The 70,276-nt window shown below is 49.5% G+C and overlaps 2 protein-coding genes across 3 annotated transcripts; both read left to right on the top strand.

Annotated features, from left to right (window-relative positions):
- The first annotated feature begins 37,023 nt into the window (after positions 1-37,023).
- HPCAL4 (hippocalcin like 4) lies at positions 37,024-39,063 on the top strand. 2 transcript variants are annotated; one of them, XM_068537893.1, is made up of 3 exons: positions 37,024-37,185; positions 37,315-37,530; positions 38,866-39,063. In XM_068537893.1, exons 1-3 carry the CDS (start codon positions 37,024-37,026, stop codon positions 39,061-39,063), a joined length of 576 nt encoding a protein of 191 aa, XP_068393994.1. The 2 variants fall into 2 exon arrangements, with proteins under 2 accessions (XP_068393994.1, XP_068393995.1); XM_068537894.1 differs by lacking the exon at positions 37,315-37,530.
- Positions 39,064-47,748: 8,685 nt separating this feature from the next.
- Positions 47,749-62,017, top strand: NT5C1A (5'-nucleotidase, cytosolic IA). The gene is made up of 6 exons (XM_068537526.1): positions 47,749-47,883; positions 54,710-54,877; positions 55,344-55,473; positions 57,037-57,159; positions 59,420-59,604; positions 61,652-62,017. Exons 1-6 carry the CDS (start codon positions 47,749-47,751, stop codon positions 62,015-62,017), a joined length of 1,107 nt encoding a protein of 368 aa, XP_068393627.1.
- Positions 62,018-70,276: the final 8,259 nt, after the last annotated feature.

Raw genomic sequence — 70,276 nt, 5'->3', positions numbered from 1 at the left:
AGGATGATCACAAGTTCAGGAAGCCCAAGGGAAGAAACCAGTTCCTTCTTCCTCCTCCAATCGTATAGCCCCCTCTCGTACCACCTATTCATAATGCCTAAGAGGAACCTGCTTCTGGCAAAGCAGAAATATGGTTACTCTGGTCCCTGCCCCAGCATCACAATGTAGAGTATAGAAGGGTGGGTTGGAGCTAATAGAAAACAGATTATTTAATGGCACAATCCGTCCCTTTGGCTATTCAGCATCCCTACATACCTTCTTCACATATTTGAACTTCCATAAGAAAATTAAAAACACTCTATTTTTCTTTCTAACAAGTTACATCTGTCCTTCATTCAAACGAAGACATCTAATTCTCTGCCCTGAATGAGGAGATGCAAAGTTGCAATAATCATTATATAATCATTGTATAATCAAATCATCTTTGAGTGAGTCATACCATCCATTTCTAAAACATGTTAATTACTCCTCAACTTCAGCCTTAATCCCAACTTATTATTCATTTGAGCTTGTCATTTCCTCTCTATATGCACTCTAGGGCATTCAGAAGGATTCATCCCACACCATAGTCCTTGTAATTACTGCCCTAAGACCAAGTGAAACAGCCACTCTGTCAAATGGCCCTTTCAATCGGCACTTCATCACAACCAACCACAGGTGAAAATTTGATCCATCATGAAGTCACTGCATACCATGGATTGCTAGTATTCCCCATCGTCAAGGAGGTCAGCACTGAGTTCAACTCCAAGAACACAACCAAAGCATTGTCAAAAAATTCCTCTTCTGGTACCAATTTCTCAATCAGCTAGGGTCCAATGGGGAGACAGAACCCCACCAGTTATTTGAACAGAGAGAACTGATTATAAATCATTGCAAACTAGGTATAGAGTTGTTAATGAGGTAAGTAAAAGAGCAATAAAAAAGACACCAATTTATCATAGACATAGCAATTGGAGGAAGCAGCTACCACCCCCAGGGTTGAAGGAACTAAGAGAAGAAGTGTGAATAATCAAAACACTTGAGCGTGGAAGAGGGGCACTGCAGAGCTGAGACTCAGACCCCTAAGGATGAGTCACTGCTTAGATGATGTTGGTGTCTCTGAACCTGGAAGAGGGTCCCACGGGGCTGAGACCCAGACCTCTCGGGGACAGGGCACTGGCCAGCTCATGCTGGTATCTCAGAGAAGAGCACCATGGAGCTGTCTCTGCAAGTGATGGAGATTGTGACTGGATGCAGCTGCTGCTACAGGAAAGAACTGCTGTTACCAGGGATTAGAAGCATCCCTGGGGTGATACTCAGAAAGTGTAAGCCATCAGAGAGCCCATAGGAAACCAGAAGCAAGTTTCTTCTGCTACCACCGTCCTTGCATGTTCTCTCTCCCTGTGTATTAATCATGCCTTTTAATTTCCTGTTATTTGATGCTTCAGCATCCTGGGGCCTTACTGACCTTGGAGGGATTGCTTCTTCCAAGGCTAGCTAACATCCCCTTTAGAGATGGCAAACAACTTGCCTTAGAGCGTTGTTTTCATATGCAGACCAACTGATCCAGAGCCCATGATCCCAACCATCTCCTCTGTTGAGCTCTCACAATCTGGGGCACTATCCATCCACCCTAATCATCCCAAGGCCGGGTACCAGACAACTAAGGACAGTCCCTATACCCCAGAGACCACTGAAATTATTCAAACTAGCCAACCCTAAGCCTGCTTACCCTGCCTTGCCTGTTCCTTCCAGTGAAAACCACGATACAAACTCTTGCCCATGTTTTTTCCTCACCCCTTTTGCCCCCTGACCCACTCTGGTGCTTCGCCGTGTGACCCTGAGCGGTGTGCCATGCCTCCTATTTCTAGGGAACTGAGCAAACTTCTTCCTTCATGATGGTCAATTCCATATCTGTGTGTCACACAGATTAATCAAATCCCAGGTGCCCTTAAAACACCCTGTAGCATTCCCTCATGACAGAGCCTAACAGGAAGCCAGTTCACAAAGCAGAAATGTGGGTGTCAGAGTCCCAGCTCCAGCCTCACAAGGGAGAGTACAGAAAGGAGAGTTTGAAGCAGAGAGATAACAGCGGACGCTCTGGCCAGTGTACATGTTAAATAAGGTCTGTTTACGAAGGAGCTTCTAGTCTATGACAAAATTGTTTATGACTGGACTGTAACAGTAGAAAATTGCACCTTTGAGACGTGCCTCCCTTGAGACCACCACATAGGGAAGGCCAGCAGAGAAGGCCTGCGAGAGCTAGGGCCAGAGGAGGGCTTGTAACTTCAGATGGGGCTGTCAGAGAAGGCTTCCAGAAGTGACACTGAGCAAAATCCAAAGGAAGGGAGGGAATGAGCTATGGGGTTGTCTAGGAGCCATGTGGATATCTGGGAGCAGATCATCTGGGTAGTGAAAATAGTAAGGGCAAAGGCCCTGAGAAAGGATGACCCTGTCTTCAAGAAATGACAAAGAGGCCGTGTGATGTTCTTTTTTTTTTTTTTTAATTTTTATTTATTTATTTATTTATTTATTTTGTTGCACCGGGTCTTAGTTGCGGCAGGCAGGCTCCTTCGTTGTGGGCTCTTAGTTGCGGCGTGCATGTGGGATCTAGTTCCCTGACCAGGGATCGAACCCAGGCCTCCTGCATTGGGAGCATGGAGTCTTAACCACTGTGCCACCAGGGAAGTCCCGTGATGTTCATTTTATGTGTCAACTGGCTAGGTCATGGTGCTCAGTTCTTTGGTCAAACACCAGTCTAGTTGTTGCTATGAAGGCATTTTTTGGGATGTGATGAACACTTAAATCAGTCAACTTTGAGTAGAGCAGATGACCCTCTATAATGTGGGGGGACCTCATTCAACCAGCTGAAGCCCTTAAGAGCAAAAATTGAGTTGCCCCTGAAGAAGAGGGGATTCTGCCCCCAGACTACACAGAAATTCTGCTTGAGTTTTCAGCCCTCAGACTCAAGACTACAACATCAGCTCTTGCCTGAATTTCCAGCCTGCTGGCCTGCCCTGTAGATTACAGACTTGGCCTGCCCCTACAACAGTGTGAGCCAATTCCTTAAAATCAATCTCTCTCACCATAGTTATAATATGCATCCTATTGGTTCTGTTTCTCTGAAATACTCTGATGAATACAGGCCAGGGTAGCAGAAGAGAGTGAACAGCGGGGTGAGTCCTATGAAATGGGGCCAGAGGTGAGGAGTGGGAGGGAGGAGCCCATGGTGTAGGGCCTTGTAGCCAACAGGAGGGCTTTGGCCTTTACGTGGGCTGGGAAGTCACTGGAAGGTTCTGAGCAAAAGGGTGACATCATCTGACTTGTGTGTTCAAAGCTTCTCCTGGCTGCTGTGAGGAGAATGGACTGCGAGGCAAGGCCGGAGGCAGGGAGGCCACTGCAGGGATGGACACGTGGTGAGGACGTGGAGGGGTCGGGGCGAAAGGGGGGTGGCAGTGCAGGTGGTGAGAAGTGGAGAGATGCCTCTGAGACATTTGGCTCTTGGGTTTCCGGATCTGGGCTTCAGCGGTCTGGGCTGGAGATGTAACTCTGGCAGCTTTGAGCCAGCCTCACCTGTGACCACACAGGGAGGCCGCGGAGCTCTGCCCAGGATCAGGGCCTGAGTTCTCCACGCAGCACCTCAAGCGTGGCCTGTGTCCTAGGGAGGCTGCCGCAGCGGCCCCAGCTCCCCACACGGGGGTTCCCAACAGAAGCACCGACCTCCATGCCCGAGGCAGGGTGGGTAACACCAGGCCTCCTCCCCGCTGTTCACAGGTCATTGCAATGCAGGCCACGGTTCTTCACAGAATATAGGAACAAGCCTGGAAAACCCCAAACCCAGTTTTCTATTAACCCAGTCCTGAGTGAGGACCAAGCAGGCAGGCCTGGTTTTCTCAGCAGAGCTGGTTTCTGTTAGTCCAGGGAAGGCAAACAGGTTTCATCTCATGTGCCAATCTTGATTAGTTAAGCTTGGCTCTGGATAGAGCTGTCTTAACCAGAGGGAAGGGGTGTGGTCATCCATCTGGAATCTCTCAGGCAAGGTGGGGGCGGGGGGGCAGGGGAAAGGAAGAGCTGCTCTTCAAATACCTGTGACACGAGTGTGACATTTAGCTCTGTCTTTCCCTCAAAGCAGCCCAGGTGGAGTATCTGAGGATTGGCCTGGGGGTGGTAGAGACAGCTGAAGCAGTGGTGCAAGTAGCGAGAAGCCTGTGTGCAGCCCATTCACTTATTCAGCAAATAATTTTTACCTGCCTACACGTAGCAGTTACTATGCTAAGTGTAGGGGATGAAAAAGTGGAAACAAGCCTACTCTGTAAGCCTGCTGTTTTAGTCAGCTCGGGCTGCCATGACAAAATAGCACAGACTGGGTGGTGTAAGCAGCAGAAATTTATTTATCACAGTTCCGGAGGGTGGAAGTCCAGTTCAGTTCCTGGGGAAAGCTCCCTTCCTGGCTTTTGGACAGCCACCTTCTCTGTGCTCTCTTCTTCTGTGTTCTTGCGTGGACTTTCTTCTGTAGGTACATTTTGTGGCAGAGGGGGAAGACAGAGAGAGATCCCTCTCTTCCTTTTCTTTTCTTTTCTTTTTTTTTGGCCATGCGACTTGCGGGATCTTAGTTCCCCGACCAGGGATTGAACCTGGGCCCTCAGCAGTGAAAGTGCGGAATCCTAACCTCTGGGTCGCCAGGGAATTCCCTCTCTCTTCCTTTTCTAAGGTCACCAGACCTATCAAAGGATTAGAGTCCCACCCTTATGACTTTATTTAATCTTAATTACTTTCTAAAGACCCTGTCTCCAAATACAGTCATATCGGGCGTTAGGATTTCAACTTATCAAGTTTGTGGGGATAAAATTCAGCCCACGGCACCTGCCCTCATGGAGATTATGGTCTCATGAAGATTGACAACTTAACAATATAAACAAGTAAACAAAAATATAATTACAAGTCCTATTAAAAAGTAAACAGGGTGTTTTGATAGAGAATAGTAGAGAGGGAGAACCTAATTTCTACAGGGAGATAAGTGCTCTCTAAGGATGTGACATTTAGATCTGGACCTGAAGGATTAGAAATAGTCAGCCGTTCAACAAGCAGGTGAAGGATGTTCCAGGAAAGGCACCCACAAGTGCAAAGGCCTGAGGCAGGAAAGAACTTGGTATGTTAGGGGAAGTGAAAGCACAATTTTGGCTTTTAAAAGATCACTCTCATTTGTGTGTGGAGAATAGACAATATAGGAACAAGAGTATAGGAAAGCAAACCAATTCCAAGGCTATTGCCATCATCCATGTAAAAGATGATGCTTGTTGGAACTAGAGTAGTAAAAGCAGAGATGGAGAGAAATTGATTGATTCTAATATATATCAGTTGAAGGTAGACTTGATAGGATTTGTTGACTGATTAGAGTTTGGAGGTATTAGAGGGAAGTGAAGAGAATGATTCCTAGGTGGCTGGCCTGAGCCACCAGATAAATAGTGGTGCCATGTATTTATATGGGGATGTCTGTGGGAGGCATGGACGTGGCAGGATTAATCAAGAGTTCTAAAATGGATGTGTGTGATTTGAGATTCCTATTAGATACTTAACTGAAGAGCCCACAACCGGGGCCAAGTTGAGGCCAGTGAGTTACAGGAAAGGTGTGTTACAGAAGGCGATGAGGAAAGTTTTTCACGGAGGAGTTTGTTTGACCACATTGAAAGTTGTTGAAGGGATTAAGAGGGACAAGAATATAAAATTGCTATTGGATTTGGTAGAGTGGAGGGCTTTTGTACCCTGGACTGCCTTTAAATAGATGATGAACACTTTCCACTTTCATAGGGGCAGAAGAGATGGATCCAGACATGAGTGGTTTGTAAACTTGGTGATAGAAAAACAATGGAATTCCTCTTTTTTCCTAACAAAATGCCAATGTAATGACCTCATGAGCTGTGACCATTAGTCAAAAAAGGCATATGTGATCATTAAAATGCCATCAAACACATTTTTAAGTAATACAAGCTACAAGACCAACCTGTGACTATAAACAGGGCTTATGTAACAGTTGTGATGGTGAGAAAAACCACCATGGATGTTCCCAACACCAGATCTCACCAGCTGAACATCTGCAGTCATTCAGAAATTCAATAAATGATCAGAGATGGTTATTAGTCAGGGTGAGTAACGTTAGCTGCGGGAACAAACATCTCCAAATGTAAATGGCTGAGCTTAATAGAAAGATATTTCTCATTCACGTCACCATCCGATGTAGGATGGTGAGGGCTTTGCTCTATACAGTCATTCAGAGACCCAGACTTCTCCCACCTTAGGGTTCTGCCTTCTTCTAGGTCCTTGCAATCCTCTCCATTCATCTGATAGACAGAGAAGAGAAAGAATCATGCCTGGGAGGTCTGTATGAGGAAGTGAGGCATATCACTTCCAGTTCCCAGTCACATGTCCACCCCCAACAGCCCCAGCTGAGATCCCCATCAACACTGGCATCAAGTACCCAACATGTGTGTGAAGATGTCTTCAGATGACTTTAGCCCTTGGCTGTCAAAATTTCCCAACTGAGGCCCCAGACACTGAGGAACAGAGATACACTTTCCCCCACTCTGCCCTGAACGAATCCCAACAGTTGCATAAATTCTAATTCCTTAATAAATTCCTTTTCCTATATTAGTCATCGTGTTTCCATTTGTATGATCCAACCATGATCAATATCAACTCTGGATTTGAACTGAACATAATTGCCATTTTGAATGGTACAAGTGCCACACTAGTTGGTTCTGGATCTTTTAAGAAAACAAAACCCTGCTGACTTACTACTTATACCAGTGTTAGAACACACCCACAATAAAACCAAAGTAAAGGGTAAACTATTTAGAATCACTAACAAGTGAGTAATTTGAGGATAAAGGTAAACTGATGATTCCTCTAAAGCACAGAGCAGAGATCTTCCTAAAGAATGAGCGATGCGGCGTGTGCTGTGGGCAGGGATGTGAGCGAAGCAGCAGAATGCCATCAGTGTTTCTCAGAAGTGGCTATTTAAGAGGCCCGTTTATCAATGGTCATGATGGTATCCAATGAACGGATGAGCTTATGTTATAACATATTTATAAATAATTAATTGTACTATTTATTGCAGTTGCTGCTTACCATTTGCCAACTGGTATCTTAGTATTTCAATATTTCATCCACTGTCCCAGGCTTCACAGTACATACCTGTCCCGCAGCCCCGTTAGTGTTTGCCATCGTGGGGGGCGGATGGCAGGGCGAACTGGTGATTTAGTTGGAGGTCTTCCCACCTGCAAATTCTCCTTTCAGAATTCAAATTGTAGAAGCATTTCATCTGTTCTTTTTAAATGGGAAAAACACTTCCTGGATGCAGGCAAACCCTGTGTCCTCACCCCATGCACAACTGGTTTATTCTGGTGCCCTTTCTTTCCCATCCAATGCTCCTCACCCAAGGGCACCAGCTACCCTGCTTTTATTTCTCCTCCTTTGGCCTCCAGTTTCCCTGAACTGAAAATAAATAAGATGGACAAGTCAGCAATTCTCAAATTTTATGGCACACAAATGCAGATTCCCAGGAGTCACCCCTGAGTTTCCAATTTTGAGACAGTATGACTTTCTCCAGGTCACTTCGAGCCCTGCCCTTCTCTGGCCCTAGGCTACCTCTCTGCCTTGCAGATCTGACGATTCTTTACCCCCATTTGGGAGGGTTGGATGACCCAAAGTATCCAGGCTCTGTTTGCAAATAAGAGAGGGTGACTGAGGCTGCAAACCCAATCCAGATCACACAGCCCCAGACTGATCATCCCCTAGTCTCAACCAGAAATTAGAACTTTCTTTAGGCACTGGGAAGCAACCTCCATCTGTGGAGCTCCTGCTACATGCCTGATACCATGCTGTATTTTTTCATGTATCACCTCACTTAATCCTGACAACAAATCTTTTTTTTTCTTTTTTTCTTTATTAATTAATTAATTAATTTTATTTATATATTTGGCTGTGTTGGGTCTTCGTTGCTGTGCACGGGCTTTCTCTAGTTGCAGGCTTTCTCTAGTTGCAGTGAGCGGGGGCTACTCTTCGTTGTGGCATGCGGGCTTCTCATTGCAGTGGCTTCTACTGTTGCGGAGCACGGGCTCTAGGCGCAGAGGCTTCAGTGGTTGTGGCACGCGGCCTCAGTAGTTGTGGCTCGCGGCCTCTAGAGTACAGGCTCAGTAGTTGTGGCGCACGCGCTTAGTTGCTCCGTGGCATGTGGGATCTTCCCGGATCAGGGCTCGAACCCGTGTCCCCGGCATTGGCAGGTGGACTCCCAACCACTGTGCCACCAGGGAAGTCCCCCTGACAACAAATCTTATGAGCCTGGAATTTTTTTTAATTTAATTTTATTGAAGTATAGTTGATTTACAATGCTGTGTTAATTTCTACTGTGCAGCAAAGTGATTCAGATATATATATATATATATATATATATATATATATATATATATATATATATACACACACATACATACATACATTCTTTTTCATATTCTTTTCCATTATGGTTTATCAGAGGATATTGAATATAGTTCCCTGTGCTATACAGTAGGATCTTGTTGTTTATCCATCCAATATTTAATAGTTTGCACCTGCTAATCCCAAACTCCCAATCCATCCCTCCTCTCCCCTTGGCAACCACAAGTCTGTTCTCTATGTTTGTGAGTCTGGTTCTGCTTCATACATAAGTTCACTTGTGTCATATTTTAGATTCCACATATAGGTGATATCATATGGTATTTGTCTTTCTCTTTCTGACTTACTTCACTTAGTATGACAATCTCTACGTCCATCCATGTTGCTGCAAATGGCATTATTTCATTATTTTTTATGGCTGAGTAGTATTCCATTGTGTGTGTGTGTGTGTGTGTGTGTGTGTATGTACCACATCTTCTTTATCCACTCATCTGTTGATGGACATTTAGGTTGTTTCCATGTCTTGACTATTGTAAACAGTGCTTCTATGAATGTAGGGGTGCATAGATCTTTTCAAATTATAGTTTTGTCTGGGTATATGCCCAGGAGTGGGATTGCAGGACCATATGGCAACTTTATTTTTAGTTTTTTGAGGAACCTCCATAGCGTTTTCCATAGTGGCTACACCAATTTAGATTTCCACCAGCAGTGTAGGAGGGTCCTGGGACCATGATTAATCCTGCTTCTGAGAGGACACCAGGCATCAGTGAAGCCTCAGTAGGGAGTGTAGGGCAGAGTCAGGACTCCATTCAGACCTGTCCTGAGGCCTCCTGAAGCCGGCTCTTCCCCTTCCAACATGCTCACCCAAGAGCAGGGGCTGGAACTCAAATCCAGAAGTGACCTTGAAGCTCAGTCTAGCTACCTGTTGTCTACCAGGAAGAGGGGAACGAGCTTAGCACTTCACTCTCCATGGGTTGGCTCCCCTCAGGCTTCACCACTCACCCCCAGAACCCTAATGCACAGGCACCTTCCCTGCACCCAGCACCCAGATGCCCCCAATATCTGGAATGATGGGCCAGGCTCCCGATCACCTCCCATGTTCTAGGTGTGGGAGGTCGTGGGAGCGGGTCTGCAGACTCTTCTCCCGACAGCTCTTATCTGCTCACCCGTCTCCATCGGGTGCCAGCACTTCCGGTCCAGACCTCCATCCCCTCAACCACTCCAGCTCTCAGGCCCCCAACCCACTCGACACCTAGAAGCCCAAGTAATCCTTAAAAGTGTGACTCAGGCTGTTCGTGTTACTCACCCCCAGCCACAAAACAGTCTGATGGCACTTGGGATAAAATCCAAACTCCTGGCCATGGTCCTCTCTCAGCAAAGTCACTTCTCTCCAGCCATAAAGGTCTCCTCTGAGCTCATGTGAGAAGCCACTCTTCCTCACCTCAAGGTCTCTGCCCATGCAGTCCCTCTGCCTGGCACACGCTTCCTCTTCTCTCATGCAGCTGGCCACTTCCAGTCCTTTAGATGCCATCTTCGTGGAGGCGCTTCCCTACACCTCCAGGCTGGCACCGAATTCCGCACCCCCTTACTCGGGTCAAGCATCCTGTCATTTCCCTCATGGCATATTGTGACAACAATGTGTAATTACATAATTATTGGTTACTTTATGTCTGTTTGGCTGTAAACTCTGTGAGAGGGGTTGCCATGTTGGTCTTCATGATGGTAAATTTCATGTGTCAACTTGACAGGTCCATAGGGTGTGTCTGCAAGGGTGTTTCTGGATGAGGTTAGCATTTGACTTAATGGACTCAGTAAAGCAGATTGCCCTCCCCATAGTGGTGGGCCTCATCCAATCCACTAAGGTTTGAATAGCACAAAAAGCTGAGGGAGAATTTGCTCTCTCTCCTGACTATCTCTGAGCTGGGACATTGGTCTGCTTCTGCCTTCAGACTCAGACTAGGACTGGGACTTACACCATAGGCTCTTGTGGGTCCCCAGCTTGCTGGCTGCAGATCTTGGGATTTCTCAACCTGCATAAAGGTGGGAGCCATTCCTTCTCCCTTCTCTCTCTCTCTCTAGGTAGGTAGACAGATAGACAGATAGATAAATGCTTTTAGTTCTGTCTCACTCAAGAACCCTGGCTAATACAGTCTGGTTCACATTTGTATACCCAGAGCTTAGTACTTAGTATTAGTACATTTAATCCAAAAATATGTATTAAATGAATGAATAAATGATGCAAGTTAAGAGAAGAATGACATAGGACTCACATGAAAAAGGAGGCCCAGGGTTGTGAATGTGGAGGAGCTGAACCTTCCTCATCCAGCCCCTCATTGAGCAGATGGGCTGCTTCGCAAAGACTGGAGGCCTGTGTGAGGGGAGGAAGTCTCTTGACTTACATGCCTACCTGTAATTTTTCCAGTGTTTGTCCTAATTGCCCTTCCCATCACCTCAAAGGAGAAAGTGTCCCCACTTTCTTTTCCAGACAGTTCCACCAAACTTTGACCTCAGAATCTTCCACCTCTTCCCATCCTCCTCCTCTGCACCAAGCACCACCCCCCATAACATCTCTGTTCTCTAGAAGCATCTGAAGTCAGTGACCACTGTCCAGTCACCCTCTTTTGTTGTCACTTGTTATTTTCTGGCTCTATCTCTGGCCTTTTCCTAAGCACTTAAGATGCATTGTTGCACACTCACAGACATAGAAAACAAACTTATGGTTACCAAAAGAGAAAGGGGGTAGGGGGAGGGATAAATTAGGAGTATGGGCTTAACAGATATACACCACTATATATAAAATAAACAATAAGGATTTACTGTATAACACAGGGAACTATATACAATATCTTGTAATAACCTATAATGGAAAAGAATCTGAAATATATATATATAATGTATAACTGAATCACTTTGCTGTATAACTAAAACTAATACAATATTGTAAATCAATTATACTTAAATTTTTTTTTAAAAAGATGCATTGTTGCGTTTAATCCTCACAACAACCTTGTAAGGTAGGTTCTAGTTTTATCTCAGTTTTACAAATGAGGAAACCAGAGAGGTTAGGTGGCTTGCACAAGATCACACAGTGAGCAAAGTGAATGATGTAGATATGATTGAAACAGAGGCCCCAACTTCCATTTCACCATCTCCTCATGCACCCTCCCTGTCCTTGCTAGAATAAATACATAAAGGAAGAGCCACCCATCTTCCCTTCAAAGGCCTCCAGAACCTTTGAGACCACTCAAAGGCCCCTTCAAAGTGAGCCCAGAGTGTCCTCTGCTGGCACTCCTTCTCATTGCACCTCCTGTCTCTCACCTTACAAGGCCTTCATTAGTTGAGAGTGGTTTGGCTGCAAGCCATAGGAACTAGCTCTGGCTAACTTAAAGGGAAAAAGGCAGAAGGTAGGAGGGGCGAGCAGGGGATGAACATTAGAAGGGTCAAGGATAGATCATGGATTCCAAGACAGGGTTGAACAGCCAAGAAATTGCCACAAGGGCAGACTTAGAGACACTCCCTCCCCCGCCCCAGCAAGAGATCACAGGGCTTTCTTCCTAGAGCACCACCATCAATGGGCTTCTGGTCCATTGACACTGAGATTTCTGTGCCTCTCCACTCAAAATTCCAAATTCCCAGAGATGGCATCTGATCAGCACAACTTGAGACAGGTATATCCACAAGTAGAGACTGAGGCCATGGGGCCACATGGCAGCTCACCTCCTTTAATGGCCAGGCTGGCCCCTACATGCCTTGATCTGTTACGGTATTCCCAAAGGCTCTTAGACGTCTTAAGAGGCAGCCAGGCATGCTAGGGTGTGTGTGTGTGTGTGTGTGGCCAAAGGACAGGGCCTGCCCTGGGCTCAGTAGCTGAGCATTCCAGGGCCAGGGAGAAGGAGATGTGCCAGAGATGGGCAATGGCAGACAGGAGAAGGTCAGTGCCTGGACCAAGGGAGTAGATTCCTTTCACCTTCCCACCCATCCCTACCCCACTATTTCCATCACTTTTTTTCCTAAATAAATGTATTTATGTATTTATTTATTTATTTTTGGCTGTGTTGAGTCTTCGTTGCTGTGCATGGGCTTTCTCTAGTTGTGGCGACCGGGGGCTACTCTTCATTGTGGTGCACGGGCTTCTCATTGCGGTGGCTTCTTTTGTTGTGAAGCATGGACTCTAGGCGCGGGCTTCAGTAGCTGTGGCACATGGGCTCAGTAGTTGTGGCGCACGGGCTTAGTTGCTCCGCGGCATGTGGGATCTTCCTGGACCAGGGCTTGAACCAGTATCCCCTGCATTGGCAGGCGGATTCTTAACCACTGCGCCACCAAGGAAGCCCTCCATCACTTTTAATGACTGAATTAACCTCAATTAGTTAAAGTTTCAGTTTCACATTTGACTCAAAGCTCTTTCCTAGCCCCACTCCATGACTCCATGAAGGGCAGGCTTAAAGCTCCAGCTGCTAGGGGCAGGGAGGGAGATCTGACACACTCACCCCCTTCCTGTGATTGCTTCTCTGGTGTGAGTTTCAGGGAGGAGGGAGAAAGGAAAAAGCAGATTTCTCAAGTGACTGCCCATGGTGAGTTGGGGCAGGCCTCTTCCTGTGGATCATAACCGCTCTTCCCCTGCACAAGCAACGACATAGCAGTTGCTGTGCTTTCAGTGTCCAACACCAGGGGTGATGCTTCAAACATTTAACAACCACAGTAGCAGAGGCACCAACCCATCAGAACAGTTGCAGGCCAGTTGCCGGTCCTGAAAGCTCCCTGATGTGTCAGGCCAGAGGCAGAGGAGCAAGGGTGGTTCCACTTGGAGGTTCAGGAATCCAGGGAGTCCTGGTGGTGGGAGCAGGGTGGCAGGGGGTGGCAGGTGGCACTCGGGGAAGTGGCTATTTACCAACTGATGTGGAAATGTTTCAGTATTTTAATGATTGGTATGTTGTTCTGGCGTTGAGAAAGGGGATATTTCCTGCCATATCAGTAAACAAAGGATGTCACAGTCATCAACGATTGCAGCCCTCCAACATGAGCTGGTGAGCCCTGAGGAAGCTCAGGAAGGAAAGAATACCTGCCATCTAGCAGCCATCAGACTGCAGCCACTCCCTACGGTGAGCCCTGAGGAAACTCTGGATGAGAAAGCACAGGATACTGGCCCCAGATAGCTGAGGTACATATCAGAGGAATGATTTCAGTGAGCTCAGACTCTTGCATCTTCCCATACATACAAAAGTGCTAAATTCCTTAACTTGGGATATCTGGTTTTCTTTAATTAACAATAATCTTTTTTTTTTTTTTTTTTTGCTTTTTTACTTAATATATCCTGGTTATCTTTTTTTAATGTTTTTTTTTTTTATTGTGGTAAAAGTCACATAATATAAAACATACTATTTTAACCATATTTAACTGTACAGTTCAGTGGCACTAAGTACATTCACACTGTTGTGCAACTCTCACCATCATCCATCTCCCGAATTTTTCACCTTCCTAAACTGAAACTCTGTCCCCATTAAACACTAATTCCCCTTTCCCACTCCCCACCCCCCCACCCCCCGGCCCCTGGCATCCCCCAATGTACTTTCTGACTCTATGAATTTGACTATTCTAGGTACCTCGTATAAGTGGAATCAAACAGTATTTGTCTGCTCCCAATGTATATTGAAATGCATTTTTAAGGTTAACTCAATATATGTCCTGAAAACAGATTGTACCTTCTTTTTTTTTTTCCTCTGTGCTATACAGTACGCCCTCACCAGCCATCTCCTTCATACATAGTAGTGTACATATGTCAATGTCAATCTCCCAATCCATCCCACCTACCCCCTCCCCCTTGGTATCCATACATTTGTTGTCTACGTCTGTGTCTCTATTTCTGTTTTGCAAATAGGTTCATCTGTACCATTTTTCTAAATTCCACATATGTGTTAATATATGATATTTGTTTTTCTATTTATGACTTACTTCATTCTGTATGACAGTCACTAGGTCCATCCATGTCTCTGCAAATGGCATAGTTTTGTTGCTTTTTATGGCAGAGTAATATTCCATTCTATATATGTACCACATCTTCTTTATCCATTCATCTGTTGATGGACATTTAGGTTGCTTCCATGTCCTGGCTATTGTAAATAGTGCTGCAATGAACATTGGGGTGAATGTATCTTTTGGAATTATGGTTTTCTCTGGGTATATGTCCAGGAGTGGGATTGCTGGGTCATATGGTAGTTCTATTTTTAGTTGTTTTTTTTTTTTAATAAATTTATTTATTTTATTTATTTACTTTTGGCTGCCTTGGGTCTTTCTTGCTGCACACAGCCCTTCTCTAGTTGCGGCGAGCAGGGGCTACTCTTCGTTGTGGTGCACGGGCTTCTCATTGAGGTGGCCTCTCCTGTTGCAGAGCGGGCTCTAGGCACATGGGCCTCAGTAGTTGCAGCTCGTGGGCTCAGTAGCTGTGGCTCGCGGGCTCCAGAGCACAGGCTCGGCAGTTGTGGCACACGGGCTTAGTTTCTCCGTGGCATGTGGGATCCTCCCGGACCAGGGCTCGAACCCATGTCCTCTGCATTGGAAGGCGTATTCCCAACCACTGCGCCACCAGGGAAGCCCCATTTTTAGTTTTTTAAGGAACCTCCATACTGTTCTCCATAGTGGTTATATCAATTTACATTCCCACCAATAGTGTAAGAGGGTTCCCTTTTCTCTACACCCTCTCCAGCATTTATTGTTTGTAGATTTTTTGATGATGGCCATTCTAACCTGTGTGAGGTGGTACCTCATTTTAGTTTTGGTTTGCATTTCTCTAATAATTAGTGAGTATCTTTTCATGTGCCTCTTGGCCATCTGTATGTCTTCTTTAGAGAAAAGTCTGTTTAGGTCTTCCACCCATTTTTTTGATTGGGTTGTTTGTTTTTTGATATTGAGCTGCATGAGCTGTTTGTATATTTTGGAGATTAATCCCTTGTCAGTTGCTTCGTTTGCAAATATTTTCTCCCATTCTGAGGGCTGTCTTTTCGTCTTGTTTATGGTTTCCTTTCCTGTGCAAAAGCTTTTAAGTTTCATTAGGTCCCATTTGTTTATTTTTGTTCTTATTTCCATTTCTATAGGAGGTGCGTCAAAAAGGATCTTGCTGTGATTTATGTCATAGAGTGTTCTGCCTATGTTTTCCTCTAAGAGTTTCATAGTGTCCAGCCTTTCATTTAAGTCTTTAATCCATTTTGAGTTTATTTTTGTGTATGGTGTTAGGGAGTGTTCTAATTTCATTCTTTAACATGTAGCTGTCCAGTTTTTCCAGCACCACTTATTGAAGAGACTGTCTTTTCTCTGTTGTATATTCTTGCCTCCTTTGTCATAGATGAGGTGACCATAGGTGCGTGGGTTTATCTCTGGGCTTTCTATCCTGTTCCATTGATCTATATTTCTGCTTTTGTGCCAGTACCATACTGTCTTGATTATTGTAGCTTTGTAGTATAGTCTGAAGCCAGGGAGCCTGATTCCTTCAGCTCCATTTTTCTTTCTCAAGATTGCTTTGGCTATTCAGGGTCTTTCGTGTTTCCATACAAATTGTAAAATTTTTTGTTCTAATTCTGTGAAAAATGCCATTGGTAATTTGATAGGGGTTGCACTGAATCTGTTGATTGCTTTGGGAAGTATATTCATTTTCAAATACTGATTCTTCAAATCCAAGAACAGGGCATATAGCTCCATCTGTTTGTGTTGTCTTTGATTTCTTTCATCAGTATCTTATAGTTTGCTGAGTACAGGTCTTTTGCCTCCTTAGGTAGGTTTATTCCTAGGTATTTTATTCTTCTTATGACAATGGTAAATGAGATTGTTTCCTTAATTTCTCTTTCTGATCTTTCGTTGCTAGTGTATAGGAATGCAAGAGATTTCTGTGCATTAGTTTTGTATCCTGCAACTTTACCAAATTAATTGATTAGCACCAGTAGTTTTCTGATGGCATCTTTAGGATTTTCTATGTATAGTATCATATCATCTGCCAACAGTGACAGTTCTACTTCTTCTTTTCCAATTTGGATTCCTTTTATTTCTTTTTCTTCTCTGATTGCTATGGCTAGGACTTCCAAAACTATGTTGACTAATTGTGGTGAGAGTGGACATCCTTGTCTTGTTCCTGATCTTAGAGGAAATGCTTTCAATTTTTCACCATTGAGAATGATGTTTGCTCTGGATTTGTCATATATGGCCTTTATTATGTTGAGGTAGGCTCCCTCTATTTCCACTTTCTGGAGAGTTTTTATCATAAATCAGTGTTGAATTTTGTCAAAAGCTTTTTCTGCATCTATTGAGATGATCATACAATTTTCATTCTTCAATTTGTTAATATGGTGTATCACATTGATTGATTTGCATATATTGAAGAATCTTGCATCCCTGGGATAAATCCCACTTGACCATGGTGTATGATCCTTTTAATGTGTTGTTGGATTCTATTTGCTAGTATTTTGTTGAAGATTTTTGCGTCTATGTTCATCAGTGATATTGGTCTGTAATTTTCTTTTTTTTGGTGATATCTTTGTCTGGTTTTGGTATCGGGGTGATGATGGCCTCGTAGAATGAGCTTGGGAGTGTTCCTTCATCTGCAATGTTTTGCAAGAATTTGAGAAGGGTGGGTGTTAGCTCTTCTCTAAATGTTTGATAGAATTCACCTTTGAAGCCATCTGGTCCTGGACTTTTGTTTGTTGGAAGATTTTTAATCACAGTTTCAATTTCATTACTTGTGATTGGTCTGTTCATATTTTCTATTTCTTCCTGGTTCAGTCTTGGGAGGTTGTACCTTTCTAAGAATTTGTCCATTTCTTCCAGGTTATCCATTTCATTGGCATGTAGTTGTTTGTAGTAGTCTCTTATAATCCTTTGTATTTCTGTGGTGTCAGTTGTAATTTCTCCTTTTTCACTTCTTATTTTATTTGTTTGAGTTCTGTCCCTCTTTTTCTTGATGAGTCTGGCTAAAGGTTTATCAATTTCTTTTATCTTCTCAAAGCACCAGCTTTTAGTTTCATTGATCTTTGCTGTTGTTTTCTTTGTTTCTATTTCATTTATTTCTGCTCTGATTTTTATGATTTCTTTCCTTCTACTATGGGTTTTGTTTGTTCTTCTTTCTCTAGTTGCTTTAGGTGTAAGGTTAGGTTGTTTATTTGAGATTTTTCTTGTTTCTTGAGGTAGGATGGTATTGCTATAAACTTCCCTCTTAGAGCCGCTTTTGCTGCATCCCATAGGTTTTGGGTTGTCGTGTTTTCATTGCCATTTGTTTCTAGGTATTTTCTGATTTCCTCTTTGATTTCTTCAGTGACTTCTTGGTTATTTAGTAGTATACTGTTTAACCTCCATGTGTTTGTGTTTTTTACGGTTTGTTTCGCTGTAATTGATTTCTAATCTCATAGCATTGTGGTGGGAAAAGATGCTTGATATGATTACAATTTTCTTAAATTTACCGAGGCTTGATTTGTGACCGAAGATGTGATCTGTCCTGGAGAATGTTCCATGTGCACTTTAGAAGAAAGTGTTTTCTGCTGTTTTTGGATGGAATGTCCTATAAATATCAATTAAGCCTATCTGGTCTAATGTGTCATTTAAAGCTTGTGTTTCCTTATTAATTTTATGTCTGGATGATCTGTCCATTGGTGTAAGTGGGGTGTTAAAGTCCCCCACTCTTATTGTGTTAATGTCGATTTCCCCTTTTATGGCTGTTAGCATTTGCCTTATGTATTGAGGTGCTCCTATGTTGGATGCATAAATATTTATAATTGTTATATCTTCTTCTTGGATTGATCCCTTGATGATCATGTAGTGTCCTTCCTTATCTGTTGTAAGAGTCTTTATTTTAAAGTCTATTTTGTCTGATATGAGTATAGCTACTCCAGCTTTCTTTTGATTTCCATTTGATGGAATATCTTTTTCCACCCAATCACTTTCAGTCTGTATATGTCCCTAGGTCTGAAGTGGATCTCTTGTAGACAGCATATATACAGGTCTTGTTTTTGTATCCATTCGGCCCGTCTGTGTCTTTTGGTTGGAGCATTTAATCCATTTACATTTAAGGTAATTATTGATATGTATTTTCGTATTACCGTTTTCTTAATGGTTTTGGGTTTGTTTTTGTAGGTCTTTTTGTTCTCTTGTGTTTCCTTCCTGGAGAAGTTCCTTTAGCATTTGTTGTAAAGGTGGTTTGGTGGTGCTGAATTCTCTTAGCTTTTGCTTGTCTGTAAAGCTTTAGATTTCTCCATCGAATCTGAATGATATCCTTACTGGGTAGAGTAATCTTGGTTGTAGGTTTTTCCCTTTCATCACTTTAAATATATCCTGCTGCTCTCTTCTGACCTGCTGAGTTTCTGCTGAAAAATCAGCTGATAACCTTATGGGGATTCCCTTGTATGTTATTTATTGCTTTCTCTTGCTGCTTTTAATATTTTTTCTTTGAATTTAATTTTTGTTAGTTTGATTAATATGTGTCTTGGCATGTTTCTCCTTGGGTTTATCCTGTATGGGACTCTCTGTGCTTCCTGGACTTGGGTGGCTATTTCCTTTCCCATGTTAGGGAAGTTTTTGACTATAATTTCTTCAAATATTTTCTCAGACCCTTTCTCTTTCTCTTCTTCTTCTGGGACCCCTATAATTTGAATGTTGATGTGTTTAATGTTGTCCCAGAGGTCTCTGAGACTGTCCTCATTTCTTTTCATTCTTTTTTCTTTATTCTGCTCTTCAGCAGTTATTTCTACCATTCTATCTTCCAGCTCACTTATTTGTTCTTCTGCCTCAGTAATTCTGGTATTGAGTCCTTGTAGTGTATTTTTCATTTCAGTTATTGTGTTGTTCATCACTGTTTGTTTGTTCTTTAGTTCTTCTAGGTCCTTGTTAAACATTTCTTGTATTTTCTCCATCCATGCCTTCATTCTATTTCCGAGATCTTGGATCATCTTTACTATCATTACTCTGAATTCTTTTTTCAGGTAGATTGCCTATTTCCTCTTCATTTATTTGGTCCTGTAGGTTTTTACCTTTCTCCTTCGTCTGTAACATATTTCTCTGTCATCTCATTTTTGTTGATGGGTGGGGCTGTGTTCTTGTCTTGCTGGTTGTTTGGTCTGAGGTGTCCAGCCCTGGAGTTTGCAGGCAGTTGGGTGGAGCCAGGTCTTGGTGCCAAGATGAGGACCTCTGGGAGAGCTCACACCTATTAATATTCCCTGGGGCCTGAAGTACTCTGTTATTCCAGCAGCTTGGACTCAGCACTCCCACCACAGGGGCTCAGGCCCAACTCCTGGCCTGGGAACAAAGACCCCACAAGCCATGCAACAGGGAAAAAAAAAACCCCAAAAAACAAAACAGACAACAACAAAAAAGAGCATAACAATAACAAAGCATAAAAAATAAAATAAAATTAGAAAAATAAAAAGTATATTAGAAAAAATAAAATTGAAACAACAAAACACAACAGCAAAAAAAATTGGAAAAAAATTAAAATAAATTAAAAATTAAAATTCCCTGGTGCCTTTGCTATTAGTGTCCTTGCCCCCACGGTGAGCTACATCCAACCCCTGCCTCCACAGGAGGGCCTCCAAGACCTCTAGGTAGGTCTCTGAACCTGCTGTGTCAGCACCACCTCTGCGTGTGTTCCTTTCACCAGTGTCTGACCCTGAAGCTGGCCTGGAGCACATGTGCCCTCACAGGCTGGCTGGGGCGCTGGCTTCCATGGGTGTGTCCGCAGGGGCCAGCACAGCTGGAGGAGGCTTTGGAGGACGGTGGTGCTCGGCCCGCCTGGACCCGTGTGGCCCATGGAGGCTATGGGGGGTGGCAGTGCTCAGGTCCACTGGGACCCACACGGTCAGAGGAGGCCTTGGCAGGGGTGGGGGCTCAGGCCTGGGACCCGTGCAGCCAGAGGAGGCTTTGGTGGGGATGGGCAAAAATAATCTTTTGATGTTCCCTACTACCTGCCCTTTGTTGCAAAACTCCAGTATATCCTAGCTCCCCCCTCACCTCCTCGGAGCAGTTCTATCATGGCTACTTGAGATGCTGCCTCCTGGGTTTGAAGTCCTAAAAATTCCCACTGAATTGTTAGCGCAAGTTCATGTGCCCGATGCACAGTGAAGCCAAACAAACTGAAACATCGGAGTTTGGAGCAGAGAAAGGTTTATGGCAGGGCCATGCAAGGAGACAGGTGTCTCATTCCCTAAGAAGCCCCGAGCTCCCTGAAGGGTTTTGGCAAAGCATTTTTTTTTTTTTTTTTTGGCAAAGCATTTTTAAAAGCAGGTGAGGGGGGCTTCCCTGGTGGTTCAGTGGTTAAGAATCCGCCTGCCAATGCAGGGGACATGGGTTCGATCCCTGGTCTGGGAAGATCCCACATGCCGCAGAGCAACTAAGCCCGTGTGCCACAACTACTGAGCCTGCACTCTAGAGTCCAAGAGCCACAACTACTGAGCCTGCGTGCCACAACTACTGAAGCTCACATGCCTAGAGCCTGTGCTCCGCCACAAGAGAAGCTACCGCAATGAGAAGCCCGTGCACCACGACAAAGACTAGCCCCTGCTCTCCGCAACTAGAGAAAAGCCTGTGCTCAGCAACAAAGACCCAACGCAGCCAAAAAAAAAAAAAAAAAAGCCAGGTGAGGGAGGTGGGTCAAAGGGTAAGTGATCAGCTCATGCACAATTCTCTGATTGGCTGATGGTGAGGTAACAGAGTGGTGTCACAGGGGTTAACATTATCAGTCCTTAGGCTCCAGGAGGTCTGGGCCCATGTTCTCATGGTCATCAAGTAGTTAACATCTTCCATTTGGTGGGGGGTTCTCACATCTGTAAAACAACTCAGGAAATGTGCATCAGATACTGTTATCTAGCTGCTTCAGAGAGGAGCTAAAGCAGAGGGTACGGGGAAGGCCTGTCCCAGGAAGGCCCCATAGGGTCCTGCTCGGTTACAGAATAAAAGATAACTCTCAACTTTTAGACTGTGAATAATTTTTTAGTCGACAGCGTGTTCTGGTTGAATTTCAGCCTCGCCACCACTAATCCAATTCACGGTCTGTAGACTCAAGAGCCAGCAGTGAGCTCCCTACAGGCTCTGCTGGTGAGAGATTTGATCCTAAACCATTCTCTTAGATATGGATGGGCTCTTGAAACATAGTCACATTTGTCTGCTGACTCCCAACTGGCAGCACGTGGGGTTCCTCTGCAATGGTCCCAGCAAGCCTGCAGCTCCCAATCTTACGTAGTCTCTTTATCTCCAACTTCAAGTTCGGCAGCTGGTGCTGTCCGATCTAATAAGCACAACCTATATGTGATTATTTAAATTAAAATTGATTAAAGTTGGGGCTTTCCTGGTGGCGCAGTGGTTGAGAATCTGCCTGCCAGTGCAGGGGACACGGGTTCGAGCCCTGGTCTAGGAAGATCCCACATGCCACGGAGCAACTGGGCCCGTGAGCCACAATTACTGAGCCTGCGCGTCTGGAGCCTGTGCTCCACAACAAGAGAGGCCGTGATGGTGAGAGGCCCGCGCACCGCGATGAAGAGTGGTCCCCACTTGCCACAACTAGAGAAAGCCCTCGCACAGAAACGAAGACCCAATACAGTCATAAATAAATAAAAAGAACGTGAATTTCTTTAAAAAAAATTGATTAAAGTTAAATAAAAATTTTAAATTCTGTTTCTTCATTCACACTAGCCACATTTCAAGTGCTAGTCACGAGTGGCTAATAGCTACCATATTGGATAAGCGATAAGCATGGAGGTAGAACATTCCCATTGTCGCGAAAAGTTCAGTGAATCAGTGCTGGACTGTGAGATCTGTCTTCCGTAACTCTCAGGAACTGACCACTCCAGGGCATGCTCTTTTCTCTCTCCAGTTGGCACTGTCACTACATCATCTCTCCCCGATACCTTTTCCTACATCATCCCACCCTTGCTGTTGCAGCAATGAGGCAGATGATATTTTGGGTCAGCTGAGAGAGAACTGACAAATGAGTCAATTCCCCTTCCTGAGTGTGATATTGTGAATTATAATAAGAAATATATATTTGGTCTTCGTTGACAGCACAGTTTCTAAAACACTTGGAATTTCCTAAATGGATAGAGAATGGTGTCTTTTGTCATGTTAATGAGGTGACTTTTGGCATGCCCTCGGGTTACCTAAGGATGGGGCTGGTTGCCAGGGGAACCAACTCTTTGGTTGTAGGTTTGGAACTTTCTTTCCCATCCCTTGACTTCCTGGGAGGGGAGAGGGGCTGTGAGGCAGGAGGTAGATGGGCCCCCCAAGGAAAGCAATTGGAGATTCGTTCCCTGTGGACGGATACTCCAAGATGAGAATGGCAGGACAATTGAGAGAGGAGGTTGGGCCCTGCCCAGATAAAAGATAAGAGACCACCTATTTCTCATTCTCGAAAATCAAGGAGACCTCCCTGACTACACATGCGCAGAAAGGCTCCCTGGAGGTCAAAAACGGAGGGCGTGCCACCCCATAGTAAGTGATGTCAACTACCCATAGTCCTCTTCGGTGGAATCCATCTTGGCTGGAGATGCGCGCACACACATGTGAGGACTCTGAGATATACCAAATACGGACTCTGAACCAGGCAAATCAAAATGATTGGCCAAAGGAAACCTGGAAGAAATGCCCCATATAAGTGATTTAAGCTACCACGAGGGCGCGACTTTCTCTCTCTCTGAGTCCACCTGTGTGTCTATCCACATACTGTACTCTTTTTCCTCCTAATAAATACTTTACTTGTTTCACTACTTTCCATCTTTGTGGGAATTCTTTTCTGCAAAGCTGAAGGGCCAGGGCTTTGTCACTGACCACTGGTCTAGTGGCTAGGATCTGGTGCTCTGACTGACGAGACCAGACCTCACTCTCTGGCCAGGAACTGAAACCCTGCCTCAAGCCGCTGCAGGGTGAGGCCACCCGAGATCAGCTGGAGGTTGAATTGATCACCAATTACATAGTCAATCATGCCTATGTAAGGAAGCCTCCATAAAAACCCCAAAATGAGAGGGTTTGGAGAGCTTCCAGGTTGGTGAACACCTGGAGGTGCTGGGAGAGTGATGCGCCGCCTGGAAAGGACACGGAAGTTCTGCGCCCTTCCCACATACCTTGCCCCATCCATCTCTTCATCTGGCTGTTCATCTGTATCCTTTATCATATCCTTTAATAAAGTGGTAAATGTAAGTATTTCCCTGAGTTCTGCATGTGGCTCTAGCAAATTAATCAATCTCAAGGAGGGGGTCATGGAAACCCATGATTTGTAGCCAAGTGGGATAGAAATTTTGGGTGACGTGGGGACCTACTACTTGTGATTGGCATCTGAATGGGAGATTCAGATGGGAGCAGTTTGTAAGACTGAGCCCTTAACCGTGGGATCTTACAGGTTCTATCTCCAGGTAGATAGCATCAGAATTGAGTTAAATTTTAAGACACCCAGCTTGTGTCCCAGAGAATTGTTTTGGTGTGGGGACCAGAAGTGTCAAAAGTGAAGTGTTCTGTGTGAGTGTGGTAGTGATGTGAGAGTAAAGGAGACACACAGGAAAGAAAGACACAGGAAGTAGAAAACAGGTTTTTCTTTTATATTGAGGATACCCCAAAACTTCATGAGCTAATTTCTGGGATCCCCCTCCAAGAGCTATCAGGAAGGGAACCAGATGAACACACTCACAAGGAATGAGGGGCAAGGACAATCTGTCTCCCTTTACAATCATAATCTCCGGTTTCCATCCTCTTTGTAGAAATCTATTGGGAGGGTAGAGAGAGTCTTGGGCTAGTTTTGAAGTTGAGCATCTCTCAGTAAACACTGCAGGAAGGTGGCTGAAACTACAGTCCTTGGTACTCTGAATTTATAATACCAGCTGCTTATCTGCTTGCTCTAACTCTGTTCTCGTCCTACTCTGCCCTCCTCTGTATAGCCTGGAGCTGGAAGCCTGTAAACTACATTCCTTAGACTCCTTTTCCAACTGGCTTCCCCTTAGGTTTGGCCAATCAGAGGCACTGGTGGGAGTTTGGAAGACAGAAGGGAGAAGCCTTTTTTTTCTTTCTCCAGCAGTTGTAAGAGCAGCAAAAACAATGAGTGGCTGCAGGCTCCTGGGTTCCTGCTCAAGCAGCACTCTTCCAGAGGTGGTAGAGGTGGCTGGCACTCCAGCAGCCTCAGCAGCATGGTGCTCTTGAACTCTAAGTCTGGCAGTGTCAACAGCAGCAGCAAGTGACTTCAGCAAGGGTGTGAGCTCCTGGCTTCCTGCAGGGCAGCAGTGGTGGTGGTTCTAGTAGTGACAGCAGCAGGTGCACCAGCTGCCTTCGCAATGCAATGAACATGGGCTCCGGAGAGCACCGTCTTCCTTTTTACCCCTCCAGCCCACTGGTGGTAATGGCGTCCCCTAATTAGACATCTCTGGGTATCCTCACTGTCTGTGTTTTGTTCCTAGAGCCCTTCTAACATTTTTGTGTCCAATCTCTTGTATTAAATACACTCTTGGAAATACTAGAATCATTTTTGTTTTCCCTGGTACATGAAAGGAAGCGATAATGAGCCATTTCCAGCTTCCTTCATTCTCTTTCCCTTTTCCCTGGCTGGAGACCTTAGGAAATGGTAGAATCACAATGTAGAAGGAGCCTCAGTCCCAAATTCCTATAAGAAGAAGAGCCACTCACCAACCTGACACTGACCCTAGACTGTACATAAACAAGAAAAAATTTCTATTGCGTTTGAGTTATGGTATGGTTGGATCTATTTGTTACAGCAGCTTAGCCTCTGCCCCAACAAATATAGCACCTTAACTGTGGTTTATATATTTATGTGAACATAGTGCTTACTTGTGCCAGGCACTCTGCTAAGCAATTTATCCTCCTTGAATGCCTCACATAACAAGTCATTCTTCTTATTACGCCCGATCCCACAGGAGGAAAAAGAATTTCAGAGAAGTTAAGTAACTTGTCCAAGGGCTGTCTAACTTGAAAATCAATGCACTTGAAAGTCTATATATAGAGAGCTACTTAGTATACATATATATGTGTGTGTATCCATATCTATATCATCTATTTATTTCCCCCATTAGGTTTGTTCTCTGCTTGCCCCCACTTTCTACCCTCTCTGTGCTGCCCCCGGAGGCTGACTTGTGAACTTGCATCAGCTGGGCTACCTTGCCCTCTGGCTTCTTGTTGTGTTTGGCCAATGGAAGACATGAGTACGAGAATGGCACATGGGAATAGAAGGAGGTCAGTGTATTTATTCCACCCACCCTCAGTCTCTCTGTACCAGGCCAGGTGTTGGCAGTGACTCTGTTCCTTTACCAAAGGCCATGGATCCCACTGGAAGACTCTCCTAAAGTAACAGCTCTGTTCCCTTTCTTGCCACGTGAGGCCTAGAAATGGTCATGACTCTCCACTGGCGCTAGCCCCAGGATGCTTGACAATACCTTGCTGATTTCTCAACCCTGCCCATATCTGTGCAAATAGTTCCCCCATTGACCTATCTTAGTTATCTCTTTGAGTACCATCTGTTTCCTGTCAGTACTCTGATAGTATGACTTGTATGTGTTTTTATAATTTAGGAACTTTTGTTGTCCTTGGTAAGAACACCCTCCTTCCCTACTCTGGATACAAACATCCTTTGGGAGGAGTTGACCTTACCTCCCAGTTCTAGGGGTAGACAAGTGACTCAGCCCTAGCCAATGAAAGCACTGCATCCCCCTGTTTTCAGCAATTGATTCTGAACTTAGCCTGTCCCAAATCAGGCCAATGAGAACCAGCCCAGGATGTTGACTAGCTGCCCTGGGGAAGAGAAACTCTCTTCTTTTCTGTGGGACTCCACCTGAAAGGATGTTGGCTAGAGATGATGGCAGATATCTTGCCTTTATATGGATCCCAAGAACAAAATTGACATTGACACAAGTGAGCAAAGCGAAGCCCTAGAAAGAGGTCAGATATTAATCACATTGTTTAAGCCCCTGAATCAAGCCACCCCTGAAGTCCAATCTACTCCTGGGGTTTTCCCTTACTGGAGCCACTACATCCTTTTTTTGCTTAGCCCATTGTGGGCTGGATTTTCTGTCATTTGCAACCAAGAGTCATAACTGATAGAGAAATATGACAAACTCATATGAACTTTCTGCAAGCAAACAGAAGTCACCTCTAGATAGCTTAAGTTTAAAAAAAAGAAAGAAAATAAATTTGGGGGGAGGGATGTGAAATGGCTCACAGAGACAAAGGAAAAGCAGAAGTAGGTCTTGGAAGACATGTGTACCAAAGTGATCCCTGGGGATTCAGAGAACAGGAATGAATGTACAAGTGTCATCAGGGCACTGCTCTGGAATAAATCAGAGCTAATTATCTACCAGCTTTGAGTCACCTTACTCAAGATTCAGATTAGCTTGGGAGAGAGAGAGAGAGAGAGAGAGAGACTATTTAGCCTTACCTGCGTCTCATGCCCAACACTTGCCCATGGGAAGGCAGGACACCGGATTGATAGTCCCACCAAGACTGTGTACAGTGGGGGCTAATTCCCCAAAGCAAAATCGGTCCTAAGTGTTTTGCATATATCAACTCATTTTAATCCTTAGAGTAGCACTTTGAAATAGGTACTGTTATTACTATCCCTATTTTACAGATGAGGAAATTGAGACATAGAGAGATAAAGTAAACTGCCTGTGGTCATACAGCTGGAAAGTGATAGAGCTGGGATGCAAACGCAGGCAGCCTGGCCCCAGGGTCTATACATTTAACCCACTACACCATAGGGCTTCTCCAGCAGAAAGTGAATGAGGGCAGGGCCAGCCAAAACACAAGGTCCCCTGCAGGTAATGCTCAAGGGAGAGAGTATGGGGAACTTCTACCCTCTCTGTATTATTTTTTTAGCCACTATGCATTAACAGGAAAAAAAAAAATTAATAGATTTCTATTTTGGAAATTAAAAAAAAAAAAATCCTGCTTAGCCAATAGAGAAAGCGAAAGAGCCCAAAGCTGGTGATCTTACTCTCTCCCAGCTACTAAGAAGACTATGAAATATCTAGAACCAAGGTGAATTCCAGCTGTCACCAGGCTGCACTAGCCAAGGCTGAGGAAACCCAGGGAGTCAGGAAGGCATTATCCATCATAAAGGCACAGTTTGGGACCAACAAGGGGAGGAATGCTAGCATTTTGGTGAAGCAAATTGAAGTGGCCACAGCCTGCAAACTTCTGCCCTCATCGAAACCCTGATGGGCTCAGTGCCTTCTGCGCCTCCTTTTTGTGGTCTCCCACACAGACACACTGTTCCTTCTTCCTTGCAGCCTGCTCCACCCTCCTTATTCTGCAGAGCCCACTCCCTCAACATACGTAGTAGGTATTGCCAAGCCTGAGAACAGAGAGGCCACAACAAAGTTTCAGAACTTAAACCTCATTCCTCTGGCTCAGCCTTTAGCTGCAGAACAGTGGAAACAACAACTCTTGTTCTGGACACTCTCCTTTCCCAGGAATACAGGTCAGTTAGTGGTTAAGACTGTGTGCTCTGGAGTCAGACCTAGGTTGGAATCCCAATTCCGTCACTAGTGGGCTGTGTTACAATGGGCAAGTTGTCTAACATCTCTGAGCTGCCATCCACTGCCATGAAATAAAGTAAAGATACCAGCACTGAAATTCTGTCCCTACATACTGGTACAGCTGGTTGTTAAAACATCAAAATATTTGCAGATTGATTGGTAAATAGCCATAGCCTTGGGTGCCTACCTCCCTAGCTTCTCTCCTGCCTGCTCCCCTTGATCCAGTAACTAAAGTGTTCACTCTTGGCAGAACAGAGTCCTTGATCTAGCACTAAGGCCAGCATCTGTTCTGATTGGTAACACCTGTGCCTCAACAGAAATGACCCCTGGCAGAGGTCATTTCTGGGATGATGCAGATAAAGGACTGGGCAGAGTTGTTGCGGGAAGGGGGACCCCTTCCCGGGCCCGAGAGTGGGCTCTTGTCTCACATTCGGAAATGAATTGTCCGAGGAGACACACGTGCTGACACAGCAAGAGACTTTATTGGGAAGGGGCGCCCAGACGGAGAGCAGGAGGGTAAGGGAATCCAGGAGGACTGCTCTGCCACGTAGCTCACAGTCTCAGGTTTTAGGGTGATGGGATTAGTTTCCGGGTTGTCTCTGGCCAATCATTCTGACTCAGGGTCCTTTCTGGTGGCACGCACAACCGCTCAGCCAAGATGGATTCCAGCGAGGAGGAGTCTGGGAGGTTGGTAGGACATGTGGACTGGCGTCTCCTCCCTCCTTTTGACCTTTCCCATATTCTTCCGGTTGGTGGTGGCTTATTAGTTCCACGTTCCTTACCAGGATCTCCTGTCGTAAACTAAGTCATGCAAATTGTTACTGTCTTTGCCTGGCCAGGGCGGGCGGTTTCAGTCAGTGTTTCCCCTAACAGAGAGTCTGGGACATAGTGAAGCAACTCAGTCAATGTCAGTTGCTATTGCTTTAAACATCGAACCTAAAGGGCAGAGGCAGGATCAAGATCAGGGTCTCAAGTATTATAAGCTTGTGAAGATGGGTTATGACTGGCAGTTCAGGAACAGTCACAGGGCCTGTGATGAGTCAAGGGCAAAGCTGTGTGGGTGGTCCTACCTGGTTTAAAGAGCCAGAGCAGGACCAATATATCCTGCTGGGCTTTGTCTGTTTAATGCCTTGGGGGATCAGAAAAGAATATTCCAATCCAAGGCCCCTCCCGTTGAGGACTTGAATGATCTTAAAGAGAGGCGGTATTGTGTACTGGCAACTAGTCTGGGCTCTGGAGCCAGACTGCTTGGGTTCACATCCCAGCTCTGCAGCTTTACTAGCTATGTGAACTTGGGCTAGTCACTTAACTGTTGTGCCTCAATGTCCTCATCTGTTAAATGGGAGTGATAAAAGTACCTGCCTCGAAGAGTTCTTATGAGAAATAAATTAGGCAATACATATAAAGTGTTAGAAGAGCATTTGGCACAAAGTAAGCTATCTGTATGTTACCTAGTGTTAAGAAGCTCACAGGTGTAGGGGAGCAGTCAGATTCATGCCCACATAATTCTGTCCAGGGTGACAAACAATCTTCACCCTCCTAGTTGAAACTCTTCCCCTGCTCTCCTGGGCCTCCTGTACCAGCTCCCACATTTTACAGACTGGGAGGCACAGAGAGAGAAGGGTCTTGCCCATGGTCACACGTGGGGTCATTGGCAAAGATGGGATTTTATTTTAGAGTTCCAGAGACCACTTCCAGCATCTCATGCTGCCTCTTCCCACTTCCTCATGCCTTAGATTATGGTATCTGTGAGCAGGGATGAGCTTTTGCCTGTCTCTGGGTCCCCAGGGCCAGGTGCTCAGAACGTGACAGAGTCAGGGCTTTCAAACACCTGTCTCTCGTAAATCACCAAACAAAGGGGCCAGGGACGTGCCTGCTAATCGGTGCCCCAGGTATGCTCTCATCCTGCTAGGACCCCAGAGAGAAGACATAGCCTGCAGCTGGGAGGATGGACAGCAAAACAGTTTTCAGGGGGAACGGGACGATTCCTAAAGAAAAAGAGAGAACTCCACTGGCTCCTCCCCAGCGAGCCTGGCCCTGAAATTTCTGGGATCAGCCACAGAAACCTAGCCTCCCCTCTTGGCAAGCTGGTCCTCATCCCCTATCGCGCAGCCCACCTCAACACTCGCTCAATTGCTCAATTGGCAGAAGCCCCGCCTCCCCCCCACCCCCGCCCCAGCTCTTCAACATCCGGGCTCAGATTCAACCAATCCCCAGATGCCCCGCCCTACTTTTGTCAGATGCCTAGAAGTGCCTCCCCCGCAGGTGGCCCAACCTGAGGCTATCTGCTCCCCTTTCGCCCCCAGTTTGGAGTAAAAGGATTCCTTCTCATTGCCTTGGGTCAGGAGCTCTCAGCTGCCACTGCAGCTGGGGCGGCCGGGCCCGGCTTTGGGGAGACCCCCAAGTGCGGGGAGGAGGTGTTCCCAGGGCCCTGAAACCTTCCAGACCCACTCAGTGTAAACCGCCTCTGGCTTGTGTCAACATCAGAGGCCGGAGACTGGCGGCTGGGGACAGGCTTCGTCTACGCGACGGGAAGACGGGAGGGTGGGGAATGGAGGGGTTCATGAGGTAGGCAGATCCTTCTGGGGGAGATTCCGGGAGGCCTCTGGGACTCCGTGAGAAATAAGGAAGGGAGGGATCGGAATTAGAGGCTGTAGGGGGCCCACGGCTAGCATGGGGCTAGGTAGAGGCTGGGTACTTCGCCATCCTCGCCCACCTGCCATGGCTTGAGGGGCGTGGGTGTGTTGGGGGAGGGGATGATTCGAAGGCGTGGGCTGCTGACCACCTCATCTCTTCCCTCCCCAACTCAGCTCCTCGCTGCCCTCCTCCGATTTTGGGTGGGATATGGGGTGGGGGTGGGGGTCACATCTTGTGACTCATCCTCTTTTCCATCCCCACCCCCGCTGGGGCCCAAGAAGGAAAGGCTTAGAGACTCAGCTTTGGCTCTTCCGTTTCCATAGCAACCATGCGGTTGTTTTTTGCGAATCCAATTCAATCGTGGACACTTTTAACCTGAGACGATGGCCCGGGGTCTGAGCCTCAGGACGGGGTACAGATGGGGGTACAGCTCTCCGCTCTTTCCTCGCTAATCTGGGAAGCTCAGGGCGGGCGGGCGGAGCGCTCTCCTGCAGCCGGGCCTCACTGGGCACCAGGTCCCCACCTGAAACCCCGCCTGCCACTCCGCCTCAGCCGACCCAATCAACGCCCAATCTGCCCGGGATGAGGCGGGGCTTATGCAAATCGTGTCGCCTCCGAGAGACACATAGTGATACAAGAGCTGGGAGGCGGATCGGGCGCGGACCTTGGAGAACCTGGCCGCCGGCCCGCGAGCCAGTCTCGGTCTCCGCGGCCCGCCGAGGCTCAGAGTCATCCAGCGACCCGGCGAACGGCCTCAGGTAACGTGGGCAGGGCCGGGTGGAGGCCCTTGTCCCTTCCCCCTCCACTCTTCATTCCCATTCCCTCGTCTCCTGCCCCCTCTGATTCATCTCCCTGACCCCTGGTTCCAGCATAGGCGGCAGCATGTGGAAGGCTCGCCCCTGGCCAGGGGACCCCCACTCCAGTCCACGCCCCACAGGTCCCAGGGAAGGAGGCCGAGCTGCCTCCTTACCCCCCGAGCAACCACTGCTCTGGCCCCCAATACACAGTCACACGCACACACACACGGGGGTGTGGTGTTGCTGGTGCTAGAGAGGAACCCATCACCCTCCCTCCTTTGCAGGTGGGTAGTCCGCTCAGCCCCATGGCAACCTCCCACTTCCACAGATAGCCCCTACCCACACCCTACCCAGCCCCACCGGCAGCTCACTGCACGTCACATCGCAACATCCCTGCCCCAAAAGACAGCCTCCACCTCCAAAGAGAGCCCACTCCCACTTCACACTGTCCCCTCAGACTGTCCCCACCTCCACCCCTCAAGGTGACAGAGCTCACAGCATACCTGGGGGAGGGAAGAGGCTCACCACCCAGTTCTCCTCCTTGTGACGCTCTCTCAACAGGCCCCCTGCCCACGGTCTCAGTGCAAGGCAGAGGCCCCATGTTTGGCCTCTTTCACCTGGCTTCAAGATAAATCAGGGACACCATTCCCCAGCAGACCATCCATACCTTTCAGTCACCACTGCCAAGGTCCCAACCTCCTCCGTTCCCCTGACTTCTCATGGCCAAAGCACCAAGTTTTCTCATTCCACCTCTCAAATATCTTTCTAATTCGTACCCTCTCCGGCCTTCTTGCTCCCAGCCACTCCCTCTCTCCTATCTTCCTGTGTCTCAGTAGGGATCGTGCCAAAGCTCCGTGTGGACTGTATTGCTCCTTCCCGAAGGCAGCCTGAACCTGGAGGACAGAAGAGCAGGGTTCAAATCTTGCCTTTGCCTCAGTTGCTGTTTGACTTAGGCCAAGTCACTTCCCTCTCTGATCCTTCGTGAGATGGGGAACAGGGGGCAGGGTGGGCAGGACAGAGAGTGGACTTGATGAGATGATCTTGGACAGCCTTCCAACACTGACGCACTCTGGTTCTGTGGTTGATTATGAGAAAACAGGACCCTTTCTCTCTTACCCTGAACCATTAGGACATTTCAGAGAGGAGGCTTTAGTCTTCACCAAAAGGACATTGCTTCTTACCCAGGCCTGGGTACGGGCCAACCCCTTCCCACATACTCTCCAGGCCCAGGCTCCTCCTCAGCAGTTCGGAGTCCCTCCTAGACCATCAGCCCGCATGGCATGGGCAGCTCCAAGGTGGAGGTGCTCAACAGGGCCCACCTTTTGTTTATCATTCCCTGTCTCTCACTAATAAGGAGAGGAAGAAGACCTGGCTTTTGCTGCTATGGCCGTTGCTTGGAGAAGAGCAAAGGGAGGAGAGGAAAGAGAAAAATCTCCTGACCGGGGAGCTGTTGTCACCATGGCAACAGTCTCAGCACCAGCTCCTCTGAAGCTGGGTGAGGGTGTGGGCTTATTGCCTCCCTCAGTCCCTCCCACCCTCCCTGCCACCTCCCCGTTTGGAGCCCACAACCCTGAGTCCTGCCCTCTGAAAGAAGCCTCTGAGCCCAGAAGGGCAGCGGCTTTGTGTATGGGGCAGTGCCAGCTCCTTCACAGCTGGAGGGCAGCTCTCAAGAAGAGCCTGCCCACGTGCAGCCAGGCCACAGCTCCAACAGAACATGCCCCCAGTGGGTTCTGGCCTTCGCCTTTCTGCTGATAGGCTCTACTTGACCTTGGGTGAACTCTTCCTTTCCTAGGGTCTGGGTTCCGTTGTCTCTAAGTGGGAGCAATGGCAGGAGAACACAGATAAACAAAACAGCCTGACGCCATTCCAAGGAGAAAGAAGGGGGTTCTGCTCCTTGCATATAATCCACAAAGGGACATTCACTGAACATCTCTGTGTTCCAGATGTGGCCTTTAGGTCTCTGCAGAGCAGTTCTGTGTTGCCACAGAGGGCAGAGAGGCAACCTGTGTGGGGCAGCTACAAGAGGGCAAGTAGAAACAAGGGGAGAAGTACCTTTCTCACTGTCCAAGCTGCTCCCAAACAGACTGGGTTATATCGGGAGGGAATAAGCTCTTTGCCATGGAGCAAAAGGCCTGGAGAACTTTTTCTGGCTCAGACAAGAGTATAACGCAGAAGTCTCTGCCAAATCAGGCTCCATTCTGGAATTCTAGAGCAGCAGGTGAGGGTCAGAGAGCTCTGGAGTCTACGCACCTGTGGGGCTCAAGTCAATGGCCTCACGGGGTCTACTTATGCCCAGAATGCCAAGTCCATGCTTCTGACTGTTCACTCTCCAGGCTGGGAGAGACTGATCATAAGGAAGTGGGCTTCATCAGGCCTGAAGGCTGATTATAGCTGCATCAGCCCCGAAGAGAAGAGAGGATATTAAGGAAGATGGAAACAGCTAAGCAATAGTTGAAGTAGGTTCTGGCTGTGAGAAGACTAACTTGAAAGTATGTAGTTGTGAGGGGAGCAATGGGAGGTGAGGCAAGACAGGTGGACACCTTGACACCAGATTCTAGAGGATTCTGGAGTTTCAGGGGCCCATGGGCATGGCCACCCCTAGCCTATATTGTACTTCTGGGCAAAACTAGAAAAGACATTCTCATAGAACAGAGGAATCAGAAAGAAACACATTCCCTCCGAGGCAGTTGAGCCCACAGGATGGCTTGGCAAGCAGTGCCCCAGCTGGGTTTCAGCCCCCTTGGCTGTGCCCCTGGCCCTGACTATGTGGGGAGAGAGGACATGGTGAAGGTTCCAGGAACACTTCAAAAGAAGGAACAATAGGACTTGGAAGCAAGTTGAACCTAGGGAAAAGGGAGAGGGGAAACTAAGGGTAACTATGATCGCATTTCCCCACTGGGATGAGGGAGGGAAGGAAGGAAGGGCAATGGAGAGAGAAGGACCATCACAGGTTGAGGTGAGTCTGGCTGTAGATGTGCTGAGTCAGAAGCGCTGGTGGGCCACCACAAAGGGTCGATATTTCCTGGGTATCAGATACTGTGGCCTGGAACCACCAAGATGGTCCCACTGAGGCCAAGGGGGAGATCAGAGCTATGGTTTTCCTGGAAGGCAGGTAGGAGTCTGTACTAGACAAGAGTAGCCATGATTTGGAGAGGGTGGTCCAGGCAGGTGGCATGGATTCAGCCTGGGTGTAATTCAGCCAGTTTTCTCCTCTCTCTGGGTTCCAGTTTTCACTAAAATGAGGGGATGATCTTAAAGGGCATCACCAGCTTTGGCCTGCTGACCTAAGAGCACTAGATGGAATGAAGAGAGATGAAGGAGGAGTCATAGTCCTTGGTGGGCCTGGGATCAAATGGGCACTGAGTACAGGTATGGCCCCAGGAGACAGAAAATGGTAGGAAGGCAGCACAGGGAAGGAGGGAAAAAGGGGCAGGAAGTGAGAGCCACACAGATGCCATCTCACACACACACACATACACACACACACAGACGTGTGCGCTCTGGCAGATTTGCAGTCTCATACGCTGATGTGCTCCCACCCACTCCCAGCCCTTTACGCAGACACTCAGGCACATCCCACAGCAGCAGAGGGAGAGGCTCTGCCTTCCCCGTAAGACGCTTCCACCCCTGGGTTCTTGAGCTTTCTTGACTATACCCTGAGCCCTCAGTGTGCTTTGGGCTGGAGGAGGGGGCAGCTGAGGATGGAGCCTGCCTCCTTCTGCCCATGCGTGTTCCACATGTACCCTTGACTCTGGCCCCAGGGCAGCCGTTTTGGACCCCACAGTTCTAGGCTCCTGAAGATGGCACACCTCCCTCTCCCTGCCTTCTTCTGGGAGCATAGAGGAGTCCTCATCTCTGGGGTTGGTTAAGTGGGAGAGGATGTTGCTACCCCTACTGCTCCTTGATCTGCGTCATGGCCCAGTAGAGGAATCTGAGGCCCAGAGCTATCCTGTAACTCACTGAGGTCACACAGCAAGGGAAGGGGCATGGACCTGACCAATCTCAGATCTAGTTGTCCAGGGCACTCCCAGCAGTAAGGAGTAGAAGACACAGTGGCATGCACTGGGCTGTGGAAGTAGAATTCCTTCTGCCAGCCTGAGGGCTTCCTTTTCCAGAGTGTCTTCATGACAAGCTACCCTGCGGTTGGAGTCAGGCATCCTTCCAAAGAGACTCCAGGCCGGTCAAATTCACCTCCCAGGCCATGTCCTGGGAAACCTGGGCTCTAGTGGGACATTCCTGAATGTCCACTCAGCCTTCCGGGTCTGGTGGGGGCCTCACTCTAGCCAGGCTTCATGGGGAGGACCTGTACCTCCCTCTGCAAAAAATTCCTTGGGCACAGGCTACTTGAGGGGCTCATGTTCCCACTGGGGACTGACTCTTCATCCTCCCCAGACCTGTTTCTCAGCAACACCACCTCTATCTATTCAGCCCCAAATCTGAGCATTTGCCGCAATTCCTTTGTCCCTCTCACCCCCGCATCCAGTCAGTCCCCGAGTCCTGCCAAGGCCCCCTCCTAACATCTCTCAGTCCATCCACATCCCTCCACCACCCCTACCCTAGTGTCATCGTCTCTCACCTGAACTCTGCAGCAGGACCTCTCTGCTCTCCCTCCTTCCCCCACCCAGGTCATCTTGCACACTGTAGCCAAAGGAAAAACCCTAAAACACATTCCTTCTCTCTGGGTCCCCAGCACCATATTGTAAGTAATCTATAAGTGTTTGTGGAATGAATGCGGTCCTCTTAACCCTTGCTTTAAAACCCCAGGAGCTTCTGTCCCCCATGGGTAAAGGCCAAACTCCTTGGCGTGGATTGAAGGCCCTTTACAGTCAGCCGTCTACCTCTTTGACCCAATTATGAGTTAGTGAAGGTTGGCTCCTGTCGACTTTATCCCCATCATCGGCACAGGGCCTAGCACACAGTCAACCTCAATAAATGCTCAGGGAATGAATGAACTAATGAAAAGGAGAATGCAATCAGCGTCATCAGTGCTACCAGCTAGGACTTCTATTTGTACAGAGGAAGGAGGGAGAGAAGTTTCTTGCTGGGGTGGCCTGGAAGGCCTTGAGGAAGAACTTGGGAGACATGCAGGGGGAGCATGTGAGGAACCTGCCTGGTAGGAGAGGAGCCTGCAGAGGTGGGTAGGGGCTGAGCGCGGAAAGCTCTGAATAGCAAGGAGAGGATTAAGACTCTCTCCTACGGGTGTAGGGAGCTATGGCAGGTGTAAAGAGGAGAGGAGAGGATGAAGATTGTAGCATGCAGACTGGTCAGTGAGAAGGAGGAGCGCTGAGACCTGGAAGGCTAGAGATCCTGGTTTCCAGGGGAGGAACCCAGCTGTGAGGAGAGGGGCGGGACCTGCTGTAGACAGAGGAGGCCCTGTAATGAGGGGAAGCCCCCAGCCCAGTTGTGTGTAGGGGGAGGGGGGGGAGGTAGGAGATCCTATGGGAAGAGGTGTGGTGAAAGGACACAGCCCAGCTGTAGGAGTTGGGGGTTGTCCAGGGTGGTGGTGAGAGGAGGGGGACCCACCCTACTATGGAAGGAGGGGTCCTGGCTGTGGGGATGTGGAGTTTGTTATGGGAAGGCACTGTGGTGGAGAAAGGGAGCCTTGTCCTACAGAGACCTGGGGGAAGGCTGCTGAGGTGAGGGCCTTGCCCTGGACCAAACTGAGGGAGCTCCCTGTCCCCTCAGGCCCTGCCATGGGGAAGACCAACAGCAAGCTGGCCCCAGAGGTGCTGGAAGACCTGGTTCAAAACACCGAGTTCAGTGAGCAGGAGCTGAAGCAGTGGTACAAGGGCTTCCTGAAGGACTGCCCCAGCGGAATCCTCAACCTGGAGGAGTTCCAGCAGCTCTACATCAAGGTAGGCGGAGCCAGGCACTCCGGGGGGCGGGCCGGACGGGCGGGGGCGGGGCCAGGCACTCTGCGGGGCGGGGGCGGGCCGGGAGCGCGAGGCCGTTGCTGTGCTGCAACTCAAGCGTCCCCGCCTCAGTTCTTCCCCTACGGCGACGCCTCCAAGTTTGCGCAGCACGCTTTCCGCACCTTCGACAAGAACGGCGACGGCACCATCGACTTCCGGGAGTTCATCTGCGCCCTTTCGGTCACCTCCCGCGGCAGCTTCGAGCAGAAACTCAACTGGGCCTTTGAGATGTACGACCTGGACGGCGACGGGCGCATCACGCGCCTCGAGATGCTGGAGATCATCGAGGTGCGCTGGGGCGGATCCCAGAGAGCGGGGTGTGCTGGGGTGACGCGCTACCTGTCTTCGCTGCGGGGCCCTTCTCTGGCACCGCCCTCTCCAGCCACCCTCCACTCAGGCCTCGGGAGCCACCTCGGGACACCCCACCACCCCCCTCCTCCCTCCTCCCAGGATCCAGTGGGTAGCATTGGTTGGGCGCTCAGTGTGGGACAGGTCTTGTGCTATAGTGCTTTACCCAACAACTCCAGGGGGTAGGTACTGTTAGAAATCCCATTTTACGGATGAGGAGATGAATCAAGTGGCGGTTCATGATTCCAGTCTAAGGAGTCTGACTCCAGAGTCTAAGTTCTTAACTCATTATTATTTCAACAAATGTATATTGAGTGCCTGCCACGTGCCAGGCACTGTTCAAAGTTCTTGGTTTCATGCGACATTCCTTCTAGTGAGAAAATTTAACAACAACAAAACTTATGCTGTGTCAGGCAGTAAGTGTTATGAAGAAGGTAAGCAAAGCAAAGTGAGGGGAGAGAGCGATGGAGGAAAAGCAATTTTGTGTAAGGTGAAAGGTGAGCAGCGACCTGGATAAGGTGAGGGAGCTAACCACGTAGGTGTCTGGGGGAAGAGTGATCTGTGCATGGGGAACAATAAATGCAAAGACCCTGAGGTTAGACTGTGTTTTCAGTGTTCAAGGAGTGGCCAGGAGGCCAGGGTGGTGGGAGAGAAGTTAGCAAGGGGAGAGTGGTAGGAAGGGGGTCAGATAGGTAGCCAGGAGTCCGTCTCTTAGCATCATAGTCTGGGGTAGAGACTTGACTTTCTTCTGAGTGAGATGGGAGGCCCTTAAGGGCTCTCTCTATTCTCTGTGTGGAATAGGGGGTGGGAGGGCAGCAGAAGTAGGGAGACCAGTTTGGAGACTTCCACAGCAGTCCGGTCAGGAGGGGATGGAGGCAACAACCATGGAGCAGTGGAGGTAGTAGGCAGTGGCTGGTTATTGGACCTATTACAAAATTAAGGCTGACAAGATTTGCTGAAAGATTGGATATGGGTGTGAGAAAAGGAGCGTCGAGAATGGCATCAAGGTTTTTGATCTGAACATCTAGAAGAATGAATTTGCTGTTCACTGAGACAGGGCATGCTGGGGCAGGAGCAGGTTGGAGGTGAAGAGTTGGGTAGTAGACATGTTTGGTGTGAGATGCTCATTAAATATCCAGTCTTAATGACCATTTGTCACCTTCCAGTATCCTCACATCTCCCAGTGTTCTCCATGCCCACCCCCAGGCCCTTTTGTTCACCCCCAATCCTCCCTCCCCATTGTGAGTGTTCACCCCTCCCTCCTTGCCCCACCAGGCTATCTACAAGATGGTGGGCACCGTGATCATGATGCGCATGAACCAGGACGGGCTCACGCCCCAGCAGCGTGTGGACAAGATCTTCAAGAAGATGGACCAGGATAAGGACGACCAGATTACACTGGAGGAGTTCAAGGAGGCGGCCAAGAGTGACCCGTCCATTGTGCTGCTGCTGCAGTGTGACATGCAGAAGTAGAGGCTGGTGAGGGGCAGGGCCCCTGGCCAGGAGGGGCATGGCCACCTCCCAACCCAGTGACCTCTGGCTGGCCCTTCCCCAGGGGGAGGGGGACTCCAGCCTCACTCTCTGGCCCACCCACCCCTCTGCCCAAGTCCTTGCTCCCCTCAGTCAAGATTCTTGAGGGACCACCTGACTCTGGAATAGAGACAGATCCTCAGGTACCCTATGGTCTAGCCCCAGCCCCAGTCTTGGCCCAGAATCAACATCCACTGGGCATAGGGGAGTTGGTTTTTGCCCCAAGGTGCAGGGTGAAGGAGGGGGGCTGGGTTCTGCTTTGAAATTCTGTTCTTCCTGGGATTGTGCTTTATAGGGTGTGGTCCCACAGACCCCGGTTAAAGGGCCAAATTGGGTCTGTCCTTTGCTGAGGACCCAGATCCCTTAAAGGTGGTCTGTGTCCTGCCCCCACATGTCTACCTGGCCCTTCTGGCCCCAGCCTTTGGAGTGTTCATTCAGTCCTTTCTTCAGCTAACATTTATTGAGCACCTGTTCAGTGCCAGGCACCTCTAGGTGCTAAGGCTATGGTAGTTTACAAGACTCATTCTGTGCCCTCTGGCAGCTCGTAGGGTAGTTAGTGGTCAGGGTCTCAGACAGGGATGTTGAGCACAGGTGAGCCGAGGGTGCGGTGAGGCTGGTTAGTTTGAGAGGAACTATTAAATCTTTCTGCTCAGCGCCACACAGAGCTGCAGAAGGATGAAATGAAAAGTGTTTGGAAGTCTAGGAACCGTGTCAGGGGGAATTTTAAGAAAAATTGAAATTTATGTAATACTTATATTTTTAGTACCCTTTAAAAGAGCTAAAATCATTTTATTAGTCGAGGATATTAAAACATACTTTATATTACTTGGTTTCTTGTAAAATGATTAAATGAATACAGAAAATGCTAATTTTCAGGGAGAAAAAAGAACTGAGAAAAAAAGAGAGAAAATATCACCCAACTTACCAGATGACACTTTTTCTTATCAGGCTAAGTCCTGAGCTGTCACAGTCAGCAGTTGCTGCTGCTTCCTTTCTAATGATCTTTTTCAATTCAGTGAGCAAGTCTCTACTGTGCACTTATTCTGGTTAGGTGCTGACTTCAGAAACAGAGAACACAAGGTTTGCCAAGAGTGAGACAAGTGTAGTTCCCACATCTGGATTTGGTCTAGTTTAAGGATGGGCTTATTCTTTCACTGCTACAGAAGCAGACAGAGCTAGAAGAAGAGGACCAGCCGGCCGCTGTTTTGGCTGCCAGGCTGCATTTATGGACCAAATGCCTAAAAATGTGCTGGGCATGCTCCATTGAAAGGCTTTTTCTAACCCCAAATCCTAAGTCCACCAGGTAATTTATCATCTTCCAAGTGCACTGGCTTTGCTTTCCAATGTCTGCTTTCCAATTTTGGATCCATGAGCTATACAGCTGCATGCCTTGGCTGCCAGAAAATTAATCTTGCTTCTTCATCAAGTCTTTCACTTTACTTTCTCCTGTGCTTGTAATCAGAAATTAGCTTCAATGTGCAGTGACAGTGGATTTTCTCTTGAACTGCTGGTGAAAATAGTCTAGTACACAGGTGCTGTCAGCCCAGGGTGGGAGCAGGGAATGATTGCTGGGTTGGGTGGTGCGGGATTGTATCTTCAGGAAAGAGATGCAGCATATCTCTTACTTTTGAGTGCTCACCTGTCCTCCCTCTCTGCAGGTAGAAACTCTTGGGGATGCTGACCTGTGGTCTCAAATTCTATTAGACTTTCCTTCTTGCTGCCCTTAGGGGTGACAAGTCCGCTGGGTTGCCACCCTCTTTTTATCCTGCCAATGACCAGCCACATGGTAAGACTGGGGAATTCACATCCTTGGGCAGTAACCAGCAAGTTTTTATCCAGTAATGTCTCAAGGGATGTTTCATTGCTCTGAGGAGCTGGCCATTAAGTGTGTCTTGTGCTGTCAGTCAGCACCAGAGATACATAGGGGCTCAACAGCCCAGCTCAGCTGAGACTTCCAGTGGAAGGCTTTTTACAAAGTGGGGTTCCTATCCCCCCAACGTTGACTCTAACCTAACTCACAATCACACAGAACTTCATGGCTTTCGAAGGCTTGCATTGACCCCTCTCATTCTATCCTCACAGCCTAGGGAAATAGGATTTTTCATTCCATTTCTCCAGATGTAGAAGCTGAGGCACAGAGTAGAGTTCCTTGTGCAAGAGCACAGTCAGGAGGTGGCGCAGTGCCAAGACTTGAACCCAGGGCTCTACGAGGGTTTCTTCCCTTCAGAGTGTCTTCCCTGCTCATTCCTCTGACTCTGAGTTGTACAGAGGTTGACTGTAGGACAAGCTAAGTTGGTTTTGGTCTTTTACAAGCTTCCTGCTAAGAAGTTTCTGAGGCTGTGGTCTTCCATAAAGAAATAGGAGCTTGACTGAAGTCCCCACATTTTCAAGCGTCTTATTTTCTATTTCTGGGCAGCCCTGCTAACAGGTCAGTGCTGTCCTAGGAGACCTCTGACTCAACCCGGGAAGCCTCTTTCACTGTCTTTATTATCTTCCTCCCTGAGAGAACTGTTTTGTTTTTTCCTAGATGGTGGGCAAGTCCTACCCATGAAGGCATGTGTGATCACTCCAAGCTTCTGGACATATACCCATGGGTGATATTTGATGGTCAGGCCAAAGATTCTCAGACATCCCAGCAGTGTGAACACATAGTGCCAGGCTGGGAACTGGGACCACCATCTTGCTGATGGAAGGAGCCACAGGCGGGCCAGACCTTGCTCCCACTTGCTCCTGGATGTCCCCAGGGACTGTGTGCTTGGGAATTCCTGTGGTAGAGCACCGGCCCTGCCTTGAGAAGAGAGGCAGGCCTCCCATCCCTGCCCCAGCTAAGAGGGACTTGCCACAGAGCACAGGGTTAGCAGAGACTGAAGTATGACTCGCCTAGACACAAAAATATACAGTTAAAATGCTGAAATATCCAAACTCTCTTTTGAAGTTCTGTATCTTCTTGCAGCAACTCTGTGAATGACAAGGTCCCCAAATCTGCCTTCTAACTGTATTCTGTCTTCATTCATCCTTTTGGGCTAATTGAAGGGGGGCCCTTATTTCTTATCTCTAAAAGTCACCACCAAGGGCAACTTCAGATGGCCACTCTAGTCTTTTGAGCTGTACTCAAGATTATATGACTTAGGTTTAAATCAAAAGTTAAGAAAAAGGAAGCCCATAAGCAAAGGCACTGAATCTTTTCCTGGTAATGGCAGAGTCCCTAGAGGTAGAAATTCATCCTGCTGCAAAGAGAGAGAAGGAGGAGAGGGGAGAGAAGGGAAAGAGAGAGAAGAGAAGAAGCTGGGCAGGGTAGAAAGCTGACACTAAATATTTTTACACAAAAATTTACTAAAGCAACAAATATTTCCTGAAGATCCACCCTGGGTGAGGCTTTGTGCTGACCTTAGAGATCACTGTGGGGGCATGAATACATTTCTTACATATTTTATTCATCAGTTATTCAACAAATAATTCAAATATGCAATTGAAAAGTCTCAGAAAAATATGGAATTTTTTTTTTTCTGAACTTTTCAGCGTTTTCTTTTACCTTTGCCAGAGTGTTGGGGGCAGGATTGGGCCTCCCAGGGTGTATGGCCCTTCCTGCTTTGTTGGAGGCTGCAGGAGTGTGGAGGCCTGGAGAAGCAGGGGGGCTGGGTGGCAGAAGGGGGGCCTCCCAGCTCATTCTCCAGCGTGGCCCCCTCTCCCCTTCAGATGTGCTTCTCCAGGCTGTGCCTGCAGTGAATGTCCTCGGTGTTCGACCCTGTGCTGTGTGGTGTATTTTTTTTTTCACTGACAGTGAATAAAAGGTGTGACCGTACCAAGGGCTCCTTCTCTTCCCTAAGCTGAGATAGGGCTGGGGTGAGGGGAAAGGGGGAGAAGAGGCCTGAGGGAGCTCGCACAGTGAGGGAAGCTCAGCATCCTTCTTGGGGCTGAGGGCCTTGTTCTAGGTTACGTGGAACAGAGACGCACTCGAGCTAGTTCAGAGAAAGGGGTGAGCAGATTACAAGGGACCCTAAAGATGGAAATTCAAGAATGTCTGGGCCTCAGGAGAACTGGAGCTGTCAGTGGGGCCTGTGTCCTCTCATCTCTGGGCCTGCGGGTTCTCATCCCTTTGGCAACATTCACATCTGTGCTCTCTTCTTTAATTTCTCTTCAGACATCCATGGTTTCCCAACACAAAGTGGCTGCCTCTCCAACTCTGTATCCAGGCTCACCAGCGACTGACAATTCCCTTCTGTGTCTCTTAATCCAGTTCTCAGGAGAAAGAATCTGATTAGCTTTTGGTGGGAGCCCATGGTCCATTCATCGATGGCCAGACCAGAACTGATTTGCGGGATCTGTGGGCAGAGCAGTTCCCCCATAAGGGAGCTAGTGGCAGGAGACCTTGGACTCAGTTTCTCCTTGTGTCCAGTGGAAGGCATCGTGAGAGCCCAGATGAGTGGATAGTGGGCAGCGGGGAGAAAGGCTGAGAGGCAGGATTACAAGTAGTCTATCTGGGGCTCTTTGCACGAATTAGGAAAAGGTGCCCCTTTGAGTGTAACAGTCCCATAAGCATTCAGCTGGGCCAATGGATGGCACCTTTGGGCTAATGAGAAAAATGTACCCCTTTTCTGAACAAATACAGCCTTGTCATGCCACGATGCACAGCTTGGCAAGTGGCAGCCAGCCTGGATCTCAGCCTCTACCTGCCCTCCTGGTCAAGGGTGTTGTGTAGTGCAGACACTGTTCCACCGTCCACAGGAGCCCAGAGCCCTGAGACACCCTACACTGACCCAAATGTGGTGGGGTGGGGATGGGAATTGGTGGTGAAGTGTTTTTCTCCGAACGCCCCCGCTAAAGCCAGAGAAGCGCTATTCTCTGCAGGGAGTCCGGGGCGGGGGCGGGGGGGCAGGTGCAGTGGCAGCTGGAGGTGCCTGCTTCCTCCTGAAACGCTCAATTACTTTTACAAGGGTTTTCTCAAGGACGCTTGGAGGGGGCCAGCTCCCTTGACAGGAAGCAATTAGGACAGAGGAATGAGGCTGACCTGGCCTCAGGGCAACCATGAACCTAAGGAGGTGACTCAGAAGCCTGAGAACTGGGGGGGGGGAGGGTCTGCTACTTGCAGCTGAAACCACACTGAGGGGAAAGGGAGTCTAGTTCCTGCCTGTCTTGAGGTCACAGGTCAGTCCAGCTTCTGCTTTCAAGTTTGCCCTCTGGACCATCTGCCCCTAAGGAACCAGAGTGATCTTCCTAAAGCACCAATCTGACCAAGTCAACTCTCCAATGCCCCCCTTCTTCCCTCAGTATAATAAGCTCCTTCGAAGTCCCTCACAGCCCTGCATGATCTGTCCCTTGCTGACCTCAGAAGTCTGCTCTAACCCCCACCTCCCCCTCCTGCACTTGAGCCACCCTGAATTGCCCTCTGTTTCCCTAAGGGATCTCTTAGGCTTCTGTGCCTGTGCACAAGCCATTGCCCCTCCCTGGGCCACCCACCCGTGCCCCTGTCTCAATGATCTCCTCCTCTGTGAAGCCCTCCCAGACCTCAAACAATTGGCCCCTCATGTGTACACAGTCCATCAGAGTAACCAAAGAGCTTCCCATGTGATTCCCTGTCAGCTGAACTGAACACACATTTAAGTCTCTGTTTAAAAAAGAAAGAAAGAAAAAAAAAGACAAGAAATGAAGGCTTAGAGAATGGATGGTAAGGCTGGGACCTGAGCTCAGGTCTCCTAACTACAAGGCCACTGCTCATAGTGCTTCCTCATCCACGGGCGGGAATCCAAATCTAGAGGTGAAAAGGGAGGTAACAAACCTTGAGCTCTGGGCATCAGAGGAGGGAGGGTCTTGCCTGGGGGGGCCAGGAGGTAGGGGAGGAGAAGGGGAGGGGGACAGGTAAAGGATGAAGGGAGGCTTCATGGAGGAGGTGGCTTCCACCCCTGGTCTTGCTAAAGACCAGCCCACAGGGGGAGCAGTTCAGGTGTGGGGATCCTGAGTCCTCTTCAGATGGGCTTCTCCTGCCACAGGGAAAGATGGGTCTCAGCTCACATTGTCCCAGATTAATAACCCCAGAGAAGACAGAGCCAAATCTCCCAGCATCCCTGTACAAGAGTCTGGGAGAGTGGCGCAGCTGAGGTCGCATCCCCATTGTGGCTCAATCACTGTGTCCAGGGAAATAGAGTTATATGACTGGGCAGCGTCACATGCCTATTCCTGTGACCAGGGAGGCAGGGCCTGTTGCTAGGAGGAGAGGGTGGGAAAAGTTGCTAGTCAAGCAAATCCAATAGCCACCACCTTTTTGAGGGGCATTTGTTGAAGCAATGTGGAGAATCTCATGGAAATTTAGAGATGGGCATTATAGCCAGGCTTCAGCTAGGACTTGGGAAACTATCAGGACCAGCAGCAGCTCCCTCTCAGGGCAGCACGGCTTCTCTTTCATGGGGTCTCTGCTGCCCTCTGCAGAAACCCTTTTCCATCTTTATGCTGATGGGCTCATTCTGCTCACAGAGTTTCTGCCCCCTCTTAGATTTATGTTGCACGTAACTGCAGCTTGCTAAGGCCCATCCAGGCCTCTTGGAAGCCAACTGTATTTCGCAGCATCCTTGGCTTCTGTTCTTACAGTTGACTATCCAGCCCCTGTTTCCCAATTCTAAATTCCTGAGAAAGAGGAATCTGGTTGGCCCAGATCATCTTTTCAACCCAGGCTACTACACAGGTCAAAGGTCACTGGACAGCATGGGGATGGTTCACCTTTGGGTCTGGTGCTCACTGCTATCCAAATAACTCTATACATTCTCCCTGATGACCTCCTCCTCCTCCTCCTCCATGAGGCACCTGAGAATAATTGACCCCTTCCTAGAGTTTAATTATTTATTGCTGTGTAACAAGCCACCCCAAAATGTAATGCTTAAAACGATAAAAACGTATCATTTTTCGTGATTCTTTGGGTTGGCTGGGCTCAGCTGGGAGGTTTTGCTACTTTATGTGCTGTCGGTGGAGGTCACTCCTCCTGCTGCACCCCACTAGGAGCTGGGCTGGGGCTGGAACAGTAAGATGACCTCACTCATATGTCTGGCAATTGATGCTGACAGTTGCCTGGGAAACCACTGTTCTCCACTGGCTTCTTATCCTCCAGGGCCTCTCTGCCTCTCCATGTGGCCTTTCCAGACTCCTTTACATAGTAGCTGGCTCTCAAGAGGGCAAAAATGGAAGTTGCAAGCCCTCTTAAGGCTTAAGTTTAGAAATCACACAGCATCACTTCTACAGCATTCTATTAGTCAAAGCAAGTCAAAGCAAGACGCTGGGTCAACTCAGATTCAGCTCCACCTCTGGATGGGAGAAGTGTCCAAGTCACATTGCCAAAGAGCAAGCAGGATGGGAGAGAGTTTGAGGCCATCTATAGAAACAATCTACCAAGCCTGGAGAAGGACAAGTCTAAACATACTTCCCCCAATCCTAAAACTTTCTGTTATGATTATTTCTCCTTTTCTCCCATGCAAGGTTTGGTTGGTTCCTCCCAGGTCATGAAGGAGGCTGGGAAGACCCCTCTATTCTGTACCCCATCCCAGTCAGACGTCCACCAGGCTAAGCCAGTATTTTCTCCTGCTTCTCCCACCCACCTTTGCACACTTCTAGACACACACAGAGATGCCCCTTGTCTGCTTCCTAGCCTGTGCCTTGGAATGAGGGGCATTAATGTCTGCACCTCGGGGTCTGCACCAAGGAGGGCAATGCCCTAGAACTCCAGGATGTTGGTCCAAGACTCTTGGGTTCCTAGGCTCCTTTTCTATCCTCTTTCAATCCAGCCACTTCGTGGCGGATAACTAACCAAGCTCAGCAGGTGGTACCTGGGAGTGCGCTCCCCCTGCTGGCCATCAAGGGGCCAGCAGGAACCGGGGTCCCCGGGAGTCTCCCTGGTCTGGGTCCCCCGCCAGGCCAAGGGGAGCCTGGTCTCGCCACCGACTTCAAGGGCCCCTCCGCCTTGGTGGGGAAGAGCTGCCCGGCTGGGCCCTCCACTGTGCCCCCAGCTAGGAGCAGACTCCTGCTCGTGGAAGGAGCTGTCCATCCACCACCTCCTCCCCCTCTGCGGAATGGACTAGGGTTTGAGGGAAGAGGACGCCGCTCAGGGTCCCACTGTCCTGGCATCAGAGGGGAAAGACGGGGACTAGCTTTTGTTTTGTGGGGGCGGCTAGCTTTGCGTTTTCTCCTTTGTGAATCACCACCCCAGAGGAAACAAGTTGGCAGGCCTCCCCTTCTCTCGGTGCCGAATAGCTCCTGCGAAGAACACGATCCCCGCAATCCCGAACCCGCAGCAGCCCGCAGGCCCGGCTTAGGCCCCCTCCTCCTGCGATCCCGAGGGTCCAACCGCCCGCCTCCCCGCCCCGCCCCCCCCCCCCCCCCCCCGCCTCATTTCGGGGAAGGAGAGCGCAGCTGTCCTGAAATACACATCCACCAGCAACAGCAGCAACGCACCGGCTGCCGACAGGGCGAGCTGAGCACCCCAGCGGCCGGCCCCCCCACCCCGCCCTCCGGCCGGCCCGCACGCGCACTCTCCACCGCTGCCCGCCCCCTTCTCACCCCCGGGACGCGCCTCCCTCCCGCAGCCCAGCCCCGCCGGCTCCGCTCTCCGCAGCCGCCTTCTCCGGCTGGGCCGGGTCAGAGCCGAGCATGGAGCCTGGGGAGACCCGGGAGACCCGGGAGCCCCGCGAGCCCGGGCCGGGGGCAGAGACCGCCGCGGCCCCGCGCTGGGAGGAAGCCAAGACTTTCCACGACAACCTCGCGCCCAAGAAGAAACCCAAATCGGTAAAAGCAGGGCATGGGTATGGGGGAGGGCAGGGGGAGGGTCACCGGAGAGGGGGTCGTCAGCCCTCTGGAGAGGGACCCGTGGTGCCCCTCCGAGAAGGGACGCAGGTCCTCAGCACCAGAATGCGCCAGGCCGTTGGCACGGGCTCGGGTTTATTTTTGGAGCTCTGCTCCGGTGTTTCTTTTATCTCGGGGCTCGGGTTCCACGCCAGGATCCCCCTCCCTCATGCTGTCATCAGGGCCCAGCTCCAGGCCGCGGCCCAGCCCCTCCCCTTGCGGGCAGCCTGGGGCGAGCGGACGGCATTTGTTGGCAAAGCCGGTCAGCGGCGCCTGCGGAAGCGCCCCGGGCTCAGGTAACCCGACTCTGAAAACCCGGCTTCTTGCTGTGCGCTCCGGTTTCTGCCATCTGGGCACCGGGCTCCGGACCCGAACCTCTGCGTTTAGGGTCTGAGTCAAGGTCCTGCGCCCTGGGCTCGGGGTGCCGGGTTCCCCGCGTCTTAAGAGAAGGGAGCTGCACTGGAATCTGCTCTCTGCGCTTAGGGCTCTGCGTCCCTGGTTCTGGGGTCCCGACGCTGGACTCTGCTCCCCAGCTCCGGGCTCTGCTCGCCTCACAGGGGAGCCCTCGCTGGCATCGACATCTCTGCGACCTCAGTGGTCGTCTCTGCCCTTGGGGATTCACACAGAGGAGGGAGCTCGTCTCCCCATTGGACAGATTCATGATGCCCTGGTTGGTCCCTGGGCCTTGCTCACTCCAGCCTCCCAGATCTCAGAGCCTGGGAAGGGGATAGAGGATCGAAGCTGGCTCAGAGCATCCTCCAAAGAGCTCCAGCCTGAGACCCTTCCCATAAGGCCCACCCTGTCAACAGTCATTCCCCCAGAGCACCTCCAGGCCTGCCCAGCAGTGGGGATTGAGAATGAATTAGACTGAGTCCCCGCCTCAGGAGCTCACGGAGACCCTGGACATGGTGAGTGCTCAGGTGAAAGACCCTAGCCCTGGGAGCATAGAGGCGGGAGTGACTGCCAACTCAGGAAGTCTTTTAGAGGTGGCATTTGAGCTGATTTTAAAGCCTGAGTAGGTGGACTTTCCCAGGCAGAGAGGGAAACAGGCTGGGCAAAAAGCATGACTGATGTCTTTGAAACTGAGAGGATGCAGGATCTTAAGGAGAAGAGTTGAAGTGATGCCAGAGACCCACAGAGGGCCTTGAATGCCACATTAAGGAGTCTGAACCTTATTCAGTGGGGTTAGGGGTCTTAAACCTAGGCTCCATGAAGCCCCATGTTTCAGGGGGTCTACTCACATGTGAAGCCAATTCATTTTCTTTCTTCCTCAAACTATGTTTTACACAAGTAAAACTAGGTGATAAAACTCAACTTACTCAAATGTGTTATTGGACATTTTAGCACCTTGGAGACTGCCCACATATTAACTTATGTTACAGGTTGATTATCTTTTTAGCAAACCTCAGAATAAAGCTTTTCCTGTGATCTGTTTTAATAGAAGAGTATCTTGAGATTGCTGACAATCGTTGCTGAGTCTCCTGAGGGTTGTAGTTTAAAACAGAACAAAACAAAAAAGGCTTTTACCTGGGGCTTCCCTGGTGGTGTAGTGGTTAAGAATCCACCTGCCAATGCAGGGGACATGGGTTCGAGCCCTGGCCCAGGAAGATCCCACATGCCATGGAGCAACTAAGCCCATGCGCCACAACTAAGAGTAGCCCCCGCTCTCCGCAACTAGAGAAAGCCCGCGCGCAGCAATGAAGACCCAATGCAGCCAAAAATAAATAAATAAAATAAATTAAAAAAACAAAACAAACCAAACCTTAAAAAAAAAAAAAGGCTTTTACCGTTTGCAGCCACTTATTGGTGTGAATCAGGGCTTTCTCAATGCTGCGCAAAAACCAACAAACTGAAACAGAAACAAACTGACTAGATGATGAAGCTTAAATCCACACTGGTCTCCTGTATCCATTGGTTGACATTATAATAAATATATCGTGAATATGTAATACATTTGAATTTGTAGTATAAATTTACACCAATAAAATATGGTACTATATGGTTTACATATTGGGGCTCCTCCCAAGAGTTCATTTGCATAAAATGTCAACCTACTTTTAAAAAAAGTATGAAAACCATTATGGAGCTATCGCAGGGCTTTTCAGCAAGGGATTAACTCGGTCCATTTTCATTTTAGAAAGGTCACTCTGAGGCTGTGTTGGTGGATGGATTGGAGAGGGTGTGTCTGGTAGCAGGCAGATCCGTGAGGAGGCTGGTCTCTGCCTGGGGAGGAAGCTGGACTAATGTCACGCCCTGGGGGATGGAAAGGAGGGGTTGGACATTGGGAACTAGGGTGGTGAGTGGAGCACGTCAATCTGTTTCCTCCCCAAACACCAAGGAACCCGGGAGCTCAGGCCCAGTCGTCAGTTATGACCTCTCGGTCAGCCCCTGGCCCTCACTGTTCTCTGGGAGGCAAGGAGACTGGTGGCTTCTTGGGCCCTACTCCTTCCTGCAGAAACCCCTCCCCCCTACAAGCTATTCTGGGGGCTTTGGGCCTCCTGGGCCCCATCAGGGCCTGGCCTAGGCTTATTCTCATCCCCAGGAGCCTGAGTGAAATATTTAACCCCCTAAGGCCTATAGGAGGCCCTCACTTCATGAGCTCAGAGGACTTCCTCAGTCCAAACCTGTTTTGTTCCTCTCTCCTCCGGCAGCCCTTCTCACTCTAAGTCCTTCTAGAAATAACAGCTTTTGGCTATGTTCCTATCTTGGGCCCAACAGGCAAAATCACTTTGGCCTCAGTGAGAGCTCCTCAGGCAGGCTGGGTGGGGCTGGACTGCCCTCCTTTATCCCTCCATTCCTGTCCCCGAAGCAGGAGTAATCAGCTGGACCCCCCAATACCCCCCCTCCAGTGAAAGACAGGGAGAGCTGGCAGGACCTTGGCTCCCTGGAGCCCAGTGTTCCCAGGCTGAGTTCCTGGTCTGGGGTAGGGGGTCTTTCTGACCCAAGCTTCAGTCTGGCATCTGGACTTCTTTCTGATTTCTGGAGGAACTGTCTCTAGATGCACCTGACATCACGTGACAGGGTGGCCTCCCTCTGCAGCGAGGTCCAATGGGGTGTCTAAGTGCATGGCTTCTCCCCAGCTCCGACCAGCCCCTTTCACTTGTTCCTTCAGCTCCGCCTGGAGCCCAGACAGGCTGCTTCTCTCTCCCAGCTGGGATTCCATATTTCCCCCAGCAGCTCATGCCCACTAGGCCCTTAGACTGCTCCTCACTTGTACAGAGTCAGAGCAGGCTGAGCAGGGAAGCAGGGTCCTTGCCCTGGGGCCCTCCATTCTGGGGGTAAAGAGAGCCCTGCCCTAAGAAACCTCACTCTGAGGGCATGGTGCCCCTCACCAATTCTCCCAGATCTGGGAAGGGAGGGCTGGGGTGTGAGGAGTGTCCCAGGGAAGTGCCTGAAGTAGCAGGGGTTGGGGTCTTCTGGGAGTGGTTGAGGAGGGGCATATGGGAGTATAGTGCTGCTGTGTGGACAGAGGCCAGGCTGGAGGCCAGAGACTGGGGATCTTATCCTGGCTCTGCCTTGCCTTTGCTGGATGACCAAGAGTAATACTCTGCCCCTCTCTGGGCCTATTTCCCCATCTGTAAAAGAAGGAAGTGGAGACTCCTGGGACCAAGGCAGCTGGGATATTTTTCTTGCAGTGGCCAGAGGTGGGATGGGATGGGGTCTGGGCCGGTCAGCCGGAGGAGACCCAGAACATAGCAGTCTGGCAGGGACTGTGGGACAGAAAGTGACGAGCGAGACCTTGGCTGGCTGCCTGAGCTGGAGCAGCGGGCTTGGGAACCTGCCTGAACGAGCTGGAGGGTAGCTGGCTCTCTGTCCTTGAAGGGGTTTTGGGCCTGTCCCTGGGGCAGTAAGCCCAGGGGGCTAGACGGTCTTAGCCCTTGTCCTGAAGGCCAGCAGGCTTCCTGGGTTTATGAGAGTGGGCCTCCCCACCCCCGCAACCATACCCTTACCATCCCTGGCCATCCCTCTATCACCCTTTTCTTTAATTTTTATCTTCCTTCCTTGAAGGCTCACGGTGGCTGAGAGGTTTGGGAGGTACCCAGCCCAAGAACACACAGACACTTGGGGGCGGTTGGCAGCTGGGAGAGTTACTGGGCTGAGCCCCAGAGGACAGGCACCTGTCCTGCCAATGCCTTATACTCACCCTGCTGGGCCCACACACCATCTTGGTTGGGATAAAAGTCAAATGCAAACTGAGGTCCACCTCCTGAGTTTGGGGACTCTGGTCTTCTATTCCTATCTTGAGGTTCTAAAGCTTCATTAGCCACTAGCCATTCATGGCTACTTAAATTTAAATTGATTAAACTTAAAATTCAATACAATTAAAGATTCAGTTCCTCTGTCTCACTGGCCATATTTCAAGTGGCTCCCTAGCCACATGCAGCCACACGGAGAGCATTGGACATTTCCATTATCACAGAAAGGTCTATTGGACAGTGCTCTTCTAAAGCATGCACAAATCTCCGCCTTGGGGGTAGATCATAAGCTCCATGGGGGCAGGGATCACAACTGTATGATCCCTGCCATGTCCCCAGCACAGTGCCTGTCACATGGTCATCACTCAATGTTGTCGACTGATTGGGACCCAGGCTTGACTCCAGAGAGAAGAAATGGGATTGAGTGCGTGACCTGCAGGGCTATAAGGAGCAGGCCAGAATGCAAGGTCCATTTATGAGTCCTGCCCCCAACTTGAGTCCCTGTTTCCTCATCTGTAAAGTGGGAATCATAGTCCCAGGATTGCTCAAGTCACAGAGATGTGGTGGGACTCTCTGGGTGTCTGTGAGTCCCTTGGGGACCCCAGGGATTATGAAGGGTCCAGCTGCTGCCTGTGGTGGCATTCCTCTCTCCCCATTCTGCTGGAGGTGCCGAAGGAGTTCTGAGGCCCTCCCGGGCCCCTGAAAGAAAGCCTTCTGCAATCTAGCACCTGCCTACTCTTCTGGGCTCAACTACACTCTGCTCCCATGCACAGAGCTCTGCTCACCTTTGTGAAGGCACGGCGTATGTGCACACCTCCTCGTGCCTTCTTTCACCCCACTCCTCCTTCAAGGCTTTGCTGAAATGCCTCCTGTCCTATGACAACTTCCTCTGAACACTTGTCATCGAGACTTTGCTTTCACCTGGTTCTAGCACTCATTTCAGTCCCCTTTGCATCTCCTTCTTTCTCCCCTACCAGCCTGTGACTCTGAGGGCAGGAGCCAAATCTCGACCAGTATCATTACCAGACAGAGCCCAGGTGCTTGGCACAAAGAACCAGTAAATGTTTGTCAAATTTGCATCAACCGAAACAATATTCTCTGAGCATTTACTATATTTCAAGCAACTTGAACAGATGAGGGCACTGCGCTGGAGTTTCTAGTTCATGTTAAATTTGGCATGGCAAATACTGTCTCTCATTAAACTATATTGCTTAAAAGTTCAGAGACATTAAATATTTACTGAGCACCTACTATGTGCTAAGCACAGTTCTGAGCACTAGAGATACAATAAATGAACAGGATAGTCCTGGTTCCTGCTCCCTGAGAACTTAAGCATGGTTCCTGCTTCTAGAGCTCTGTCTAGAAATAGAAATAGTTAAATAAGTAATTATAATTTAGTGCTAAATTTTACCAAAAAGGAAATCCTTAGGAGAGGTAGCAAGCCCATGACTAAGGGTAGGGGAAGGCTTCCTAGAGGTGACTTGTAGTTTGAGACCTGAAAGTTGGATAGGAGTTAGCTGGAAGGGCAGTCAGGGAAAGAGCACATCAGGCAGAGGAAACATCATGTGCGAAGGCTCAGAGAAGGTAGGGGGGAGGTGTGCTCAGACATGAGAAAGGTCAGATTGAGCAAAACGGGGTAATAAGAAGGTGACAGTGGAGACAGAGGTAGGGTCTGTCATGAAGGGCTTCCTACTCCATATTGAAGGCTGCTGATCAGAATGTGAGAAGAGTGGGTACCACTGAAGGGGGAGGCGGGGCATGATCAGATCTGAATCTGGGAACAATCCCCTGACAACAGTATGGACCACATATTGGATGGAATGAGAGATGGTGATGGGCCAGACCATGGTAGGGAAGACAGAAAGAAGTGGACGGATTCTAGTAGAGCTGGCATGTTTTGGTGACTGATTGATGGGGGAAGGGGGTGGAGGAAGAGGGAAGACTTGCGGTTGACTTCCAGGCTTCTGGTCTAGGTGATGAGTGGTTGGTGGTGCCAAGCATTGAGATGAGGAAAGCGGGGAGGGGACCAGGTTTGGGGGTGCAGAGAATGCTGGGAATTCAGCCTTGGGCATGATGAGTTTAAGTGTCTATTAGTCAACTGGGGCAGTTAGATATATGAGTCTGGAGCTCAGGAGAAAGATTTGGGCTGGAGATAGATGTTCTTATATAATTGTCATGTTTCTGGGCACCACTTCTTCCTAAGGGCATGTAGCTCCCATTTTGTGGTGGAAACCATGTGGAGACCGTCTTGAGCATCTGTCATACTTTGGCTACATACACTGTATTCATTTTTCTGTCGAGTCCAGATAGCTGGCTAGATTGCAAACTCCCTGAGGGCATGTGCCTCCCATCCGATTGTCCTCCTCCGTGGGGAGCCATCAACTCCCTCAGTCCCCAGTTGGGTCCTGCACAGAAGGGGTCCTGATCTAGGTCTGCCTCTGCCCAAGGCTGAGCTCCTTAGGGCAGAGGCTGGACCTGTGTCTTCTCCCTGTCCCCAGTCCCCGGAGGGGCTGACACATGAGACCTTCCTCAAGAGAATCTGAGAGTCAGCCCCTTCTCCTGCACCCCTGCAGCCCAAGCCTCAGAATGCAGTCACCATTGCCGTGTCTTCCCGAGCCCTGTTCCGCATGGACGAGGAGCAGCGGATCTACACAGAGCAGGGTGTGGAGGAGTACGTGCGCTACCAGCTGGAACACGAGAACGAGCCCTTCAGCCCTGGGCCGGCCTTCCCCTTCGTGAAGGTGAGGGGCAGTTCCACCACTGGCCGTACAGTGCCTTCATGGGCATTAGAGAAAAGCACTCCCATGGGTGTATGAGTAAGGAAAAGGGGTCCCCTCTGGGCAGATGCCACCACACAGGAGCATAGTTTGGCAAGGGGACAGCCATTGTGGGAAGAAGAGGCCACCCCATCCTCTGGACTAATGCAACCCCACTCCAGGTAACCAGCTTAGTGCATGGAACCTGAGCTGGATTTCGACCCCCACTCACCCTTTTAGTGAGGCACCCCTGGGCAATAATCAACCCGCACAATGGCAGAGACTAGGAGGAGATAGCCCGCGTACACCGGTCTCACCCCGAGCCTGGCCCCTGACCTCCCCTCTCCTCCCCGTGTTGGATCCCAACTCACCCCTCCTCCCCAACCCTGGCTACCAACTCCAGGCACCAATCCCTGGGGGTCTGAGCCCGAGGGTCCCCTCTCCCATCCAGGCTCTGGAGGCTGTGAACAGGCGTCTGCGGGAGCTGTACCCTGAGAGCGAGGACGTCTTCGACATCGTCCTCGTGACCAACAACCACGCTCAAGTGGGCGTCCGTCTCATCAACAGCATCAACCACTATGGTGAGCATGAGGGCTTTGGCCATGACACGACCCCTACCGGACACCCGGGGTTGGGGTCACACCTCTGCAGGGTGCAGGTAAACCCACTGGAACCGCGAGCTCAGAGGGGTGCTGGTAAACAGGCCCTTTCAAGAAACAAAACAAACCCCCAAAACCCTGCTTGTGTAGCATTGCCATATTCAGGGTGTAAATATTCCCACCATGGCTGATGTCAAGCTACCAATAGTTGAACAATCTAACTGGCTCCAAAAGTCCCTGGATGTTTAACATTCGGCTCTTGCAAGCTGGTACAAGCCGGCTCCAGCACATCGCTGCACAGGCCCCACTCTCTATGTGATTGGGCAGGGCACTTGCTGCCCCTGTGCCTCAGTTTCTCTCTCTGCAAGAGGGCTGACAGGCCTTAAAGTCTGCTGGCGGAGGCAGGTGCCGTCATCAGAGTGAAGGGACTTTTGTGTCTTAGTCCAAACTCTTGATTGAAAGTAATAGACCCTCCAGAGCCAGCCTAAGCTGAAGAAAATGATTTTTTGTTTTTTGGCTGTGCTGCATAGCATGCGGGATCTTAGTTCCCTGACCAGGGATTGAACCTGCGCCCCCTGTGTAGAAACGCGGAGTCTTAACCACTAGACTGCCAGGGAATTCCCGAAAATGATTTCTTATTAGGTTACAGGTGTGCCTCTTGGAACCACAGGGAAGGAAGTGAAATTGGGCCCACAAAGGCCTGAATCCAAGTGCTGGAAAGCTATCCAGGGTTTTTTTTTCTCTCTGGACCACATGAGCCCTTATTTCTGCTTCTCTCAGCAAATCTGTTCCTTTTTTTTTTTCTTTTTTTTCTGTCTCTTTTTCTCTTTCCTCAAACTAGGTTTCTCTGCTTTTCAGGAATATGGCCAAAATTTACAAGTTTACAAGTCCTTGTTTTCAGCAACCAAGAGAGGCCAGTTGGCATTTTTAAATCCTAATTTCAAATTGTTAGGAGCAAGGGTGATATTCAAAATATTTAACCACCTTGTGACATAAGTACCGAGGAATCAGGACAGACACCACCTATGGTACTGGGGCAGAGTCCTGAAGGACCCCTGCTGTGCCCTTCCACTGTGGACCCTCCTGTGTGAGGGGCTGGGGTAGTGATGGGGTAACTCAGTGGGCTCAGAGCAGCAACTATTTATCAACAAGCAAAGTTTTACAACCTGCACAGACATAGGTACTAGGTGACTCTCAGCCCAGGCTGGGAGGGAATCTAATTGGCCCAGCTTGAGTCAGGTGCCTACCCCTATCCAGTCAGCTATGACCAGGTGGGACCGCGAGCCACAAGGCTGGGACCTACTTTTGTAGACTGTGATCCCCTGACAAGGGGATATTACTGTGAGCCAGGCAACCCCTCCAGAGAAGTGATCATCCCCATTTCATGGTCGAAGAATGGAGGATCTCAGAGAAGGGGAACGCTGGCCTAAAATCACTCAGAGAATCACTCTGCTGCCCCACCACCACCCAGAACCAAGATGGCGTCCACTGAACACGGAGCGACCACTCTGAGGTCCTGAGGGTTACTCTCTATCTCCTCTCCAGACCTGTCCATTGAGAGGTTCTGCATGACAGGCGGGAACAGCCCCATCTGCTACCTCAAGGCCTATCACACCAATCTCTATTTGTCGGCTGATGCAGAAAAAGTGCAGGAAGCCATCGATGAAGGTGAGTCAAACTGGGGAAGGAGAGCGTGGGGAGTCTGGCTAAGGGGTCTTAGAGATAGGAAGCCTGGTCCCAAAGCTCTGAGCAGGCACTAGGGGTTGCCATGGTAACTGGAAGGGGAGTACCTTCCTTAATTCCTATGACCTGTCCTGTAAACTCTGAGAACAAGGCCTCACCTATTTCACTTATTGCCCATCTATCCCACTGTCCCACCTCCTGCCCTACCATGTTAAGGATGCCTTTACTCATCAGCATCACCCAGCCTTCCGTTTCCATGGGAACCCTCCTTACAGTCCAGAAAGCTACTCCCTTCCAAGAATCTTCCAGGTCAGTAGGAGTTCTAATTCCTGTGTGACCATGGGCAGCCTCTGTCCTTCTCTGGGCCAGTGAGGAGGGAAATCAGTACCTAGTCCAGCCTGAGCAGTAGAGTCTGGGAGATGGGCAGCATTACAGCAGCTGGGCCGGCCAGTGCTGAGGTGAGGTTAGAGACACGGCAGCAAGTGCTGACAAAGAGAATTTCCCTCCACGTGTCTCTTTCAAGGGGCAGTTCTGGGGATGGTATCCAGTCTCCTGACAAGGTGTGTTTCCCTGTTGTTCGCGGGAGAAGACAGGCTCACAGGGGAGGAAGGACTGCCCCACTGCCTGTGACGGCTCCTCAGACTGAACGCTACTGTTATTTATTTATTTATTTATTTTGACATTTTATTGGAGTATAGTTGATTTACAATGTTGTGTTAGTTTCAGGTGTACAGGAAAGTGATTCAGTTATACATATATACATTCATTCTTTTTCAGATTCTTTTCTCATATAGGTTATCACAGAATATTGAGTAGAGTTCCCTGTGCTATACAGTAGGTCCTTGTTGGTTATCTATCTTATATATAGTAGTGTGTGTATGTTAATCCCAAGCTCCTGATTTATCCTTCCCCCCGGTGTTTCCCCTTTGGTAACCATAAGTTTGTTTATCAACCAACGATATGTTTACTTTCCTCTTCCTCTTTCATGCTGTCTCCTGCCTGGAAGCCTGGCTTCTCTCCCACTGATGCCTCACTCCCCTGTGCTGCTTGGGGTTCCAAGAGACTTTCTTTAATCAGGAAGCGGAAGCCATTTCCCTAGACAGATGTCACTCCCTCTGGTTGGGGTCTTGGCATTGGTCCGCATGTGTGCCTCTATATGTCTATAATTTAAGCCCAGGCTAGGGAGCAGGGGATGGTCAGGAGGCAGGCCTTCCTCAGGTCCGGTGGTTCTGGTTCATCTTGGTTCCAGCACTGGCAAAGCTGAGAAGGTGCCTGGCCTGATGTCCAGGGCCTGGGCCTACTTACACATCCTCAGGCTAGTGAAGTTGTGGGGAGGCTGGCATTGCTCTTTCCTCCCAAAGCTCTGCCTCTGTCCAGGCCTGCGACCCTAGATTCCCAAAGAGCAGGGCTCACATGGCCTTTGGAGAGGTGAAGAATCGGGGATGGGCTGAGCCCACTGCCTGGGTCTCCAGCCTCCTGGTACTGCTTTTTGTCGTCCAGTGAGCTCTAGTTGGAGCCAGGGTTCCCAACAGGCATACTGGGCCCTCTGGAGAAGCCCAGAGTCTGTGCCATTGTGGCGGCAGACTGAGGGGGTACCCACACCCACCTCACCACAGACTGCAGCCTAAAATCTCAGCCCCAGACAGAGCTGAGCACCCTTAATTTTATCTTGGTCCAGAGAGGGTGAGGGACTTGGCAGAATCAACAGCAAGAGAGTAACTGAGGCCCAGCCAGGGTCGGGGCTCCTTCCCAGCCCCCCTGTAGATCTACATCAGGGGCCTGTGAGGAACTCCAGGAAGGACAGTGGTGGCCTGAGGGACCTTCCCTTCCATCCAGGACTGATGTTTGTCTTGTCCATACCAGCATGAACTTACTAGATATTAAAGTATTGAAATTCCCCCATGCCGATTGATAAATAGCTCCTGCCCTGAGTCCTCTGAGTGCCCCCCTGTTCCCTGGGACACCCCCCAGACCTTCCCTCAAAGCAGCAACTAAAAGGGAAACCCTGGCATAGGCTGGGGCCTTCAGAGCCCTACTCAGAGCAAAAGCCACTATCCATTCTTACTGGCCCGTTTTGAAATATTCTGAATATTAGCCCTTGTTAGCCGGCCCCTGAGTCCTAGGTGAGGCAGGCAGGGCAAGGAGAGCCTGAGATAGCCCTCTCCTGGCCCCCAGGCAGCTGAGGCGGGTGTCGGGGCCCTATTACCTAGGTGAAGGCAGACAATGCTTGCCTTTCTCTGCCCAGGGATCGCAGCCGCCACCATCTTCAGCCCCAGCAGGGACGTGGCTGTATCCCAGAGTCAGCTGCGGGTGGCCTTCGATGGGGATGCTGTGCTCTTCTCAGATGAGTCGGAACGCATCGTGAAGGCCCACGGGCTGGACAGGTTCTTCGAGCATGAGAAGGCCCACGAGAACAAACCTTTGGCCCAGGTGCTCCACACACTCCCCGGAACCCTTGGGTGGAGCAAGGAAGCTCCCCAGAACCTGCCCTTGGCTGGAACCTCCAGCCCAGAACCAAACCCCAAGCTCAGCCCAGAATCCAGCCAGCTCCCCTCCCTAGGCCTCCAGCCTTCCTCCCTCTCACCTGACCCCTGGGTCCCCTCAGTGAGCTTCTACCTCTTCTTTGAGCTCCCATCTCTCTCACTGCATTCCCATCCCCCCTTTGAAGCCCACATTCTCTCTCTAAGCCCCTCTCTGAAGCCCCTACCTCTTCTTTGCAGCTCCGTTATGAGGTCTCCATCCCCACCGCTTCTCGGCCTTTTGGCTAAAATCAAGTGTAGGTCTCTATCCCCTTCCTGAAACCCCCATCCTCCCTCTAAGCTCCCAGCTCCTCTCTGAAGCCTCCATCCTCTTTCTGAGGTCTCCATCCCATCTCTAAAGTCCCCATCCCGCTCTGAAGGCCTCATGCTCTCTCTCTGAAGCTGCCATCCTCTCTCTGGAACGTTTGTCCCCTCTGAGAGATTCCCCCACCCCTCTGAGAGGGGTCCCATCCTCCCAAGAAGTCCCTGCTTCCCTCACTGGAGGATAGGAAGAGCTGGGCTGGCGCCCTTCATTGGGGCAAGGAGATCCAGCTAGTGTGGGGTCTGGGCAGCCCATCTGCTTTGGGCCACACCAGCCCTTCACACCTCCTGCCATCCATCCTTTGGCCAGGGGCTCAGAGACCCTCACTCACCCTTAAACTGCTCAGAGTCTCACTGAGAGCAGAATACGCCCTAGAGCTGGTGGAAATTCCCTGGGGTTGGAGCGACTGGGATTCTCCAGCCCTCCAGGGAGCTCCTATCTGTGCTTTTAACAAAAATCTGGGTGCTCAATAACCCCAAAGCCTCTCTCTCCAAGAGCTCAGCAGGCTTCAGCTATGACTCCAGAGTATTCATTTCACTTTCTCTCTTGTTGGTTCCCTCTGAAATCCTTGGGAATCCAGAGCGGGACAGTTTTTCCACTAAGTGGTAGGCAGAGCCCCAGGAGACCACTGCTTGCCCCAGGTCACCCAGCAAGTGAGGGGTCTCCAAGATTAGAAACCCACCGTTCCTGATTTCCAGCTGCGTTACAGTTTTCTTCTTCATCATCCTCTGGTTCTTTATTCACACCTCCTCATGAAGCTTCATTGCTCCAGGCACTGTGAAGAGTAAACCCTTCCCCTGACCCTACAGAGCTGGAGCACAACACCCTGAGCCACTCGCCTGCCCCAGGGGCAGGGTTGACATTGGGCAGTGACACATTGGTCTGTCTGTCCCAGCTAGAGTCCATTCTGATTGAAGGGTGCCCATGCCATAGTTACTAAATATTCTTTTTTTTTTTTTTTAAGGAATTCCTTTTTTTAAAAAAATTATTTATTTATTTTTGTTCATTTATTTTTGGCTGTGTTGGGTCTTCGTTTCTGTGTGAGGGCTTTCTCTAGTTGCGGCGAGCGGGGGCCACTCTTCATCGCGGTGCGCGGGCCTCTCACTATCGCGGCCTCTCCTGTTGTGGAGCACAAGCTCCAGACGCGCAGGCTCAGTAGTTGTGGCTCATGGGCCTAGTTGCTCCGTGGCATGTGGGATCTTCCCAGACCAGGGCTCGAACCCGTGTCCCCTGCATTGGCAGACAGATTCTCAACCACTGCGCCACCAGGGAAGCCCACTAAATATTCTTAATATCCTCCCTGCTGATGAGCACAAAGGCCACACTTAACGGAGTTGCAGGGCAGACACCCATGTACCTGGTGGGCTGCTATATTCACAGCCCTGGTATAGTTTTTCTGACGCAGACATCCCCAATCACAGCAGTATGGACACCTAGACTGCCATAGAGACCTACAGTCCAATTGATGCATGCAGTGGCCCGAGCAGGCATAGCAGAACTGAGAGATTTAGAGATCCTGAGAAGCTTTCCCACCCCAAACAGCAAGATCCTAGTGTTATAGGTAGGAGCCCAGCAGGGGAGGGGGCAAGTGTCTGGGAGAGGGGTGAGCTCACAGTGTTCCTTTGCCTTCTCATAGGGCCCCTTAAAGGGTTTTCTGGAGGCTCTGGGTAGGCTGCAGAAGAAGTTCTACTCCAAGGGCCTGCGGCTGGAGTGTCCAATCCGCACCTACTTGGTGACGGCACGCAGTGCAGCCAGTTCTGGAGCCCGAGCTCTCAAGACCCTGCGCACCTGGGGCCTGGAGACGGATGAGGCCCTGTTCCTTGCGGGAGCACCCAAGGGCCCCCTCCTGGAGAAGATCCGCCCACATATCTTCTTTGATGACCAGATGTTCCACGTGGCTGGGGCTCAGGAGATGGGCACAGTGGCCGCCCACGTGCCTTACGGTGTGGCGCAGACACCCCGGCGGACCACACCCACGAAGCAAGCCACATCTGCACTGTAGCTGAACCACCAGCTTTGCTGACCCACATTGCTCCAGGCATGGCTCCATGTCATACACGTCGCCCAATGGACCCTTCTAGTTCCTCACCTCTCTGCCCTTCTGCATGTCCACCCTCATCCCTATGAGTGAGGTACTTGTAGGAAATTATGCAGACTGGTCCGGCATTCTCACCAGCTCCCCTTTTGGGCAAACACTGTGCCATGATCCTGGCTCAGAAAGTAAGACTGTGCAAAAAAGCTGGGTTTCAGGGGGAAGTTGATGGGACTAAGGGTGAGAGGGTCAGAGCAGCAGGGTGCCTCAAAAGGGGCTTATGAAACTAGCTCAGTGTAGTACAAAGAACACTGCTTTGAGAGAGATGGGATCTGGCTTCTAAGCTTTGTCCTGGCATTGTCCATGTCTTTAAGTTCCCTTGCAAGGGACTCTAGGATGAGGTGACTTCCCCCTGTGGTGCACTGGTGAACTCTCCATCCTTGCAGGAGCCCCTGCAGCCCCTTTGTCACCACTTCCAGGGGAGAACTCTCACTGCTTGATGAGTCAGTTTCCCCATCATTTAGGGGGTTTTCAAACTCTCCTTTAGCTAAAAAGGCTTGGTTTTATAAGATTGCCCTCTTTGAAGGAAGGATTCTGAGCCAGGGCTTCTCCTGATATATATGGCACCTTCGTACAAATTATAGAAGGACGCCGTCTCTAGAATGAATTGTGAAAAGACTGCCCTTCCTCTGGGCTGACCCGGACCACGCTGGGGCACACAGCTTGGTTAGCAGGCTATAGGCTGGATTTTGGCCCCTACCGGCTCCTCAGCCCAGAGGCCTTTGTCAAATGGGCAAGGCACACAATCATCCACAGCAACCATCCCTATAATTTTACACGTTTGAAAACCACTGGATGAGATGACCTGTCTACTTCCTGCGATGCCTTAATCTGAGTCATCAAGGGTCAGCTGCCAGGTGCAGGGTTTGTGGAAGGAGGGAGGGAGTGAATTTAACCTGCATGCAGACTCTCCTCCGGCCAGCAGGGGGCACTGCAGGCTCTCCCTGGGAAGGCGCTTTACTAGGCCTGCTCAGTGCTTCCTTCACTTTTGCTTTTTAGCCAAAGTTAATTTGTTCCTGCCTATCAACCCCCTCACCTCAACCCTCACTCCCTCAATGACTGTGTCCTACTCTGCTTGCCAAGCAGCCCTGCTGGGGAGAAGAGGTGGAGAATTGGTGTTTATTGTTGTGAGCTCAAATGCAAGGGGAGAAACCTTAGGGGCTGAAGTGGGAGGTGGTCCCGGCTGAGCCCAAGGGAAGGCCTGCCTGGAGTGATATAGGAAGTGTGGGGAGGTCAGGTCTGATGCAGTGACTAGTTAGAGAGGAAGGAGCTGCAATGTGCATTAGCAAGATTCTCCAGCTATGGGATTGTGATTGGAGGTAGTGAGCTCTTTGTCACTAGGATGCTGTCAAAGGGACTCCAGGATGAGGTGACCTCCCCCTGCGGTGCACTGGTGAACTCTCCATCCTTTCAGGAGCCCCTGCAGCCTCTTTGTCACCACTTCCAGGGAAGAACTCTCACTGCTTGATGAGTCAGCCTCCTCCTTTGCTGACCAGCTTGGCTTTCTCCGGAGAGAGGGTGGGACCTCCAAAGGCTGGTCCCTCAGGAAGACCCAGAAGGGGTGAGGAGATGTCAGTGGCGGGGACTGATTGCCCAGCCTCCCGGGCAAATCCCAGCTGTGAGCAAGCACTTTATGAAGAAAGCCAAAGGTATCATCGGAGGTGTGTGCAGGGGAGCTGGAACACTTCTGGGGGCAGGAAAAGGGGTGACAGGCCACATGGGGCCTGACCTTTATCCTTTTGAGGACTCAGCCCAGGGTCTGAATGGGCACAGGTTCTGGGCAGTGGAGGGCAGGATCGTAATGTCAGAAAGATAACGCAGGAGGGAGAATGAAGTCAGAAGACTGAGGTGGTTCTGGAAATGAGCAACAGTTTGGGTGAGAAGAGAGTCCTGGGCTGGGCTTGTCCTGTCAGTGCTGGAGCGGCTGAGAGGCTGGCCATGGGAAGGAAGGGCAAGGCTGTGCTGAGTGGCTGGGCACCGCCAGGGGACGGGCAGGTGACAAGGATGTCCTTGCACAGGGTCATCCCATCAACAGCCAGGATCCTTCTGGCCAACAGAGGAGGCCTCAGGGCAGAGGATCTGGTTTGGAGTTTTTTCCTCTGCCGAAGCTCCCAGCCCAGCCAGAGATACTGTGAGACCTAAGGACAGCCTCCAGGAAACCAAAAGGAAGTGAGAGAAGGAACTCAACCCCAGTCACTCTTGATCTTGGCCGAACCACACAAAGGCCTGCTTCTCCTTCCTCTTGGGTCAGAATCACCCCTTGGGTGAGCCTCCAGGGCTCACAGAGCCAGCTGGTAGCCATGAGAAGCCTGCAAGGCTGGGCACAGCCGAGGCTCACTGCATGGCACTAGGCTGTGTGACCAGGGTGGACACATGCCCTGCGAGGGCAGCACCAGATGTCACCTAATTAAGATGCACCGAGGGATGCTGAGACCAAGAGGTCCTGTCCCCAGGGCCTCGCGATAAACACCCCTGATTCTTCCAGGTCTCTCAGGAAGCAGGAAAACGTGATGTGGGAAGCAGCAAGATAAGGTGCCATAAAAGCTGTGTATTTCACTGGAGCACTGTTAATAGACTTGGACAGCCCTCAGCGATGAGAGACACTAGGGTCCAAATTCTATTATTGAAACCATAAATGAGCATTTCAGGCCTGGAAAAAAGCTTTCAGTGTCTGGAATAAAAGGCCAGAAGTCCTGGGGGCAGGCTTAGACAGCTGCCAGACACACCTTCTGGTTGTTTCAAGCGATGAGGAGGCGTCCTGGGGAAAAGAACATCGTTTATTGTATCAACAGGCAAATTAAAAAGCCATGCGAGCACCAAAGCCCCAGGCCCAGCCATGGACTGCAGCACTGGGCCAGAGGAGCCACAGCTCCTGACATGCAGAACCCCTGGAGCCCAAAGCATGGCACCCCAACAGCGCCTGCAGAGCACGTCCCAGGAAATTCTTGCCAGCCAAGTCCCAGACCCAATGGAAACTGCCACTTAGAAAAACAGAAGCCCTGTTACTATGCACTGAGATTGCCAAGGTCACTGCAAAATAGCCCTCTCTGCTTTCTGAGAGCCCAATCAGAATGATGGGGATGTAGCAGAAGGAGTTGAAACCAGCAAGAAGTGTAAATCCAAGCTGGATCCAGCATTATAATGATACTCAACTGGTGTGCACCAGTCCAGCTAAACTGGTGATTAAAATATTGAAATGCCTCCATAACAGTTGTAAATAGCGCTGGCCTGAGCCCCTGACTTCCCCCTTCCCATGGACTCAGCTGCCCTGGCCCCTTCGTCTTCCCACGATCCAGCAAAAAGGGGGTCCGGGAGTCTGTGCCAGCATGATGGCCAGTGTCCAGTCTGTTTGGGGGTCCCCTGGCCATGCTGGCTTGGAGAGGTTAAGTAAGTTGCCCAAAGTCACACAGCTGGTAAGTGGCAGTGAGAGGACTCAAGCTCATGTCTGTCTGATGCTGGGACTCAGGCCCTTAACTCTTTTGCCATACAGCCCATACGTGCATAGACGTAGCAAGAGAAGCTTCATAGCAATGGCGTTCCCTTGACAGTCTGTTAACATGTTGACCCCCTGCATGTTAAGATACTATAATAGACTTGAGAGGGTACATCTTTGTTATAACTTTCTAAATAGCTAAGAGGAATTTAAACTAGGGCCAAACATTTGCAGATCTTCTAAAGCACCTCCAGACAACCCCAAGTTCTGTGGAACCCGGTTCTTATTGGGCTAATGCTGGGTTTGGCAAATGCAGCTCCTTGGCCAAATATAGCCCACCACGTTTTTGCAAAGAAACTTTTATTGGAATACAGTCATGCCCATTTGTTTACATCTGTCTTCAGCTTTCAAACTATAGCAATGGAGTTGAATTGTTTCAACAGAGACCAAGGAGCTGAAAATACTGGGTCAGCCAGAAAGTTCGTTCGGGTTTTTCAGTTCCAGCCTACGAAAAACCCGAACGAACTTTTTGGCCGACCCAATATTCCTCTGGCTGTTTGCAGAAGGAGTTTGCTGACCCCTGGGTTAAGGCAAACATCTCTGGCCCGGTCCTCAGTGGGAGAGTCCAGCTTACATCCACCTAAGCATTCAGAGGTAGAGGCTGGCTCATTTGCAGAGGGGGCAGCACGAGGCGTCTCTGTGCCCATCTGCAGGCATTGTCAGGGATGGCAGGCACTAGCTGAGAACCTTGATGCTAAACCCAGCAGACCCTTGGCATCTGAGGATTGAAGATTTCAAAGTTTGACCATTTTCAAATGACCCATGGCCTGTTGTGATTTGGAATGTTGATGCACACATTTGATTTTAGTGTGCTCTCCCAAGCTGCTGGGTGAGGGGCAGGGAGCGGGGCCCCTGGCTAGAGCTGAGCCCAGCTGGCTGGCTTCTGCTCAGCACGGCTATGTTGTTCTCAGCTCATCATTGCCTTTGAGGGGCATCTTGAGAAGTAGTAAGTGCTGGAAGATGGATGGGCCTTAGGTAAATATTAATTTTGGATAAAGTGAAGTGCCCCACGTTGACTTAAGGACCCAGATCTAACAAGTCATCCATATGCTCTCTGTGGAAGCAAGAACAAGCTCTTCACGAAGACGGTCCCAGTGAGGACTTCAGCTGGCTCAGAAGTTACTGATCAAGTGAGAGATAAAACTCCAGTGAAAGTTGGAATGACAGTTTTCTTGTGGTATTAGGGAGTGAGCAACAAACACGCATACCCTTATGATGGAATTGTGAATCAGGAGAAATCTGCCAATGTAGGGAATGGCAAGTGTAGAAGTGGTCCTACCTACCGCCATGGTTGCTGGCATTGTTCCATCGGGATACTCTTCTACGCTAAGCCCAGACTTGACCTCAGAATCCTTCTCAACCCAGCATTCCAGGCAGCTACTACCAGTGGGTTGGAGTTGGCACGAAAGATGAAAAACCTATGTTGCCATCCCTATTGGTGTTGGATACTGCTTTCCAGGGGGGAGTGCAAGGCCCTGAATGTTCATTCCCCAATGTTGTGCTGCAACTCTGAGGATGCCAGGGTCTCACCCCACTCAGGCAGAACACAAAAAGGAGGAAGAATGGCATCCTGTGTTGGTGGCTTCCTTAGAAGAGGTGCCTGAGAAGCAGTGTCCCAGGTTTCATGGTCTTCAAGCAAAGTACAATACGGCTGGCAACTTTTCAGTTACCCCTCCTACCAGTAGGTGGCACTGCAGGCCAACACTCCGCTGCTGGCCATAGTTAATGGTTTTCTTCCCTGGTTACTTTTCTCTCCTTCCATGTTACTTGGTGCTGTGCTGGACTCCCGCAAGTAGCTTAGCCAAAAAGGACTTGAGGTGCTGCTAAACGTAACTGTGTGATGAGCTGACAGCTCTTACCAACAGCCACTGTGATTGCATGTATTGACACACTCATATGAGTGTGTGCAACAGGATTAAAACTGCATGTATGCATGCTTTTTTGGGTGTATGTAATGGGGCAGATATCTCTGCTGACGACTGTGTGTGTGTGTGTGTGTGTGTGTGTGTGTGTGTGTACAAGTTGGTTATCTCTGCTAACTAAGGGTCCTGGGCCCCACATACTGATGGCCAGCCCTGCTTCCTGGGACTAGTTCTGGCTCTTCCTATCATCTCATGGGCATTTGCACATATGCAGTGTGGGGCTCTCTGAGGCCCTTATCTATCTCTCCAGCTTCTAGACTCTGGCCAACAAGGTCTTGGCTCCTAACCCTCTGCCTCCCCCGCCCTTATCCCTGCAGCCTTGGGGACAAAGTGGTAGAATCACTTTTGGCTGCACCTGCCTCACCATCTACATTTATTTCTTCCCTCCCCTTGACAGTCCTGAGTCCAACATGTACAGTTGGGCAGATTGTGCACTGAACAAAGGCAGATGGAACCATTCACACCATGAGTGATACCTCCTAGGCATCTATAAAAGCTGCCAACTGTACCCAGCTGCCCTGGTCATCTCATGGCCATGGCTAGGAAAGCTGCCTTCTTCCCTGCCCTCCTGGCCCAGCCCAGCCTAGGCTGGGATTCCTTCCTCTGCTTGGGTGTTTTAGTCTGGCCCAGAAGTGACTTACCCTTGGCCTTGATCAGGAAGTATCTCCCTGATGGGCCATCCCCAAGAGGCCTTTGGGTTCAATTTATGAAAATGAAATACGGCTGGCAACTTTTCAGTTACTGTAAGACAAACCAAAACTCTGCAGATGGGGTCACTGATTCCCACACTCCTGGCCTGCAGGTGAGTACGCCTTCACGGGCCAACTGTTAAGATGGCTCTGCTACAGAATTAGGGTAGAAGCCTCAAGTCTAGGTTTATAGCTGCACCAGGTAGAAAATCGTGAGGTCGCCATAGACTGGACACCTGGGCCAGGTCACAAACTCTGATGCCTCCAAGGGCTGGGCGGGAAACATCAATGAGGGAAGAGGATTAGGCAAGGACTGTAGCAAAATGCGGAACACATATGCTGTAGTCTGACACGGTTGCTGCCGTGTGGGAATGTGGCCTGCTGGTGCCAGATATTCCTCCCCATTTTCCAAGAGAAGCTAGAAATCTGGACTTTTAAATGTTGGCAACTGAATTCTGAATTTAGAAAACACTGTGCATGCCAGATAAACCACATCTTACAGGCCAAATCCGGCCTTTGAATTTCCATTGTGCACCCTCTGACCCAGGCCCAGTGAATGGGGTTTTTCAGAACTGAGTAATTGAGTATGAGGATATTACACTCAGACTCACAGAGCTTTGGATCTTTAAGAAAACTTAAAGATAACCTAGTTCATTCCTTGTGTGTTTTAAACTGTGTACATACAAACTTTTTTATTAACAGCACACATATCCTTAAGTTCTAGTTTCTACCTAAAAGGATCTCTGTACCCCCAATTTAGCACAAGATTTAAAATGAAGTGTCTACACATAGTAGGCTTGGATCTACCTGTCAGAAGCCCTATTTTATACCATTTGCTTTATGATAGGTCTACTTCTGTCTTTTGCGAACATGGGCTGCCCTGGTCTTCCTTATAACCTAACTTCTCTGGGTTGCTTTCCATGGTAAACCTATAAGTGCCTCCTTAAACAGTTGGGCCCTGTGTTTCTTCATCTGTGGGACTTCCCTTGCCTGGGGGTGAGACTGCTCACACTTTTCCCAGCTTGGTCCCTCCATGGTCTGCCCTCAACCTCCAAAGGCCCCAGCTCTGTCTGGCTCTGCGGCATTTACCAGCTCACACAATAAAGGATGCCACGTGCTGGTCAGTGTGGATCCTTCTCACTACTCATGCTTGTCCCATACCTAATGTTACAGCCTGGCCTTCTGCTTCTTAAAAGCCATTCAAATAAATAGAACACTTTTTAAAATAAACTTAGGTTGCCTTCTTGTCCCCCCTCACAATTGTATTCACAAACTGGCTTAGGGTCCCTTTAAGAAATGCCAATGGGAAGAGTGGATATATGTATATGTATAACTGATTCACTTTGCTGTACACCTGAAACTAACACTACATTGTAAATCAACTATACTCCAATAAAAATTTTTTTAAAAAAGAAATGCCACTGGGGACGCAAGGAGTGAGCAGGTCTGGGATTTGTTCCATCCTTGGGTGCCAGTGTCTCTCCGTAGACCCTCCCCACCCACACGAAGACCACCCTGAGGGGAGATTCTGTGATGGACGGCAGCCTGAGCCCATCAGAAGGCAAGCTTCCTCCAGCAGTGCCCTTGGCGTGGACTCAACGTCCCCATCTGGAACTACCAAGGCGGAGGGGCAGGGGGATGGAGTGGGAGGAAGAAGAGGCGCTGAGAAAGCATGTGAGCTGGAGGAGGAAGGGGGTGACTCAGACTCCAGCCTCAGCCCTCACATCATCCTTCCTCCTGCACCTCAGCCCCCTCCACAGCAAACCCAACCTAGGGCCGATACCTCTCTTCCATTCTGTCCACCACCCTCATTTCTCCCGCACTTGCCTTCACCTCCATCCGCTGAGGCCCCGTCAAGGCTCATCTCACACACAACTTCCTCAACTAGGCTCCCTCAAAACTCTGTGTATCATGAGGGACAGATCACTTCCTCCCTTGAACAATATTGAGGTCTGCGGTTCTTTCTCCCATAGCCCAACGGAGTATTAGTTATGGGAGCCAGACTAAGTGGCTGTGAATCAACCTGCCTATAACTGAATGATTGAATTCAGAGCTGATAGGACTG

Source organism: Eschrichtius robustus, chromosome 3 (assembly GCF_028021215.1).
Source record: "Eschrichtius robustus isolate mEscRob2 chromosome 3, mEscRob2.pri, whole genome shotgun sequence".
In the NCBI taxonomy this organism is placed as follows: domain Eukaryota; kingdom Metazoa; phylum Chordata; class Mammalia; order Artiodactyla; family Eschrichtiidae; genus Eschrichtius; species Eschrichtius robustus.
Note: the sequence above shows the minus strand (reverse complement) of the source record. Positions and strands in the feature narration are given on the sequence as shown.

Excerpts from the sequence above, each read along its gene's own strand:
- HPCAL4 (XM_068537893.1), top strand. The coding sequence starts at position 37,024 with ATGGGGAAGACCAACAGCAAGCTGGCCCCAGAGGTGCTGGAAGACCTG. Across the intron at positions 37,186-37,314 it reads TCCAGCAGCTCTACATCAAG|TTCTTCCCCTACGGCGACGC; the intron begins GTAGGCGGAGCC and ends TCCCCGCCTCAG. Across the intron at positions 37,531-38,865 it reads AGATGCTGGAGATCATCGAG|GCTATCTACAAGATGGTGGG; the intron begins GTGCGCTGGGGC and ends TTGCCCCACCAG.
- NT5C1A (XM_068537526.1), top strand. The coding sequence starts at position 47,749 with ATGGAGCCTGGGGAGACCCGGGAGACCCGGGAGCCCCGCGAGCCCGGG. Across the intron at positions 47,884-54,709 it reads CCAAGAAGAAACCCAAATCG|CCCAAGCCTCAGAATGCAGT; the intron begins GTAAAAGCAGGG and ends GCACCCCTGCAG. Across the intron at positions 54,878-55,343 it reads CGGCCTTCCCCTTCGTGAAG|GCTCTGGAGGCTGTGAACAG; the intron begins GTGAGGGGCAGT and ends TCTCCCATCCAG.